Source organism: Bombina bombina, chromosome 1, assembly GCF_027579735.1.
Source record: "Bombina bombina isolate aBomBom1 chromosome 1, aBomBom1.pri, whole genome shotgun sequence".
NCBI classification, from domain to species: domain Eukaryota; kingdom Metazoa; phylum Chordata; class Amphibia; order Anura; family Bombinatoridae; genus Bombina; species Bombina bombina.
The window spans coordinates 211,055,753-211,127,841 of record NC_069499.1 but is presented as its reverse complement, the minus strand read 5'-3'; positions in this window follow the sequence as shown (position 1 = coordinate 211,127,841).

The window sequence follows — 72,089 nt, the reverse complement described above, 5'->3', positions numbered from 1 at the left end:
CCCACATACCCCTAATCTAACCCAAACCCCCCTTAAATAAACCTAACACTAAGCCCCTGAAAATCTCCCTACCTTGTCTTCACCACACCGGGTCCCGATCTGTCCAGAAGAGCCTCCAATGTCTTGATCCAAGCCCAAGCGGGGGGCTATAGAGTGACGTCCATCCTCGGGCTGAAGTCTGGATCCAAGCGGCAGCTGAAGAAATCCATCATCGGGCTGAAGTCTTCTATGAAGCAGCATCTTCAATCTTCTTTCTTCCGGAGCCATCATCTTCCAGTTGACGCGGAACATCCTCTTCTACCGACGCCTACTAGCCGAATGACGGTTCCTTTAAATGATGTCATCCAAGATGGCGTCCGTCGAATTCCGATTGGCTGATAGGATTCTATCAGCCAATCGGAATTAAGGTAGGAAAATTCTGATTGGCTGATGGAATCAGCCAATCAGATTCAAGTTCAATCCGATTGGCTGATCCGATCAGCCAATCAGATTGAGCTCGCATTCTATTGGCTGTTCCGATCAGCCAATAGAATGCGAGCTCAATCTGATTGGCTGATCGGATCAGCCAATCGGATTGAACTTGATTCTGATTGGCTGATTCCATCAGCCAATCAGAATTTTCCTACCTTAATTCCGATTAGCTGATAGAATCCTATCAGCCAATCGGAATTCAACGGACGCCATCTTGGATGACGTCATTTAAAGGAACCGTCATTCGGCGAGTAGGCGCCGGTAGAAGAGGATGTTCCGCATCAGCTGAAAGATGATGGCTCCGGAAGAAAGAAGATTGAAGATGCTGCTTCATAGAAGACTTCATCCCGATGATGGACTTCTTCAGTGCCCGCTTGGATCAAGACTTTAGCCCGATGATGGATTTCTTCAGCCGCCACTCGGATCCAGACTTCAGCCCGAGGATGGACGTCACTCTTCAGCCCCCCGCTTGGGCTTGGATCAAGACATCGGAGGCTCTTCTGGACAGATCGGGACCCGGTGTGGTGAAGAAAAGGAAGGGAGATCTTCAGGGGCTTAGTGTTAGGTTTATTTAAGGGGGGTTTGGGTTAGATTAGGGGTATGTGGGTGGTGGGTTGTAATGTTGGGGGGTATTGTATGTTTTTTTTACAGGCAAAAGATCTGAATTCTTTGGGGCATGCCCCGCAAAGGGACCTTTTTAGGGCTGGTAAGGTAAAAGAGCTTTTCTATTTTAATTTTAGAATAGGGTAGGGCATTTTTTTATTTTGGGGGGCTTTGTTATTTTATTAGGGGGCTTAGAGTAGGTGTAATTAGTTTAAAATTGTTGTAATATTTTTCTAATGTTTGTAAATATTTTTTTATTTTTTGTAACTTAGTTCTTTTTTATTTTTTGTAGTTTAGTTAGTTTATTTAATTGTATTTATTTGTAGGTATTGTATTTAATTAATTTATTGATAGTGCAGTGTTAGGTTTAATTGTAGATAATTGTAGGTATTTTATTTAAGTAATTTATTGATAGTGTAGTGTTAGGTTTAATTGTAGATACTTGTAGGTATTTTATTTAATTAATTTATTGATAGTGTAGTGTTAGGTTTAATTGTAACTTAGGTTAGGATTTATTTTACAGGTAATTTTGTAATTATTTTAACTAGGTAACTATTAAATAGTTATTAACTATTTAATAGCTATTGTACCTGGTTAATATAATTACAAAGTTGCCTGTAAAATAAATATTAATCCTAAAATAGCTACAATATAATTATAATTTATATTGTAGCTATATTAGGGTTTATTTTACAGGTAAGTATTTAGCTTTAAATAGGAATAATTTATTTATTAATAGTTAATTTATTTCGTTAGATTTAAATTATATTTAAGTTAGGGGGGTGTTAGGGTTAGAGTTAGACTTAGCTTTAGGGGTTAATACATTTATTATGGTAGCGGTGAGATCCGGACGGCAGATTAGGGGTTAATTATTGTAGGTAGGTGGAGGCGACGTTGTGGGGGGCAGATTAGGGGTTAATAAATATAATATAGGGGTCGGCGGTGTTAGGGGCAGCAGATTAGGGGTACATAGGGATAATGTAGCTGGCGGCGGTGTAAGGAGCGGCAGATTAGGGGTTAATAATAATATGTAGGTATCAGCGATAGCGGGGGCGGCAGATTAGGGGTTAATAAATATAACATAGTGGTCGGCGATGTTAGGGGCAGCAGATTAGGGGTACATAGGGATAACGTAGCTGGCGGCAGTATACGGAGCGGCAGATTAGGGGTTAAAAAAAATATGCAGGTGTCAGCGATAGCGGGGGCGGCAGATTAGGGGTTAAGAAGTGTAAGGTTAGGGGTGTTTAGACTCGGGGTACATGTTAGAGTGTTAGGTGCAGACGTAGGAAGTGTTTCCCCATAGAAAACAATGGTGCTGCGTTAGGAGCTGAACGCTGCTTTTTTGCAGGTGTTTTTTCAACTCAAATGGCCCCATTGTTTTCTATGGGGGAATCGTGCACGAGCACGTTTTTGAAGCTGGCCGCGTCCGTAAGCAACGCTGGTATTTAGAGTTACAGTGGCGGTAAATTATGCTCTACGCTCCCTTTTTGGAGCCTAACGCAGCCATTCTGTGAACTCTAAATACCAGCGGTATTTAAAAGGTGCGGGGAAAAAAAAGCACGCGTAGCTAACGCACCCCTTTGGTCGCAGAACTCTATATCTAGCCGAAAGTTAACCCACGCTGTTCGATACAAACAAGGAAGCAAGGATTGCATACAAGCCTCCAGTCTCAACCGCTACGTAAGGGACACACCTGCACACACCCTCATCTTAAAAGACGATTAGTATCCCACTTATTTACTGCCACCCATTCCACTATAGTAATGGAAAGATAATGCGAGATAAAGTATAGGCTTAGAGAGCATATTAGAAACATAGAGGCAGGTTTTGAGAATCACAGTGTTTCTTACCACTTTAAATTATATCATAACCAGAACCCTGAGGATTTTTCCATTACTATAGTGGAATGAGTGGCAGTAAATAAGTGGGATACTAATCGTCTTTTAAGATTAAGACAGAGGGAAACCTTTTGGATCAAGACTCTGGATTGCCTTGATCCAAAGGGTTTAAATATCTAATTATATATTGCTGCCTTCTTATAATAAGTACCTCTATGGTCTCATACTAGGCGTACTTTGTTAAGTAAACATATATAGTAAACATATATAGTTTTTATTTATGCGTTAGGACACTGAGTGTGTCTTTTTATTTACATGAAGTGTTTTATATAGGTATACTTGATGATGATTTAATATTTTGTGGTAGATTTTTATTTCTATAGACAGAATGAAATGTAACTTATGAACTCTAGGGTTATGTATGTATATATATATATATATATATATATATATATAATGAATTGTATGTAGATTGCACATATCTATGTATTTGGATATGAATTTTAATACTGATGTATTTATTTTAGGTAGGATTCTTCGCTTTGTACTGTGGAATGTATGCATTGATTAATTTACCACTCTTGTTATAAACTATAAATTTCATGTATTTGTATAAAATCAATATAGAGTGGTGATAGGTTTATAATCAGGACCGAGGCAATCTTAAGCTTCGTTATAATCTTTTTATACAACCGGCATCCCATCCCATATTATATTAATGAAATTAGGGGGTGGATCCGGTGCTGGTTTCATAAAAATGGTCCGGATTCTAACCGTATCATTTGTTCTTGAGAAAGTCCCGTCGATCGGGATGAAACGCGTAGAACTCAGCTGTGGTGTTCCGTAATTTTCACCCTGTGAAGCCACCGTAGGTCCTCGTGTGCAGTGAGCTCAGCATTAGAGGCTTTCCTATTGGTACAGAGCTGAGGGTGTGTAGCGGTCGAGACTGGAGGCTTGTATGCAGGCGGCAATCCTTGCTTCCTTGTTTGTATCGAACAGCATGGGGGAACATAGAGATTTGCGGCCAGAAAACCTGGACTCCTAATCATTAAAACAAGATCCAAGCTACCCGATTATGGGGGATTTATACACACCAGATGTGCTTTTAATATCTTTTTATTTTGTGAGTACAATATTGTGCGTGTTATATGTATTAAACATTAATCTACACTTGAATCATACCCTGCGCTTCTCTCCTCTCTATCTTTTTAGACTGTGCATTTTATAATTCAATAAATAACAAAAAACAGAGCAAAAAATTGCCCGAGATGCCATAAATACTTTTAAACATTTATTCTGATGTATTAAGAAACCTAAATCTAAAATGATTAATGCAAATATATAAGCATTACAAATAATAATTTTTAAGGAGTTTATTAAAATAAGTAAAAATCACAATCACAGATTCTCAAGTTTTCTTGTAGGAAAAAGGAAATCAATATTTTAGTTATTTAATACTTTGGCCATGCTGCTTTTCTCTAACCTCAGCAGAATGGCAAGGAAACAGCTCAATAAACATGCAGAATCTAGCTCAATAAGTTGAATCATATTGCAGACATGATAGCTTGGACCCCAATTTATTTCTGAGGTTTTGGAATTGGATTTTTGTGAACTTTGTAAAGCTCAGATAAATGATGTGAAAAAAAATCAATGTGTTGAGCAGTTGAATGTTTAGTTTATAAAGTAATACCAAATGGTCACTGTGTGAAAGGTTACTTATTACTTCAATCACACAACTGAAAAGACAAAGCTAGAAGTATACCATCTACTAATATCTGCTGTTGGAGTTAAAGCACAACTTTCCAAACATTGTATTTAAAGCCTTTCAGGAAATATATATTTGCTGTCACATACATGAAGATGATGGTTTCCTTTACCTAAAAATGTTTCAAATAATACAGTGAAAACAGTGCTATATATAGAATATCAATAACAATAGTGAAAAAGAAAGTGGAACTTACTTTGTTTGACTACCAGAGAGGACTGTAAAATTGCAATGCATCAATATCTTCTATGAAAACTATGAGGTTACTATAAGGTTGAGTGGCATTAATGCTTTTTCTTTGATGTAGATTTCAAGTGGAATTCCATGGATAATGAGAAATAGAGTGAATTATTTAGCACTCATCCTCACACAATCAATTATTCACAATTGGATATTACTAGTTGTTAGTTAAAATGTTTAACCACAACATTTTTAGTGCATGCTATACTTATATAGAATGCTTTTATTGGGAAATGTTAGTAGCTAGCTCATTGTGCTCATATTACAAGTAATCCGTTAAAGGGATGTGAAACCCAATTTTTTTTCTTTCATGATTCAGATAGGACTTACAATTTTAACCAGCATTTCAATTTAAATCTATTATCTAATTTTCTGTGTTCTCTTGGTTGAAAAGCATACCTAGCTAGGCTTAGAAGCTGGGAGCTAGATGCTGATTGTTGGTATATGCCCCTTGTCATTGATTTATTAATGTGTTCAGCTATCTCTAAGTAGTGCATTGCTGCTCATGTAATAAAGGGAATGAAGCAAAATTGATAATAGAGGTAAAAGAAAACTTTGTGTTTCATGTCCATTTTAAGTGTTGTGCTTGCCCCAACACAAAATGCCACTTTTTCTTGAAGAGCTTTTGAAAACCAGTTGTTATTGTGCATTCAAAAACATGGAATGATTATAGTAAATAATTTAACCAAAAATTCAGAGGGGAGTTTTTGCCCTCCATCGATTTAGCGCTCAACAGCTATCCAACAATTTTAGTGCTGGCTCTCATTGAAATATATTATCTTAAGGAAATTACATACCTACTCTATACAACATAAATATTGTAGTGTGCACCAAAATAGCAGTCACTTGTAGGGCTGGTACAAGAATTTTGGCTACACAGACAAAGATAATTTTTTTCCGCCCCTCTCCCCACTAAAATTGATATACTCTGCCATTACTAATTGTTAACAAAATGTGCTAGTACTGATGTGTTAAGCAGCTATAGATAACTAAGATAATTATAGCAAACAAAATATATATTTTATCACAGGGTTGTAAGTGCTCCTAGAAGTACCCATCAGCCCCAACAATGCCCATTAGGCTATCACTGGCAAAGAGTTTTGCAGAGAGTGCAGGTGCTGTGCAGTGAGATGCCAGCCAAATGTTTCCAGATGTACTGGCTTACATGCACTATCTGACTCTCTATGTTTCATGGGAGTCCCCTCCCATTCTAACCATTATACCATCACATATGGACACTACTATGTACCACTCATAATTTTTTTTTAATAATAAATGTATTTCATGCACAAAATGTGTGCCACCGCACCATATAATTGGCCATGGCCACGGCCACATGACAAAAATGCTGACCATAGACCTGAAACACCAGCACAAATATACAAGGGGTATGGATTGTGTTCCATTAATATTAATACACCATACCACTTGCATTTTTGCATTTCACTTGTAATCTAGACCTTTGTCTGCAAATATGCTGTTGTAACTCTGACTGCCATTCCATTCCATTATAATATTAGTTGAAACTGCCTTACATTCACCTAGATTACGAGTTTTGCACTAAGCAGGGTGCGAAACATGCCAAAAAAGTTGTTTTATTTTACCCTCCATAGCGTTGCCATTACGAGTTAATGATAAGCCTCCTTGTGCATGTGATATTGTGGCGTTAAGCTCCATACCGCACAAAATCCAAGGGCTGCTTTGACATGCTCGTGCATGCTTTCCCCATAGACATCAATGGGGAGAGAGTATTAGAAAAAAAACTAACAACTGAAGTGCGGAATGAAAATAAACACTAAATTACAAAAACAAAAAAACAAAAAAAACACTAAGCTTACAAAAAAATAAACCAAATTATCAAAAATAAAAACAATTACACCTAATCTAATAGCCCCTTAAAAATATCCCCCAAATAAAAACAACCCTAGCCTACAATAAACTTCCAATAGCCCTTAAATGGGCCTTTTGTAGGGCATTGCCCTAAGTTTAAACAGCTCTTTTACCTGTAAAAAATTTACAAAGTCCCCCCAACAGTAAATCCCACCACCCAACCAACCCCCCAAAATAAAAAAAAAAACTCTAAAAAAAAACTAAGCTACCCATTGCCCCTAAAGGGGCATTTGTATGGGCATTGCCCTTAAAAGGGCATTCAGCTCTTTTTCATTGCCCTTAAAAGGGCATTTAGCTCTTTTTCAAAAGCCAAACTCTAATCTGAAAAAAAAAAATCTTCATCCTGGCGGTGCAGAGCAGAGCGGCAAAGACATCCTGCGTGGAGCGCCCTCTTCATACAGTCCCCGCCATACACTGATGCTTCAATGCAAGGTAGCCATTTAAAAATGGCGTACCTTGCATTCCTATTGTCTGATTTGATTCTTCTAATTCAAATCAGCCAATAGGATGAGAGCTTCTAAAATCCTATTGGTTGTTCAAAACAGCCAATAGGGTGAGAGCTACTGACATCCTATTGGCTCTGTGCCTCTGGGATAAAGATAGAAGACGCCCCTGCGATGGATGAAGATGTCACCACCTGGATGAAGACTTCTTGCTGCCTGGATGTCCGGACTTCAGCAACCGGGAGTAGATATTCTGGCGTTAGTATTAGGTGTTTTTTTATTTTTTGGGGGTGGGTTTATTTTTTCAGATTAGGGTTTGGGCTTTTGAAAAAAAGCTAAATGCCCTATTGTTTATTATTTTTTGTAATTTTTGATTTTTTAATTTTTCTCGTAGTGTTAGTTTTTTTTTAATTTGTAATTTAGATTTTTGAATTCGTAGTATTTTTTATTTTATTAGAATAGTAAGGTTAGGTTAATTTATAGTTTAATATTAGATTTATTTTTATTTCACAGGTAAGTTTTTATTTATTTAAATATAGTTATAATGTAATTTTAATTTAAAGTTAGGGGGTGTTAGGATTAGGGGTTAATAGTTTAATTTAGTGTTTTGCGATGTGGGGGGCCGGCGGTGTAGGGTTTAATAGGTTTATTTAGTTGCGGAGATGTGGGAGGCTGGAGGTTAAGGGGTTAATAACTTTATTATAGTGTTGACGATGTTGGGGAGCGGCGGAATAGGGGTTAATAGCTTTATTATTGTGTCAGTGATGTCGGGGAGCGGCAGAATAGGGATTAATAAATGTATTATAGTGGCAGTGATGTCAGGGAGCAGCAGAATAGGGGTTAATAATTTTTATTAGTGTTGGCGATGTTGGAAGCGGCAGATTAGGGGTTAATACATTTATTTAATAGTCGCAATGTGGGTGGGCGGCAGATTAGGGGTTAATAGGTTTAATATAATGTTTGCAATGCAGGAGGGTGGCGGTTTAGAGGTTAATAGGTAGTTTATGGGTGTTAGTGTAGTTTGTAACACTTTAGTTATGAGCTTTATGAAACATTTTTGTGGCGCAAAACTCATAACTACTGCTGTCAGATGGCAGTATGGATCATGTCGGTATAAGCTGTAACGCAAGCTTTTTAGCCTCACCGCACAACCTGTAATACCGGCGCTATGACACGACTCGCAATAGTTGCATTACTGCCATTACGCTGAAATTGCCATTTTTCAGCGTTAAAAGCCGTAACGCAAAACTTGTAATCTACCTGATTGTTAGTTTAGTCATGTTAGTCTTTTATAAAAAATGATAACCTAGTTTTCACAAGTAAGGTTGTCAGCTGTCAAACACAAAATTACTGGACAATAAGAGGTTGATCAAGCCTATGTTAGCCATGTGGCCATATACGACCTTATATCAGATCCTTGTTCCTAAGTATCGTAAAGGTATATGCCCATGTTGAATTTCAATTCCGATACCATTGCCTTTAACTCATGTCTACGTGCCTACATGAAACTTTAGATCTGAACTGCACACTGAGCTACAGTACATGACCATATGAATGTTCAGGTCAAACCCAATAAGATAAATGTTGTTTTTATACCTAATTTAATGGACAATCTGTTTATATTATGGACTGTAAAGTTAATTTCCAGATACCTTGCAGCCCTAATTATACATTTTTCTCACTACAGTAGATGTAACTTTTTCAACCTGTTTAATCAGTGTCATTATTGTTCCAATAGCAAATTAAACATATTTGATAATATTTCTCTTCCCCAGTCAACCTATATCATCATATACTGCATACATTGAAAACACCTGACACTAAAGGCATAGAACAAGCATCACAAAACACCTTAAAAACATTATAGAACAAACAGATTAAAATTTGAAAAAAACGCCCTTGATAAAACAGCCCACAATGCTAATAAGAAAAAAATCTTTGGAACCATCTACTAATGAATCCACTAATTAATTTATGGAAAATATAGGTGATGTGATGATCAATGAATTTAAAACAAAATCTTACTTTCACAATCAGGCCCCGTGGCAACCTAAGAGCATATATTAATCTAGGCCAGTGGTTTTCAAACCAGTCATCAGGCCTCCCTAATAAGGCAGATTTTAAAGATTACCTTGGGTGAAAACAGGTAATAATCATGTTTACTATTTAGCTCATTATTTCAATTGAGTTTTTGCAAGGTCATAAAAAAAAAACTGCTGTTGGAAGCTGTTACACTTATCAGTAGTTTAAGATGACACATTTTCCATCATTACCTGGCCCATAGGGAAAAAAAAGAAGCCAAAAAGCGCAAATTTACACCAGATTTCCATTGAAAGTACAAACAGTTAAAACACTTTCAGAAGCTGTTGATAAAGTCTCAAACATTACGCCATGTTCATCTATGTGTAAAAGAGGAAAAATAACCCTTTTGAGGATCCTTTTACATTGAGATATTAAAGTTTTTAAACAATTCAAGTGTTTTACTTTATAAATGTATTTGGCTAGATTACGAGTTGTGTGTTAGGGTTAAAAAGCAGCGTTGAGAGGTCCCAACGCTGCTTTTTAACGCCCGCTGGTATTATGAGTCTTGAAATGACAGGTGTACTGCTCACTTTTTTGGCCAGACTGGGTAATACCGCAAATCCACTTACGTAAATTGCGTATCCTATATTTTCAATGGGACTTGCCTAACGCCGGTATTACAAGTCTTCCAAAAAGTGAGCGGTACAGCCTCTCCTGTCAAGCCTGGTACCGCATTTAAAAGTCAGTAGTTAAGAGTTTTATGGGCTAACGCCGTAGCATAAAACTCTTAACCCCTTAACGACCGAGGACGTGCAGGGTACATCCTCAAAAAAAGGCAGTTAACGCCTGAGGACGTACCCTGCACGTCCTCGGTGTGGAAAGCAGCTGGAAGCAATCCTGCTCGCTTCCAGCTGCTTTCCGGTTATTGCAGTGATGCCTCGATATGGAGGCATCCTGCAATAACTCTAGATGGCCATCCGATGCAGAGAGAGCCACTCTGTGGCCCTCTCTGCACCGGACATCGATGGCCGGTATCGTTGGTGGGTGGGAGCCGACTTGGGAGGCGGGTGGGCGGCCATCGATGGGCCGGGTAATGTAGAAGGGGGCGGGATCGGGGGCAGGGCCGATGGGGGCACGCACGGGCGCGCGCGTGCACGGGGGGCGGCGGGCGGGCGCGTGCACGGGGTGGGAGCGGGTGGGAACGCTACACTACAGAAACTATAACTTTGAAAAGTTTGAGAAAGCGGTATTTAAATTAAAAATATATATAAATCGGAGGTATCTAGGAGGGGGGGGGGGGTTGGTCTTTGGTGGGGCAGGGAGCTACACTACAGAAAAGGGGAAAAAATAAAAAATATCAGCAATTTTATTCTAAACTGGGTACTGTCAGACAGCTTTGTAGAAAAGAGCAGCAGCACCACACTTTATGAACTTTTAACTGCTTTTAATGATGAAACATACAGGAAAGCAACGACGTTTCGGTCATCAACTGACCTTAATCATGTTGTAAGGTCAGTTGATGACCGAAACGTCGTTGCTTTCCTGTATGTTTCATCATTAAAAGCAGTTAAAAGTTCATAAAGTGTGGTGCTGCTGCTCTTTTCTACAATATTGTCTACCTTTGGGGGTTAGTGCAGAAACCCCTGTAGCGTGCACCCTTAATTGGATGGTGAGTGCTGGGCCCATTTCTATATTCTCATACTGTCAGACAGCTGCCAGTACCCAAGATGGCGGCCATTAAGGCAGAGGGGGAGAGTTAGAGAGCTGTTTGGTGGGGGATCAGTCAGGTTGGGGGCTAATGGGGGGTCCTACAGAGCAGCATATGTAAATATGCCTTTTCTTTAAAAATAAAAGCCCAAATATAGCTTTTATTTTAGTACTGGCAGAGTTTCTGCCAGTACTTAAGATGGCGGGGACAATTGTGGGGTGGGGGAGGGAAGAGAGCTGTTTGGGAGGGATCAGGGGGTCTGATGTTTCAGGTGGGAGGCTAAGCTCTACACTAAAGCTAAAATTAACCCTGCAAGCTCCCTACAAGCTACCTAATTAACCCCTTCACTGCTAGCCATAATACGTGTGATGCGCATTTAGCGGCCTAAGTACCAAAAAGCAACGCCAAAGCCATATGTGTCTGCTATTTCTGAACAAAGGGGATAATAGAGAAAAATTTACAACCATTTATGCCATAATTGCACAAGCTGTTTGTAAATAATTTCAGTGAGAAACAAAAAGTTTGTGAAAAAGGGAACTTTTTTTTTTATTTGATCGCATTTGGCGGTGAAATGGTGGCATGCAATATACCAAAATGGGCCTAGATCAATACTTTGGGTTGTCTGCTACACTATACTAAAGCTAAAATTAACCCTACAAGCTCCCTACAAGCTCCCTAATTAACCTCTGCACTGCTGGGCATAATACACGTGTGGTGCACAGCGGCATTTAGCGGCCTTCTATTTACCAAAAAGCAATGCCAAAGCCATATATGTCTGCTATTTCTGAACAATGGGGATCCCAGAGAAAAATTTACAACCATTTATGCCATAATTGCACAAGCTGTTTGTAAATAATTTCAGTGAGAAACCGAAAGTTTGTGAAAAAGTGAACGATTTTTTGTATTTGATCGCATTTGGCGGTGAAATGGCGGCATGAAATATACCAAAATTGGCCTAGATCAATACTTTGGGATGTCTTCTAAAAAAAAATATATACATGTCAAGGGATATTCAGGGATTACTGAAAGATATCAGTGTCCCAATGTAACTAGCGCTAATCTTGAATAAAATGGTTTGGAAATAGCAAAGTGCTACTTGTATTTATGGCCCTATAACTTGCAAAAAAAGCAAAGAACATGTAAACATTGGGTATTTCTAAACTCAGGACAAAATTTAAAAAATATTTAGCATGGGTGTTTTTTGGTGGTTGTAGATGTGTAACAGATTTTGGGGGTCAAAGTTAGAAAAAGTGTTTTTTTTTCCATTTTTTTCTCATATTTTATAATTTTTTTTACAATAAATTATAAGATATGATGAAAATAATGGTATCTCTGGAAATTCCATTTAATGGCGAGAAAAACGGTATATAATATGTGTGGGTACAGTAAATGAGCAAGAGGAAAATTACAGCTAAACACAAACACCGCAAAAATGTAAAAATAGCCTTGGTCCCAAACGGACAGAAAATGGAAAAGTGCTGTGGTCATTAAGGGGTTAACTAAAGTGCTAAAAAGTACACTAACTTCCATAAACTACCTATTAACCCCTAAACCGAGCCACCCCACCCCCACATCGCAAACAATAAAAAAAAATATTTAACTCCTAATCTGCCGACCGGACATCACCGCCACTATAAAAAACATATTGGGGGGCGGAGCTAAACGCTTACAGAGACGGACGTGTTGCAGAGGAGCTCCTGCAATTGTGCCCTTTTAAAGTGCTTTTTTGCCTGTTTTTTCCCCTCTTTGTGGGCATAAAAAGTATACTAGTAGTTGAATTAGTGCGTGAGAGCAGAATTTGACTAAAAATGTGATCACTTTAACACACTTGTGGACCCCCGGTAGCGGACAGACCAAGAGTGCCCCAGCGCATAGGAGAAGCTACCCTAGAACTGCTTCGGAGGACCGGGGTCCAATACTGGAACACTGTCTGCCTCTCAAGTACCCCCTCGACGGGCAAATAGCCCTTCTAGGCTGACATCGGTCCGCCACTTTGAGAAGCCGCATGGTGCTACGGCACTCCATCATTGCAACCCGCTTACCCGGTTAAGAGCTGCAGCCGGAGGCACATCAACTCACTTCCCGGCGGATCCACAGAACTTTGACTGCTGCCCTGGGGAACGACACAAGTGACCCCTCTGGACGGGTCCTGGACTCCTTTCCTCCCGGCAGATTTTGGCGCAAAGCTCCGCCATATTTTCAAGCGCCTCACCTCCCCCACGCAAGCGCGGCTGAAGGCCGCTCAGACAGACCGTTAGTATACCCCATTGGGAACAGACTGGCTGCCCGGAAAGAACCGGCTATTTGACACAGGAAGGAGAGGGCAGCAGTCTTGGGGAACCTGTCGTCTGACATCGGAGGCCCTTCCATACTCGGAGGTAAGAGGGTCTAAATTGAAAGTCGAGGGGGCTAGAGGGGACAGACCTAACATAAATAGCCTGACCTTTAAGCCTGGCTACACATAGCAGCCCTTCTCATAACCTGGGGAAAGCGACATATAAAGCTCGGCATGATAAACGTGCTGTGAGGCCCAGTTCATTAGAATCATAAGGAGTCCCCTACTGAGAGGCTGAGGCCCGCCTGGCATTTGGCAAAAAACTCACACTTGCCGGTAACCACTGAATTATCATTATAATTGTGAGGGATTTAAAAGAAGTACCCCTAACAGCATCTGCATCACTCTCAGAAAGGGTCCTGAAACTAAACACCTGAGATTAAAGTCACAAACACCCTGCAATATACAAGGTCCTGTAACCTGCTCCTAGGTAACACTCAAGGAGACAGAAGAACTAATTTAATAGTAAAGATTACTTTCCTCATCGGAGTCTCTGGAGACAGAAAATTTTCTTGCATGGTAATCTCACAGACACCTTACTCAGACAGCCTGAACAATCCCTCTTTACTTGATAATGCTCTCCTCAGGGTGGTGTCTGGTAGCACTAGCCCTTATCTGACAGCAATCTAAGTCAATCCCATGCTCTGAGTAATAACTTAGGACACAAACGGCTAGATTTGGAGTTTGGCGGTAGATGGGCTGCTAACGCTACGCGTGGTTTATGTATAACGCACGACATTGTTTGACTCCGGTATTTAGAGTTCAAAAAAGACCATCTAACGATGCTCCTAACGCGTGTATTTCACACAAGGAATCCTGCCCGCGTTAGACAGTCTCCCATAGAGATCAATGGAAAAGCAAAATAAATAGCTTTTTTTACCTAACACTCGATCTCGCGAGAAATACGCACAGCTCGGTCATATGACGCATACCACATCATGCACAACAATAACACGCCGCAAATGTCACAACAACAATCAATCAACAAAGCACACAAGCATTACACATTCACAAGCGGGGGGATTTTTATTAAAATTTAATACAGGGAATACGCATATACTTTAAGATGCGGAAATACGCAAAATAACAACAAGGAATAAAAAATATATACATACCCTAGCAAAATAATCGCATTCAATATCACTATATATTAAGACAAACATACATATACAACACTTCACTAATAACACACCATCGCAAATTCACATTTAAACATAATACTATTGGACAATGTTATAGAAAACGAGCACTATGACATCATCGCATTCTACACATTCCACAAATACTAACTCAAAATGAGCATGCGCAAATTCACACAACTAATACACATTGCACTAATATTAATTGCTAATAAAGCACACTTGAACACAATTTACAACGGAAATTGGTACATCATTAAACATTTACACAGGGTATATAAGCACCACACAAGCATGGCTTCTTTGACTGTGTTGCTGGTGGGTCTTTGGAGATTGGATGTTTAAGATTAGAGAGTTTGTGCATTATTGTGAGTGAGTTAGTGTTAGTGTGAGAGAGTAAGTTGTTAGTGTTATCGTGAGTGAGTTAGTGGGAGTGGGAGTTAGTGGGAGTGGGAGAGAGTCAGTTAGTGGGAGCGTGAGTGAGTTAGTGATAGTGGGAGTTGTTAGTGAGAGTTAGTGGTAGTGTGAGAGAGTCAGTTAGTGGGAGCATGAGTTAGTGGTAGTGTGAGTTATTGAGAGTTAGTGGGAGTGTGAGTTAGTGAGAATTAGTAGTAGTGTGAGTTAGTGAGAATTAGTAGTAGTGTGAGTTAGCGAGCGAGTGATTTTTCTGTACACTTAACACATTTACACGCAAACACATTCAATACATACATACACTTATCAATAACACTACATACACTCCATACCCCATACCCCCTCATACTACACTCCATACCCCATTCCCTGTAGTCCCATTCCCTTTCATCCCATTTACTCTTATCCCATACCCCATACCCATCCCATACCCATCCCCTAGTTACATTTAGTTTACATATCCTCCTTTTAGTCTTCTTCTTCTTTTTGTTTATTTAAATCCTCCTTACCCTCTTTGTTTTTTAGATCCCTCTCACACTTTCAGCACTTATTTTGTCTTTTTTGTTCTTTATTTTGACCCCCTTTCATTTCATCACACTCACTTTTTGTTTGATTATTTGGGGTTTAGTTTAGGGAACAGATGGAGGGCAGGGGAGAGGTAGAGGGGGGAGGAGAGGGAGGGGGAGAGGAACAGGGCAGGAAGGGGGGCAGGAAGGGGGGGTGGAAGCGGTGGGTGGACCCAGCCACTTGGTTCAAGATGAACAAGTGGCTGGGCCCAGTGGCGGACAAAGTAGGGCTTCACAGTCCGGGAAACAGAAGGCATCGTCACAGGGGAAGGCCAAGGCGACTAGGGAGGCGAGGTTTTCGATGGAGGAGAAGGAGGCCCTCGTAGAGGCCTATATGGCCAGGTATAGGAGGCTGCAGCACCAGAAGACCACCCCGACTGAGAAGAGGAAGCTCTGGCATGAGATAAGGAATGCAGTCAATGCAGTGGGTGGCCGGAACAGAGATATGGACTCTATAAAACATCGCTACCGGGACTGTAAGATGGATCTCAAGAAAAAGTTAAGCCGGTATCGGAGGAATTGATACCGGGAACCTGCCATTCTCATCTGACGGTAAGCTCATTTAAGAATAAATTCACATACGAATGTATTTCAAGGGACACTATACGCAAACCTTTACTTTCATGATTAAGGTAGCGAATACAATTTGAAAAAACATTCAAATGTACTTATATTACCTAATTTGAATCATTCTTGAGATATATTTTAATGAAGAAATAGCCATGCACACGGTGAACCAATCACAGGAGGCAGCTATATTCAGCTAACAATCAGCATCTTCTAAGCATATTTAGATATGCTTTTCAGCAAAGAATATCCAGAGAATGAAGCTAATTAGATAAGAAAAGTACATTAGAAAGTTGATTATAAATGTATGCTTCTAAATCATGAAAGATAAAACATTGGGTTTCATGTCCCTTTAAGGATCAGATTAATGCTATAACGTTCTTTACACGCATTCACAATTACTTTGCGGTTACATCAGTATCTAGGCTATAGGTTAGGTGTGCATTTAAACAGACTGAAAACAAACGCTAAAACATTCAGATTGACCAGAGATATCACAAACACGGTTTAGAAAATGCGGAAATCGTATTGATTGTTAGATTTCAAAGTGGATTAATGATTCTGCATTTGTAATTGTATCGTAAGCTAAGTCATTTAAAGCTTGATTTGGAAATATGCTAATATATACATTTTTTATTTTTTAAAATATACAGAGTCTGGGGAGGAGGCAGCACAACAAATACAGCCTCCTCCATCTCCCCGGGATGTGAGTGGTGGGGAGGAATTTCCACTTCGGAGGGAAGAGGCCCCCCGTGACGAAGAGGGCACGGAAGCAGATGAAGAGGCCCCGGAAGCAGAGGAGGAGGCCGCGGAATCAGAGGCCCCTCAAGGACCCGCACCCCGCCGTGCACGGGCACCCCGCCGTGCACGGGTACCCCGCCAAGCACAACAACAGGAAATAGCGGAGGTGCGGGTTCTACTAGACTACATAGACCAGATGCGTAACTCCCGGATACAAAATATAGAAGGCCGAACTCGAATTCTTGAAGGACAAAACCAAATAATTGAAGGCCAAAACCAAATAATAAACATACTTAATAGAATAGAAGAAGGGCAAAACAGAATCATTAATCTACACCAAGAGATGTTTAATTTTTTCCGGGAGGCGCATGCTGGTCTGCCTCCTGGTCCGCCTCCTGCTGCTGGGCCTCCTGCTGCTGGGCCTCCTGCTGCTGGGCCATCTTCTCCTGCCAGGCCATCTTCTCCTGCCGGGCCATCTTCTCCTGCCGGGACATCTCCTCCTACCGAGCCATCTCCTCCTCCTCAGCCATCTTCTCCTCCTCAGCCATCTTCTCCTCCTCAGCCATCTTCTCCTCCTCAACCATCTTCTCCTCCTCACCTTGGTCGTCCCAGTACTCTTCCTTCCACTCTTCCCACAACATCTCCAAGGAGAACTCGTCAGAGTCGGCAGTTGCCCCTCCCAGAGCCTCAGCCCCGTGGGAAGAGGGGAAGGAAGAGGAAGTAAGTATTTGTTTTCATGTTTAATGTTTTTTTTTATTTAATGTGTAATGGATAGGTATGTGATGATGTGGTTTTCATACACTTGTGGACCACACTCTGTATATAATCTACTTCTATGGGACCGGGTCCATGGAGGCAGATTGTTTGCAGAGTGTGGGTTATAAGTGTGTGAAAACCACATCATCACATACCTATCCTTGTTCATGATATTGATTGGTTTCTGTGATGTGATGTCCAAACTGTTTCCCGAATCGCAAACAAAATTACCATTACAATTATCCATGATGGCATATTACTGTTTGAATGCCAATAACACAGCTTAAAGGGACAGTCAGAAAATGATTGATTACAAAGAAAACACTATATTACGCATTATCAAGTTGGAAACAACAAAACATGGAGAAATACGTGTGACTTATGTGCTTACCCTTGTATCTATGACTATGAAAAATGACCACTTATTTGTTGTTCTAACATAACAACATTTTAGATATCAATGATCAATACATGGTAAATAATATGCTGTATGAGCACAAGGTTTTACATATACAAATGCTATCCAAATGCCCTCTAGTGGTCAAATTGTATAATGATTACATGCACTCTTCAAGCTCTAAGAAATGAGCACACGAACCTCATAGGTTTAGCTAGCAAATTAAAATAAACACAGACAAATGATTAATTGGTGAGAAACCTTTGATATCATTGATATTAAAAAATTGACTTTTAGAATAATGCAAAACATTATTTGTTTTCTAAACTGTCCCTTTAACAAAATTACATATGCTAACATATATTTGAAGATTGTTGGTATATCTACATGTACTTGTTCAAACAATAAATATTGAAATCAGATTTATATTGACGTGTTAAATAAAGTCTATTTTCTTAAAGAGACATTATTGTGTTCATTTATTTTTAGAAAGACATTTGTTTTAACAATGAATATGGTTTAAAGTCCTTTTAGGAGTGGGGGGTGAAAATATGCTAACAATAATATATTTGGAGATTAACCAATGTGGAACTCATACATGATACAAAAATAAACATTTGCATTAAAGGGACAGTATACTATATTTTTAACAGAACTGTATGTAATAGACACTACTAGAAACAACAAGATTAACATATACTGATATCAATATTACAAAGCTTTAAACACTTTCAAAGAAAATCGTGTTATCTCTATTGAAAATATAGATGAACCCCCATTACAACCGTAAAACAAGACAATACCCCATCATTAACATATGAAAAGACCCTTTACACAAACAGGAGAAAGCTGGAGATGGTACTCACATGAAACTCAGAGGCTTGGCGAGGAGTCTGAAAATTACTTACATTTTCTTTGAACAGAAGCAAAATGAAACGTGTATTTGTTAAACAATGGACTATCTAACTAGAGACAAAATAAAAAGTTTTGATTTATAATGTGAGTGTCTAATGAACCTTTAATAAAATATAAGACGAAATTACATTTAGAAGAAGTCGGCATCATATATTTAGCATATGATAAAGATAAATGCATATTGATTACTTTATTCTAACACAATAGCGCATATTTATGAATTAGATATCTTTAACATTAAACACAACAGTCATTTTTCATAAAAAGGAACATATTATTGACAAACATATTAAACAACATGGACTATAGAGATTTGCACTTGCCTCGAAATATCTTATGCATGAAAACATTTTGCTTTCGTTCGTTTATTCAACCAGACATCCAGCAAAAGAGAATGTGGTGGTCTTTATCAGCTATGGTTCAACAATGTAACATGATGCAAACAATCCATATTCGCAATGTTTTTAAACTTGGCTTCATTCACAAACGTGTTTAACGTGCACAAACAAATATTGCGGGACTACGTAATACAATTAGACGTTTTTTTACCTTTGCATGTGACGTCTTAATTAACATGGCGCTTCCTTGATCACGTAAGAACGCAATCCAATAAAAGGCACATTCCTGATCACGTAAGAACGCAAACAAAAAAAGGCGCATCCTTGATCGCGTAAAAACGCCATCCAATAAAAGGTGCATCCTTGATCGCGTAAAAACGTCAGTCAATTAAAGGAATCATTGGACAGCCTGGCAGGTGACGTCTTAAGCAACATGGCGCATCCGCGATCGCAGAAAAACCGCAGCCAATACAAGGACTCAGTTGACAGCTTGGCATATCACTAAGAAACGTATTTATATTTTTGAAACTAGTATGTGTCTAGATTGATATCTAGGAATGTCACGAAATCATGATTCATCTTTTCGGACTTGACTGTCCCTTTAACTATAGCTATGGTGTATATCTTTAACATTTAAAAGATAAACATGAGAAATACATATGCCATTGATGTTTTAAGATATGTTTAGATTGTTTGGGAATAACAATAATGACACATGTATTGATCAAACGGGTCATTTATTCAAGTTGAAATATGGTCAGACTACCTATAGCCATATATGGGAGGAGAAGTATTTTTTAACAATATTTTGAAAAACATATTCCTCATATAAAATATGCGCATTACACACAGAGATTGATTTGGTTACACTTTTACAATAAGATAGAATAGAAAATGAAATACATGTGCTGTCAACATTACAATAAGATTGTTTATTATTAAGATTATATATCCTTGTTCATGTAAAAAGGACAAAAACGCTTTAGAAATGGAAATACATTCATTAACAATTGTGCTCACCATCACTTAAAGGGACATGATTTTTATTTATAAAAAGAGGATACACAGAGACAATACTATTTCAAGAAAATGAACACTTTACAGGGATTATATCATTGTATCAATCCTCAGATCATTTGTTAAAGGTGCATCAATTCATGCAGAGTTTATAAATACACACATGGATGTGAAATTTGAAATATACATATATAACAATCTTTATATACATATATAAAACAATTACTATGCTAATCATAATCATGCAATGATAAAGATTTTAGATAACAATATAAAGACAAAAATAAAAATTACATTGGAGATGTTAATCTTAAAGTCATTTACAATTGTATTACATATATGATTCAGGAAACAACATTATTTTGGGTATGTCCCTTTAAGGATCAACCAGATAAAATAGAGATTTCAATCAATGACATGAATAAGGAGGACAAAGAATCGTGCAATGACATGTCTTTTATTAGTATGTCAGAAAACAACAACGTTTATAAATAATATGGTAAAGATCTGGAAAATGGAGCCATATGACAAGGTAACAGAGTGCATCACAGTCCATGAAGAGAATTGCCAAGGGCCACCATAGCCCCATTGGAGCCATATGACAAGGTAACAGAGTGCATCACAGTCCATGAAGAGAGTTGCCAAGGGCCACCATAGCCCCATTGTAGATATATGACAAGGTAACAGAGTGCATCACAGTCCATGAAGAGAGTTGCCAAGGGCCAGCATAGCCCCATTGTAGATATATGACAAGGTAACAGAGTGCATCACAGTCCATGAAGAGAGTTGCCAAGGGCCACCATAGCCCCATTGTAGATATATGACAAGGTAATAGAGTGCATCACAGTCCATGAAGAGAGTTGCCAAGGGCCACCATAGCCCCATTGTAGATATATGACAAGGTAACAGAGTGCATCACAGTCCATGAAGAGAGTTGCCAAGGGCCACCATAGCCCCATTGTAGATATATGACAAGGTAACAGAGTGCATCACAGTCCATGAAGAGAGTTGCCAAGGGCCACCATAGCCCCATTGTAGATATATGACAAGGTAACAGAATGCATCACAGTCCATGAAGAGAGTTGCCAAGGGCCACCATAGCCCCATTGGAGCCATATGACAAGGTAACAGAGTGCATCACAGTCCATGAAGAGAGTTGCCAAGGGCCAGCATAGCCCCATTGTAGATATATGACAAGGTAAGAGAGTGCATCACAGTCCATGAAGAGAGTTGCCAAGGGCTACCATAGCCCCATTGGAGCCATATCAAAAGGTAACAGAGTGCATCACAGTCCATGAAGAGAGTTGCCAAGGGCCACCATAGCCCCATTGTAGATATATGACAAGGTAACAGAGTGCATCACAGTCCATGAAGAGAGTTGCCGAGGGCCAGCATAGCCCCATTGTAGATATATGACAAGGTAACAGAGTGCATCACAGTCCATGAAGAGAGTTGCCAAGGGCCACCATAGCCCCATTGTAGATATATGACAAGGTAACAGAGTGCATCACAGTCCATGAAGAGAGTTGCCAAGGGCCACCATAGCCCCATTGTAGATATATGACAAGGTAACAGAGTGCATCACAGTCCATGAAGAGAGTTGCCAAGGGCCACCATAGCCCCATTGTAAATATATGACAAGGTAACAGAGTGCATCACAGTCCATGAAGAGAGTTGCCAAGGGCCACCATAGCCCCATTGTAGATATATGACAAGGTAACAGAGTGCATCACAGTCCATGAAGAGAGTTCCCAAGGGCCACCATAGCCCCATTGGAGCCATATGACAAGGTAACAGAGTGCATCACAGTTCATGAAGAGACTTGTTAAGGGCCACCATAGCCCCATTGTAGATATATGACAAGGTAACAGAGTGCATCACAGTCCATGAAGAGAGTTGCCAAGGGCCACCATAGCCCCATTGGAGCCATATGACAAGGTAACAGAGTGCATCACAGTCCATGAAGAGAGTTGCCAAGGGCCAGCATAGCCCCATTGTAGATATATGACAAGGTAAGAGAGTGCATCACAGTCCATGAAGAGAGTTGCCAAGGGCTACCATAGCCCCATTGGAGCCATATCAAAAGGTAACAGAGTGCATCACAGTCCATGAAGAGAGTTGCCAAGGGCCACCATAGCCCCATTGTAGATATATGACAAGGTAACAGAGTGCATCACAGTCCATGAAGAGAGTTGCCGAGGGCCAGCATAGCCCCATTGTAGATATATGACAAGGTAACAGAGTGCATCACAGTCCATGAAGAGAGTTGCCAAGGGCCACCATAGCCCCATTGTAGATATATGACAAGGTAACAGAGTGCATCACAGTCCATGAAGAGAGTTGCCAAGGGCCACCATAGCCCCATTGTAGATATATGACAAGGTAACAGAGTGCATCACAGTCCATGAAGAGAGTTGCCAAGGGCCACCATAGCCCCATTGTAAATATATGACAAGGTAACAGAGTGCATCACAGTCCATGAAGAGAGTTGCCAAGGGCCACCATAGCCCCATTGTAGATATATGACAAGGTAACAGAGTGCATCACAGTCCATGAAGAGAGTTCCCAAGGGCCACCATAGCCCCATTGGAGCCATATGACAAGGTAACAGAGTGCATCACAGTTCATGAAGAGACTTGTTAAGGGCCACCATAGCCCCATTGTAGATATATGACAAGGTAACAGAGTGCATCACAGTCCATGAAGAGAGTTGCCAAGGGCCACCATAGCCCCATTGGAGCCATATGACAAGGTAACAGAGTGCATCACAGTCCATGAAGAGAGTTGCCAAGGGCCACCATAGCCCCATTGTAGATATATGACAAGGTAACAGAGTGGATCACAGTCCATGAAGAGAGTTGCCAAGGGCCACCATAGCCCCATTGGAGCCATATGACAAGGTAACAGAGTGCATCACATTCCATGAAGATAGTTGCCAAGGGCCACCATAGCCCCATTGTGGATATATGACAAGGTAACAGAGTGCATCACAGTCCATGAAGAGAGTTGCCAAGGGCCACCATAGCCCCATTGTAGATATATGACAAGGTAACAGAGTGCATCACAGTCCATGAAGAGAGTTGCCAAGGGCCACCATAGCCCCATTGGAGCCATATGACAAGGTAAAAGAGTTCAACAGGCACAACAATAAACTTAAAAAAAGGCCAAATGGCAACAATAACAAAAACATCAACATGTGGACGGAGGATTCTTATCTGCGACCTTGGAGCATCTCCAGATCCTCCACTTACTGGTCATCCTCTTCATCGTCCTGTGCATGTCCAGCTCCAGATTCAGGCCTTGAATTTAATAGCATGATTTGACGCAGAGTCAAATCCTGAACCCGGAGCTGGGCCTGCATGGTGTCTTTCATCCCTCTCAGGACAGCTGCGTTCCTCAACACGGCCTGCTCTACTCGTGCTATACCTTCTAGCATGAGCCATGCTGAGTCACAGCCTAAAATAAAGAATAAATCAAATATTAAGGATAATTACACAACAGAAGAAAAAATAAGCAAAGATACATTGTCATCATAAAGACAAATCATTCTTTACATCAATTTGTTAAAATTGATTCTTTACACATTAAATATGTTATTCAGACAGACCGAAATCATTAAAGGGACAGTTTACTCAAACATGTTGTCCCCTTTAATTGGTTTTCGATGATCCACTTATACAGCTTGAGTGTATAAAATCTTGTTAAAGGATTTACATTGTACTTACATTAGCAATTTAAATATTTTAATTATACTGTGGTAGGCACACCTATCCTTAAACATTTTGGCGTTAAGGACAAGCTGTGTAAACATATCAACCTGAAGAAATTACATTCCCACTGGGTTGGACAAGAGATAATGTATCAACATTTGTACATAAATTGTTGGATCCAAGTAGTGGTGATTGGTATATGTAGTGATATCAAATTAAAGGGACACTGAACCTAAATATTTAATTGACTGATTCTGATAGAGCATGACATTACAAATACTAAAAAATTACACATATTCTTTAAATGTTTGAATTCTCTAGATAGATTTTGAATGCAAGAATGTAGGTTTATAGGGCAGGCCATATTTGTTTATCAACTTTGGTTGTCCCTGCTGGTTGATGGATCCATTCATCCAACAATAAAGAAATGATGTCCACAATTATTTTCTATTTAAAAATAATTCTAGGCATTTCTTTGTTTAAATAAAGATAGCAAGAGAATGAAGAATAATTGATAAGAGTAGTAAATTATAAATTTGATTAACATTGCAAGCTCTATTTGAATCACAATAGAAACAATTTGCCTTCAGTGTACCTTTAAGTATCTTATAATGTGGATTTTGAATGATTCTTACAGCTGTGCCTGGGAAGGACAATCCGACACCCAGGACAATGAAGGTTGAGACAGGGGGGAGGGATGGGATTGGGTTGGGGAGGGATGGGCTGCTGCTCTGGGGTAGCCCGTACAGCTGGGGAGTGGTGAGTTGGGGGCTGGGCAGCTGGGGTAGCTGTACGGGCCAACAGACGGGGAGAGCAGCGAAGGGGGACAAAGGGGCGTTTTTTGGGAGGGACACGACAGGACAAATGGGAAGGGCCGGGAGGGGAAGGGGACTGGGCAGGGGGCTGGGCAGGGGAATGGGCAGGGGACTGGGCAGGGGGCTGGGCAGGGGACTGGGCAGGGGGCTGGGCAGGGGGCTGGACAGGGGGCTGGGCAGGGGACTGGGCAGGAGGCTGGGCAGGGGGCTGGGCAGGGGACTGGGCAGGGGACTGGGCAGGGGGCTGGGCAGGGGACTGGGCAGGGGAGGAACAATGATGACCAGAAGCAGAGGATCCATCTGAAATAAATATAATAAATATATTAACATCTCATACATCATGAAATCAAATCAACGCATTTCAACTTGATTATGTTTGCAATATACTTAGAAGTGTGTTTGAATTTCTAAACAATGATGACATGAGGATATGGTATGCATATAGGCACTCAGATGAATATCAATGACTGTCTGTACAATTCTAAAATTATTATTGTGGTTTGGCCTAGAATATGCATGTGACATCATGATGGCATGAATTTAAAATCCAAATATTTAAACAAATCCAAGCATATCTTCATGCTGCCTGATATATAAAGGGGGCAGTAGTGTATTTGAACAGATAAATAATATTCCTTTTTAAAGTGCAAAAGCTGTAGACTTTGAATGTCTTCAATAAAATGATTTCCAATAAAGCAACATGTTGTAAACATGATAGATATATTTCACATACCATCAGACTTCAAGGCAGCCTCTTCCTCCTCCGTCACACATGTTAAATCAATCTCTGTAAAACATAACATGTTGTGTACACGTTAAGATCAGATATTATAACATATGTTACTGTTGCTCAAAGACACACATCAATGTTGCATTAAAGATATATACACACCCAAAGTTATGATTTACATCATTTTGATGGAGCATACAAATGACATTAGATTTGTTATTCTCAATTATTCAGATTTTCGATGTATTGTTTGTATTAATTTTAAAATCATAAAAGCATAGTACATAGAACATTTAAGATTTCTCATGTGTGTATCACTTGATGATTGTTGTCAAAAATGAACATGGAAACAAACATATGCTATACATCTTCTGAATAACAAAGGTGTAGACTAAGAAAGTTTTAATTATTAATCTTTCAATATTCCAAGAAAATTAATATATAATCAGAGGAGTAAATTATATGTTTGTTTCAAATGTTATGCTTCATGAGAATCATGCTCATAATATTGATTACCAATACACCTTCAATGACATATAAAAGAGTCAATGGACTTACCAGAAGACCGCAAATGCGGCTCTGTGTCAGTGCTGGATTCCTCGGGGCTCCCCACACCAACTCTCTCTATGAATGATATAAATATATATTAGTGAACACATTTGGGATAGCACTAAATCACATCTGTAGCGATTTTTAAGAATAATCAACTTGAAAATGTGAAGAATAGACCAGTCATTATCAAAAAAAATGCTTGATTGAATCAAGGGGATTCTGTTAAAAATGATGTATTGAACATATGTTTAATTTCTGACTATATTAGACATAAAAATCATCTCATACGATGCTATTACATATCTAAATATACCCATTGATCAATGTTCTTAAAAGAATACACACAAACCACATTTTGAATAACAGCTGTTGACAAATATAAACAAAGACATGTGGCACATCGAGCCATTTGTGCAATGTACAGTAATCTTGTTTAGGACACAACACATATTTATCACAATACAAAACCAAATTGATTATTACAAATATGTAATCATGGTGCTGTTAGAGTATGCTGATATCTATAAAGTAACTCCAACAGTGAATATGTGAATTATATATCAATATTGTCTAATCCAAAGAATGTAAAGATGAATGAATCTATTGTTTATTAAAGGGACACTGACATGATTTATTTCAATCATTGATTTCACTGTTCAAACTGTTCCAAATGATTTTACATTGACTCCTATTATAATTGTAATGTTGCTACATTTTAATCTTAAATGCAGATAAGCAATATTGGATTCAATAAATATTGTTTGTTGAAGGTATCCACCAATCATCAATCAAAACCCAGGTTGGTCAACCAAAATTGAGCTGCAGATAAACGTACATTCTTGATTTTAAAATACATTTAGCAATAGAATATTTCACACATGATTATAGTATTATATTTAAATGTTGATTAATATTGCATGCTCTATCTGAATGACAACATTAATAATTTTAGCTCAGTGTCCCTTTAATATAAAAATATATTGATTTGACAATGTTGGTGTTAATGAATTCTCTACTCCATATGTTGATGTAATGAATGGGATTGAGCATGCGATTCCAATCTAATATGTTATTTAAGGATATCCTAAGAATTATTTAATTTTCATCTATTAAAGGGACATGAATCTCTAAATGTGTAATTGTATACTTTTTGAAACTATGTACTACTGTTATCTGAACACATGATTTTAACTTTTGTAAAAATGCCAATTTATGCATAAAAAAACAGCCGGATAATACCAGTAATGCATTGTTTAACCTAAACCAAAATCGATTTTTTTTAAAAGAACTAAAACAATAGACTGAACCAATGTAGCTCATAAAATGTTTAAACAAAACAATAAAATCACGTTTAAAAATCATTCTATGTAAAATTTAGTTGGCATGTCCCTTAAATGACGTGATCAATTTCAAAAATGGAATCTATAATTTAAAAATCTAAACATATGCAAAAGTGTGTGTATTTTTTAAAAATGTATACAAATAAGATTAAGCAATACACAAGGGAAGAATATAAATTGGACATTCAAAGAATCTTACATTAAAATTAAGACATCCAGAATAGATGGGATATCTTAAATTCCAAACAAAATCAGAGTAGTCTTACAATGTAATCCTATTTTTTTGTATTATTTATTCTTATTTGCAAAAAGTTTTAAAATCCATTTTGCAGATACATTTAAATATTGAACAATGTGGATTTAGTATGTAATGTTCTGTCCATGTTTCTAAGACAAATGTCAATTAAAATGAGACATACCATACTGTGACAAGCCCTGCCTTGAGGAGCCAGCACCAACATCCAGATCTGTAATATATTAAATGAGGATTGGATATCATTAATACAAATCATGCTATGTTTAAAATCTTTACATTATTAGCAAATCAATTAAAAACTATTAATCCTTTGGTAGTCCCATGAGTTAATTGTTTCCTCAATTAAATTCATGATAAATATATCCTGTACTCTTATTTTCAATCAGTTGTGTTGTTTACTGTAGCTTAAATTATTTTATTATGTCTAATATTGAAAATAAGAATACTGTATTCTTCACATATATAATAAATCACATTTCATTTTGACCAACATGTATAAAGCAATGCCACTTACAGCAAACCCATGTTAACGTGTATGCGCAATTCCATTTTCGCGATCATTGCGCAATGATTCCAAGTGGAATTACGCATCCGTCATTTTACCAACATGTGTAAAGCAATGCCACTTAAAGCAAACCCATGGTAACGTGTATGCGCAATTCCATTTTCGCGATCATTGCGCAATGATTTCAAACGGAATTACGCATCCGTCATTTGACCAACATGTGAAAAGCAATGCCACTTACAGCAAACCCATGTTAACGTGTATGTGCAATTCCATTTTCGTGATCATTGCGCAATGATTCCAAGCAGAATTACGCATCCGTCATTTGACCAACATGTGTAAAGCAATGCCACTTACAGCAAACCCATGTTAACGTGTATGCGCAATTCCATTTTCGCGATCATTGCGCAATGATTCCAAGTGGAATTACGCATCCGTCATTTGACCAACATGTGTAAAGCAATGCCACTTACAGCAAACCCATGTTAACGTGTATGCGCAATTCCATTTTCGCGATCATTGCGCAATGATTCCAAGCGGAATTACGCATCCGTCATTTGACCAACATGTGTAAAGCAATGCCACTTACAGCAAACCCATGTTAACGTGTATGCGCAATTCCATTTTTGCGATCATTGCGCAATGATTCCAAGCGGAATTACGCATCCGTCATTTGACCAACATGTGTAAAGCAATGCCACTTACAGCAAACCCATGTTAACGTGTATGCGCAATTCCATTTTCGCTCTGTGACGCATATTCTGTAGAGCGCAAGAAACATCATTCCTATTTCATGTGTCACTAATCTAAAATCAGATATCTAAACATCATATGTAGTGTATGTTGTGAGATCTGTATAGGTTTAGTATCTGACTATATACACATTTTAATTTTTTTTTTAAATATTAAGATATTATATGAAGTTGGATAGTTACCTGGTTCAGATTCTCCATCATCTCCTCCCAGGCCACCGGACGGAGAAGCAGCTGCCCTGGCCCCCGCGTCAGGACTTTCAGATCCCGCAGCTGGGAGGGAAGAAGAGGAGGCCGAGGATGGCGAGGATCTAAATCTTTTGGGGACCCGAGATTGAGGAGCTCGCATAAAGTCACCTCATAAGGGAGTAGGTATAGTTTCCGCGGGGCCTTTCTTTGGCCCCCTCTTTTACGGGCTTGTACCCAGTCCCTTATGAGGTTGACTTTTTTTGTTAAGCGCAACCTCAAATCTCCGAATCTCCTCATGATTTGATCCTGGCTCCTCTGGACGTCACACACCAATCTAACCGCATTGGTGATAGACTCCCAGAGGGTCTTCTTAACAGGCGCATCTGTCAACCTCCTCTTGTTCCCAAACAGCTGGGGATAAAAGTCCTTGACGGCGTGGACCAGTGCAGCGTTCTCCTGCTTGGTGAACCTGGGAGCTGACATGCCTGCTGGGTTGTATAATAAATCCCGGTATATTATAATTAGAATATATACTGCCTGCAGGCATTAGAGAACTGACAAAGATGGCAACGTGTAATTGACTATTATATGGTGAAGTAAACATGAGATGCACCATGGGACAAGTTATCTGTACATCTGATTGGATAAAAGTTTGAAATATTGTTAGAATGTCTGTGAGACCATCCTGACTCAAGTTGTGTTTGTGTGATGAACTCTGATTGGCCGTTCCTTAATGTTTCATATCTTAGTAACTTCCTTACACATACCTCCCGGTGGTGCTGTAACTTCATTTTTCATGTAGACTTATTTGTAACTCATGGGCCTGTCATGCGGATATGTGTGACGCAGATTTAATATCTGTGATCCGTTAAATATTAATGATAAAATTCTATTTAAAATCTAATATTGTCAAAATGTCATGCCCTGGAGTTCCGGGGGAGGAGTCCAGGTGTGAGGACACACGCTGCACCTGTGCTGATCTATCCACCCTACAAGCTCTTGGCGAGTTACTCCCGCCTAAACCACTAACCCTGGATGGCTTGTCCAGCGTGAAACATACCGCTGCTGGAATTCTTCTAGTGCCAAGACATTGCACTATAACTGCATGCTGCAGCAATTGGAAGTTTCTTTGTCATTCGGCATTAAACATTTCCCCTAAAGTAAATGTTCAGTGAGATAAGCAAACAATTGAAGGTTTCTGTGCACGCTGAAAACCTACTACAAAAAGCTGCCTTTTTACCTACCTGCTGGTGCACCTGTTGAGAGACGCCTTGTTCCTGCCTATCGGGCTCTGCCCTCCTGCACAGTTTAACCCGTTCTCCGAGAACATCTCAGATGGACCCAAGTGCCCTGTATTGAGCCAGGAGGGAGTTCCTGAGACTCGGCCGGACAGGACGCTCTTACCTGACAGCCTCTGTGACACGATCCTGGCGCGCACCGGCTTCTTCTTCACTACCTGCCGCAGACGAACCCCGGGACGTGTATCTCTTGCAGGGCTCTGTTCCCATCTCGGCATTAAACATTTTCCCTAAGTAAATGCTCAGTGAGATAAGCAAACAATTGAAGGTTTCTGTGCACGCTGAAAGCCTACTACAAAAAGCTGTCTTTCTACTTACTTGCTGGTACACCTGTTGAGAGACGCCTTGTTTCTGCCTATCGGGCTCTGCCCTCCTGCACAGTTTAATCCGCCCTCTGGGAATATCTCAGATGGATCCAAGTGCTCTGCATTAAGGCAGGAAGGAGTTCCTGAGACTTGGCCGGACTGGACGCTCTTACCTGACAGCCACTGTGACACGATCCTGGCGTGTATCGGCTTCTTCTTCACTACCTGCCGCAGACGAACCCCGGGGTGTGTATCTCTTCCAGGACTCTGCTCCCATTTCGGCTCCGGTAGCCTACTCGTATGGAAGGGGGAGAGCCCAGCGATCTCTAATACCTGACAGGCTGTGTTTGCTGTCCCTCTATGTGACCCCTCCCACCGATGCTGCGAGAGGGGTGAGGACAGCTGTAGCCTGTATGGATCTCGTTTTGACGACCAACGCTCCCCATGGTACATACTACAGAAAGCCTCAAACATAATACTAAGGAGGCTATTACTGTCACACACCCCGAAGCACGCTCCCCCCTACACCGGTGATGCGCAGGGGGAACAGTTTGCTAAGAAGAGCCTGATCTTACTACGAACTATCTGCAGTTAAGAGCTGGAACTGGTAAAGTAGCTAATTATTTTGCTGCTATTTTCATTATTTTCCTTCCAAAATTCATTGGACTCTTCATGTATGCACAAAAAATTTGATATGCACAAAACTGATGATATTATCTCTGTATTCTTGTAAAAGCAAGTTTAAAAAGTAATTCTAAGTCTGGTAAAAATAGAGGGAATATAATAGAAACAACTATATATTAACAATTACCTATCATATACTGCTACATATTTCGTTGTATCCCCTGAGTGCAAATTCTTGCCTTAAATTATATAGCATGGTTAACATAAAAGGTCTCCAATACAAATAAGGTTGACTATAAAGGCTAGATATCTCTATATGTATAAACCCTGCCTTTTTCTTTAACATACCGTGGTTTAAGTGCAAAAGGCCAAGGAACTCTATTTGCTTGCATGAATAAATTATAAGTTACTAGCAGGCGAAGTAAGAGATAAAAATTACAAGTTAAAAATTTTTTTAGAACTAAGGTCTCACATCAATATAATTTTTGATATTGTTCGAAAAATAACTGCTAGGACTGTAATTGGTACTTCTTGCAAGGGCAAGGTTCACAAAATAAGATAGTTGTAGCCCTGCTATCAAAAAGCAATTGAATATTTTTCTTCTTTTCTTTTTTTCTTTCTTTTTTTGGAATTTTATATAAGGGTAAATCCTGACACTATACAAAATTATAAACTTCAGGATTGTATCCTGTGTCCCTATGGGATAAACAAAAAGGTCTCCAGGAAGACGGTTCTGCTTCTTTAAAAAGATCATAAACTACTGAAATAATGCCCCTGTTTATACAAATATTATTGGAAAGCAATATAAATTGAATATATCTAATTTTTATATACAATAGCATATAGCTATCCTCCATTTTCGAAAGGGCCATTAAGATTTAATTTAGCTAAAGAGGTAAAACTCTTAAATTAAGGATAAAGAATACATAACAGAGATAACTGCAAACACTGATTTTCATTCCACACTGTTTTATTTTATTTTCACCGCCCCTACACTAATGCACTTCCTCACGATTGTTGATTTTTTCACATCCCACACACCTCACACCCTACACTCTTCCCCTCTATCCCTCACAAGTAGAGAAGAGGAAAAGACTCACAAAAAGAGGTAGAGGGGGGATTGGAGAGGGGAAGGGAAAAGGGAAAGGAATTTTTTTTTTTTTTTTCTTTTTTTTTTTTTTTTCTCTCTTGTCCTCCTTCTCACTGATCACTGACACATCCTGCACTATTACAGGAACACAATCAAATGGATAAATTTATACACCCTCACTCCAAAAATACACCTCCCCCAATGGCGGCTAAACCAAGAGATAAACGGAATAAGGTTTCCGTAGACCCTACCGTTGAATCACAATCACACACAAGTAACACTCAAACATTATCTGAACCTATAGATATTCAATCCTTAGTTCAAAGAATATCAGAAGTTCTTTCACCTAAATTCGAAATCTTAAGAAACGAGATTAAAGCAGATATAATCCATCTAACATCAGAAGTCAGACAATTTGCAAGTAGGCTTACGGAGGCAGAACAGAGGATATCTGACCTTGAGGATAACATGATTGAGTATAATGCCAAAACCGAAACCTCAAGTAATACCATCTTAAAATTACAAACGAAAATAGAAGACCTAGAGAATCGGGCACGTAGAAACAATCTTAGAATAATAGGTGTCCCCGAAGACAGACAATATGAAGACCTATTCAAACTACTTATGGTAACACTCCCACAGCTCCTAAAAATTACAGATAACTTCCCTAAATCATTTATTGAAAGAATACATAGAATTGGCCCTCCTTATTCTTCCAAAAATACCAGACCCAGACCAATTATTGTCAAATTTTTAAATTATCAGGACAAGCTTACATTTTTGCAATCTTATCATAAATGTCAGCCCATATTTCTAGCGGAAGCGAAAATTTTATTTTTTCAAGACTATTCAATGGAGACAGTCAATAAAAGACGAGAAATTACTCCAATGTGCACAAAGTTTATCCAGCAGGGAATAAGGGCTAACATATTGTACCCTGCTAAACTTAAGGTATTCATAGAAAATCAATCAATTGTTTTTGATACTCCAGCGGAAGCTGGAAAATTTTACGCTCAAAAATTTCCCTCAGATTAATAGATTATAGCCTATAGGGATATTATAGTAAATTTAATCTCTTACTGAATATAAACATGGACTCTTCCAAGAAGGGTAATGAGAGAATTGAAAGGTTCAGCTCTCTCAAACACGGTCCCTCCCTCCCTCTAACCCCTCCTTTTATCCTTTTTTTTTTTTTTTTTTTTTTCTTCTTCTTTGATATGTTTAACAAATAATGAACATGCCAAGTAGAATTAAAGTCACTTCATGGAATATAGGTGGCCTCACGTCCCCCATTAAAAGAAAAACCATATTAACCTACTTGAAGAGAATTAATACCTCTATTGCACTCCTACAAGAAACACATTTGAAAACTGAAGAGGTCCTCAAGCTTAAATCTACATGGGTCCAAGAGGTTTTTTTCTCTCCAAGTACTAGGAGGAAAGGGGGAGTTGTTGTCTTAATAAGCAAAAATGTTAAGTACCAGGTAATACAAACAGAAAAAGATACCGAAGGGAGATACATAATTTTAAAAATTAAAATAGATAACACGTTATATACACTCTGTAACATCTATGCCCCAAATGTTTTTAATATACCCTTTTGGGAAGTATTACAAAACAGGCTCATGACATGTGCTGAGGGATATCTGATATTGGGTGGAGACTTCAATATGACCCCTAAATGCCTGCTGGACAGGCTAAGACAGGATCGTGCGTTAAAAAGAACCAAAAGAGATAAATTAGAATCAAAACTCTTCTCTAGAATAATGCTTAACCTAAAAGTTTGTGATATATGGAGACTCCAAAATCCTGATTCTCGAGAGTATACGTGCCTGTCAAAGGCACATAAGTCTCTCTCAAGGATAGATCTTCTCTTAGTGGACGAGAGACTATGTAAGTCGCAGGTGAGGGCTCAAATACTTCCAATAGTTATCTCAGATCATGCCCCAATTTGTTTAGATCTTCAACCATATAATAGTGGGCAAACAAATAGACGATTTTTTTTTCCAACATTCCTTGCCACAGATCTTAAATTTAAAAACTGGTTGGAAGCCAAATTTAAAGATTATGCTTTATTGAACCGCGACTACATCTCACGCCCTCTCCTATTCTGGGAGACGGCTAAAGCAGTGTTAAGAGGGGAAATTATAGCATATAATGTAAATAGAACTAAAAAACTTAAGCAAAGAGAGGGGGAGCTGGCAAGAGCAGTTTCTAACGCATATAATCTTCATTTAATTTTAAATTCCTCTCAAAGCTGGGCCAAATATACCTCAGCTCTACAAAATAGAGACTCATTCTTGCTTTACAAAACAACACAGAAAGATGCCAGGGTTCAGTCAAAGTTATATCGATTTGGCAATAAAACGGGTAAATTGCTAGCTAAACTTCTCAAAATTGAAAGAGGATCCCAATTGATAGAGTATATAAACACGGGAGCACAAACAGTCAATACGACTGAAGAACTCACACAATTATTCTTTAAATATTATTCTGATCTATACTCTTTTAGAAAGTCTAATATACAGGCACGTGATCAATTTTGGAACGAAATTACTTTCCCCACATTACATCATGAGAACCTACAGGATCTCTATGCCCCAATTACTGAAATAGAAGTATCTAGAGTAATTTCAAAATTGCCACACAATAAAGCCCCAGGCCCAGACGCACTACCGAACAAATTTTACCAAGCTCTAAATAATACTATCACACCATATTTAACTACTCTATTTAATTATTTATATATAGAAGGAAAGGATCCAACACATGGTTTTTCTGCATCTTATACTACCTTGGTACTGAAACCTGGGAAGGACCCAACAAAAGAGGAATCATATAGACCTATAGCATTACTCAACACCGACTATAAAATCTTAACCTCAATATTAGCCCATAGACTCCAAACCATATTACCTCCTATTATCCATACAGATCAAGCTGGGTTCATACAGAGCAGAAACTCTGCCTCAAAAATACGTGAACTGTTCCTTCTTATCGACTATTTTAGAGAGCTGCATCTTCGAGAGGGGGGGGAGGGAGAGGACACCCCTGATAAGGCAATAATATCAATAGACGCCCAAAAAGCTTTTGACTCAGTCCACCACGATCATCTCATTCATACCTTAAATAATTTTGGACTGAAAGAAAATTTTACTAAGTTTGTTAGCAATCTCTATCGAATTGCTACCACAAAATTATTGGTCAATGGAAACTTATCACAGGATATAGAATTACATCGTGGTACTAGACAGGGGTGCCCTCTCTCCCCCCTCCTCTTTGATCTTGCTATAGAGCCCCTTGCCATTTATATAAGACATCAAATCGATGGGATAAGGGTGGGCAGGAAAGAGTCTAAAATTGCTTTATATGCAGATGATGTTCTCATTTATATGACCAATACAAGATTAAATATACCTAAACTCTTAAATATAGTACAACAATTTGGGTCCTTCTCAGGCTATCAGGTTAATAATACAAAATCTGAATTATTCTGGATCACTCAGACAAAAAACTCATCAACAGAAATTCCTTTCCACATAGCTCATAACTCTTTCCGATATCTGGGAATTAATATCTCTTACGACCTAGATACTTGGTATTCGCTTAATTTCACTCCAATAATAAATAAAATTAAAGAATCCCTTAAAAACTGGCAAAATTTCCCGCTATCTTTATCAGGCCGAATTGCTGCTTATAAAATGATGCTCTTACCTAAACTTCTATACATGATACAGAATATTCCTCTCTTTATCAAAAAGAAAGACATAGATCTTCTTAATTCTACTCTTAGATCATTTATATGGCAAAATAGAAAACCCAGAATCTCTCTTCAAAAATTATCTCTACCACTGAAGTATGGGGGGCTTGCGCTCCCAGATATACGAGCATATAATCAAGCTTTTCTAGCTCGTGTAGTTATAGACTGGGTATATTTAAAGAATTATGTAACAGATAACGACTTGGAAAAAAACATAACTTATCCTTTAAAATTAACAGCATTGATACATAATGATCCCAATCAGATTCCGAATCAAATTAAAAAGTTAAAATCTATCTACAACCCTATTCTGGCATGGAAAAAGATATGTACTACATTAGAGGTAGAGTATCATGTTTCCCGTTATATTCCGTTTCTGGGTAACCCACAGTTTGGGGATGGTATACAGGAAGGAGTATTCAGAAAATGGAAAATATTAGGCCTCAGCAACATATGTCAGATCTTAGATTTTGAGAGAAGATGTGTTAAATCATTTGAAACGCTGAGATTAGAATTTAATATACCAAACAAATTTTTTTTCGCTTACCTCCAGGCAAGACACTATGCCTTAAATCTCATCTATAAATATGGATGGAACTGGTCTCTGGATAAAGTTGGAAATTGGCTTGCCGTTGCCAAACTGAGACACATCTCAATTGTATGTGGGTACCAATTGTTGGTATCAGTAAAGGGAGCAAAAAATGCTGAGACAACCCAGAACAAGTGGAGTGCATTGATCAAACAACCCTTAGATCCCCCACTGTTCTATCAATCAATATTGGAAACTGCTCGTGCCACTCTCGCCGCTTCCTGGAGGGAATCTCATTTGAAATTGTTATACATGACCTATTTTACTCCTGAAAAAGGACATAGATATGGAAGTAGTAACTTTAAGTCATGCCCAAAATGTTCACTTCTGAAGGCAGACCTTCAGCACATGTTATGGGCCTGCCCAAAAATCAGGAACTTCTGGTTAAAGATTGAATTTTGGTTAAACAAGATAATAGCTCCTTCCCGTATAATACTATCTCTAGAAATAATAGTTTTTCTGTTTCAATTGAATGAGGAAAATATAAAGAGAATTATCAACATAACTATTTTAGCAGCAAGATATCTCATTTTTAGTAAATGGAAAAAGACAAATCCTCCTAGCATAACAGAAACTAAGAATTTTTTAAAAAAGCAATACATCTTGGAACAAATAGATACAGACCCAAATAATGACCGAGATATCAGAAAATTATTTTTGAAATGGTCACCATTTATTAAAGATCTGCCACCTAGTGAAATTGACTTTTTGATATATCCCTTCAGGAACTCAGAACTGGTAATTCTTGGCACATGGTAATAATTAAGTCCCTTTTTTTTTTTTTTTTTTTTTTTTCTCTCTTCTTTTTCCTTCTCTCTCCTCCCGCCTTCCCTCTCCTCTCCTCCTCTCCCCATATTGTGGTTATACATATCTCCCTTTCCTTGATAATTTAATTGAGGAATATGAAACTGACTCTGAAGCAAACTGTTTACTAATTGAATGAATATAGTTGTTTTTCTTTTTTCCTTTTTTTTTTTTTTTTTTTTTTTTTTTCCCCTTCTCTTTTTTCAATTAAATGCATAAAATAAATAGAAAATACCTTCATTGAGTATAATATGTATTCATTTATTAACAAAAGATATGTACTATCATTATTATTTAGTTAAGATAAATGCATCAATTTCTTTTGTAATAGGTTATCACACTAACACACTAAGCCCTGCGTGGCGGATCTTGTGTTTTGTACTCATGTTGGTTTATAAATAAATATTTAAAAAAAAAAATCTAATATTGTCACATTATTAAATGTTGTATACATTTTTCGGTTTAATAACGGTCTGTTTCTTTAATACAAATACACATTTAATATTGTATGTCTTTATTGTTCATAAAATCCATTTCTTTACTTATTGTGAAGTATTGATATTGCTCTATTAAATGTATTTCATAATGCACATTGATTGTGTGCTATTGCGTGACATTAGACTCTAATGTTTAAAGATGCTAATCTGGTGTTTCAAGATGCGTTTCATACGCAATATTTCTGAATGTTCAAATTCAGGTTATAATGTCAGTAACTTGGATAATCTGTTTATAAATGTTAAACTACAGGTTTGTTTGTTATTAGTAAATAAACCTCAAGCTTGTATTTGTCTGAACTGCTCATATATGTTATTGTGCAATGGCGTCTTTATTTTTAAATAGACATTACAAAAAAATAATTGTATCAAATGATCTGTAGAGATAGAAAATTGTTTAGACTTTAAAATGTAAATCAATTTTTCTTAGTATTTAGATATCCTCAACAGAAGAAATTTAAATGCACATGGTTGAGCCAATCACATAAGGCATCTCTGTGCATCCACCAATCTTCATCTACTGAGCCTATCTCGATATGCTTTTCAAGCAAAGTATGTCAAGATAAGAAGAGAAGTAAATACACTCTTTAAATCTCTTAAAGGGACACTGTCCAAACCAAATTTAGCGTTCATGATTCATATTGAGCGTGAAATGTTAAGCAACTTTATAATTTAATCCGATTCTCAAATGTTAAGAATTATCTTGTTATCTTTCTTTGCAAATCAATAATGATATTTTAGATTACGGACAATTGTTGCAAAAAAACTGGGTTGTCCTTGATGATTGTTGGATAAATTAATCCAACCAAAAAAACCAAGTTCTGTCCAGAGTACTGAAGCAAATAAACTATCTATTTAATGCCTTATTTTTTAAATTAATGATAGCAACATCACAAGGAACATTCATAATATGAGACAATTTATAAAGTTGCTTAAAATAGAATACTCATTCAGAATGTATAAATCATTAATTTTTTAACTGTCTCCCTTTAAGTATATTTTGAGTTCATGTCCCTTTAAAGAGAAATTTCACAATAATGCTTGAAAAAGCAGAAACCTAGGCACCTTCCTTTTGCTAAATTAGTATAACATATGAGTAAAGCATATTTAGATTAACTTCTGGATTGTTTTACACACTGACTGAAATATATATTGTAAAGGATGTATTTCGGAGTCTTCAGCTTAGAGGGACATTAAGCTATATGTTATGTATGCATTTTGGATAAGATTATAATATTTGAACAACTTAATATGTTTTGGTATTCAATCATTAGATTGTAATTATATATATTCTTGGATTAAATACATATCTACATAGGCTATTTTGATGCTGATTGTTGGTTGCACATAGATGCCTTATGTAATTGACTAAGATATGTGCATTGATGTATCTTTTTCGAAGTATATTTAAAGACTGAATGTAATTTTATAGTACTTTCTAAATATGTTTAAATTCTTTTATGAATTTTTTAAAAATCAATACACAATATACTTTGTGAATGTCCCTTTAAGGACCAAAACATTTTGAATGTTGATTTAACATTGTCAAAATAAACTAAAGGGGAATGAAAATTATATATAGATATGTGATGTCTAACCCAAGAGGTAAGATTTTAAAAACTACATAATATTAATAACTATAGTTAAATGACTCCACTAGAAAATTAAATCTATTAACCTGGCATCCAATAACTAGCTTGTGAAAAATATGAAGTTAAATGACCTACCATTTATAAATGTAAAAATTAAAAAAGTTTAGAAAATAATGTTTTGACATACATAAGGAAGATACAAGATCTTATAAAATTAATTTTACATTCAACAACACTGTCACTTTAATGTAATTGAACCACTTCCCCTTCTTAAAAGTGAAACAAAATAATTTATGTCAAATTTTGACTACATATCCGAAATTTTTTTAACATCTAAGAATTTCAAAAGAAAAGCATCGATGGATCTCACTCCCCAATTAATTTAAAAAAGATAGTTTAATTTAATATTCTCTGAATCAGTGGATTTTAAAAAATTAATGCATTATTTGATCTTATGCATGTGCTTGTCAAATAGCCAACTACCAGTCATGGGAGTCAAATTGTTTTTTATTGACAGATTATATGGATATTTATTATAATCTGTTCAAAAGAGTGTATTTAATAATAAAATGTTTATTATTACCATTTAAAAAATTAAAAGTTTCTGAAACAAAAACAAAAAATATATTCCTGGAAGTCATCAGATGAAATTAAATTGTAAAAAAGAACATTTTAACAAAGTTAATACACACGTTGTCAAATATTCATAAAATACATTTACAATCATCTTGTGTCTATGCTCTAACTTTGTTCTACATTTTATCAAGATATTTATTAATTAAATTTAAAAATAAAGAAAATAAACATACACCATTATATTGTGTAATAAAAATTAAATTTAAATATCTGAATTTCTAATTATACATAATAATGTATATCACATTTCAATAATATATATGTATGCTGAACATAAATGTAATATTTCATGTCCATTAAAATACCTCTATATCAACTATAATATGTATTCCTTTTTCTGATTGTGATCCCTAAATATCTAATTATGAACTAAATATGACTAATGTATATTCAACATTCTTCCTGTGATTCTTAACTAGCATGCATTGGTACACCAACCTGGATAATGCATGGTCTTTGAAAGTCAATTCAGGGGTAAACAGTTGATCTTCAATAGGTGTCTTATTCATCAGTTCATAAAATAGAGGACTGAAATACCATTTAAAAAAGTAAAATCATCTAAGTGTCTGATTGTGATCCCTAAATATCTAATTATGAATTAAATATGACTAATGTATGTAAGCTACTAATATTCAACATTCTTCCTGTGATTCTTAACTAGCATGCATTGGTACACCAACCTGGATAATGCATGGTCTTTGAAAGTCAATTCAGGGGTAAACAGTTGATCTTCAATAGGTGTCTTATTCATCAGTTCAAAAATAGAGGACTGTGAAATACCATCTAAAAATTAGAAAATAATCTAAGTGTCTCCAATAGGATGCCTCCACAGCCTTATTCTATCAAATAGTTGGCACTTACCATGTGAACATGTCTTTGTATGGTTTTCAAGGTCAGCAGATTTGAAAGATAATGCCAGATATGATCCCATTGGTATACTTCAATTTCAATCTTGGCTTTTTCCACTGTCAGTCTGGGCAATCTTCACTGTCAGGCTTCTAATTCTTCCCTTTCAGTCTTTAGATTAAGTCAGCTCCCTAATGGCAGAAAAAGTTTAATAAAAATTACTACAAGTGTGTGAATCAGTTCTGTACCCCTCTACCACCCCCCATTTCATAATCAATTTCTGTCACTAGCTTACTAAGCGTGTGTAGCATCTTGTGTTATGTTCTATCAAGTGTGAAGATGAGTCATATTGAGCATAACAAACTTCTAATGTGTGATATTGAACCATAGTCATGATAGAGGATAGTTATGCTAGAGGATCCGTTTCTGAGTATTTACATTTTAAGTAATGTGTAAACTAAATACTAGTTTACAAAATGTATGCCATATGATGTATTTGTGTACAATTCATGCCAGCAACAGCCCATACATTTTTACTTACCAGCTGAAGTCATCTTTAAAAACCAGGTGGCAAAGACTCGCTACAGGACCCAATGCCCAGAGCATCACCTATATTAATAAATGAAACACATTTTTAGCATTTGATGAACAATCCTAACATGTTTGGACAATTCTCTACTTGTCATTTCCCTAGAGTTCACATCTATTGACAATACTCCAGTCTAACTTCTATTATTTACCGTCTAAAGTGGCGGTTGATGATGTCTGCTCTGACATTGAGCCCCTCGTCCCGGAATGGCCCCTCTAGAACAGGATCATCCTCCTCATCTCTGAGGAGGTTTTGGTGCGCCGGGATTCCCTGCAGCATCCCAGCCCGCTGTGCAATATTATGCAGGGTTGTACTGGAGGGCTCCTCCCGACCTGTCCAGGCACCTGAACCTCATCTTCAGGAGCCCGAACATCCGTTCAAACACCGCCCTGGTTCTCTTATGAGCCCTATTGTAGCGCTCCTCAGACACATCAGTCGGGCTACGCAAGGGGGTAATGAGCCAAGGCCGGCTCATGTACCCAGAATCACCTATAAATTATGAACAGAACATAATTCAAACAGAATCCTCAAAATAGTATTTGGAGTCCAATAAAACTTTTTGTACACGATAATCCACTAACAAATGTTTAATTTGTAAAAGAATAATCTAGTTCAATATTATTCTCTATCTTCCCATTTCCGCTAAGACATGCTACATATGCGTATTTCTCCTAAACCAGACCTTGTGTAAAATGGCAACTAAATGGTTACATTGCATTCTCTATCTGAGCATTTAAGGTAAGACATGCTACATATCTGCATTGAACTAAAAGACATTAGCGGAAAGAGACAATGACATGGTTAAATTGCATTAGCTAATATCTTGCCATTTCAGCTAAGACATGCTACATATGCATATTTCTCCTAAACCAAACCTTGTGTAAAATGCAAACTAAATGGTTACATTGCATTCTCTATCTGAGCATTTAAGGTAAGACATGCTACATATCTGCATTGAACTAAAAGACATTAGCGGGAAGAGACAATGACATGGTTAAATTGCATTAGATAATATCTTGCCATTTCAGCTAAGACATGCTACATATGCGTATTTCTCCTAAACCAAACCTTGTGTAAAATGGCAACTAAATGGTTACATTGCATTCTCTATCTGAGCATTGAAGGTAAGACATGCTACATATCTGCATTGAACTAAAAGTAGACATTAGCGGAAAGAGACAATGACATGGTTAAATTGCATTAGCTAATATCTTCCCATTTCAGCTAAGACATGCTACATATGCGTATTTCTCCTAAACCAAACCTTGTGTAAAATGGCAACTAAATGGTTACATTGCATTCTCTATCTGAGCATTTAAGGTAAGACATGCTACATATCTGCATTGAACTAAAAGACATTAGCGGAAAGAGACAATGACATGGTTAAATTGCATTAGCTAATATCTTGCCATTTCAGCTAAGACATGCTACATATGCGTATTTCTCCTAAACCAAACCTTGTGTAAAATGCAAACTAAATGGTTACATTGCATTCTCTATCTGAGAATTTAAGGTAAGACATGCTACATATCTGCATTGAACTAAAAGTAGACATTAGCGGGAAAATAAAATAAATGGTTAAATTGCATCCGATAGCTGAACATTACGCTAACATTTTAAAACTACAGTGGCAATTGTCAAACTAATTAACCATGTTGTGCACAAATACTCACCAACGTGATAACCAGGGGGCATTTGTCTTTCCTCAAACGGTCTCCACAGGGATGACAGAGAGAGGATGCGGGCATCATGACAAGCTCCTCCAAAATTCGCACACACATGCATAATCCTCATCTGTGCGTCACAAACATACTGCATGTTGAGGCTATGAAAATGTTTGCGATTTCTGAAGGGCAAGTCATCAATTGGAGCACGCAGCGCAATGTGGGTACAATCAATGGCTCCCAAGACATTGGGCAATTCAGCAATATCAAAGAATTCCCGCTTCAGGCGCCTCCAATCACCATCATTCTGTGGGAATCCTATGTATTGCTTACTGATACATACCATGGCGTCCAGAAAGTTATCAAACACCACAGAGAATTTACCTTGAGCCAGGCCATGCATGTACATTTCTCCGGATTGAAATCTCCCGGAGGCCAGGACGTATAGACAACTTAGCATCTTACTCATGGCAGGAACAGCAGTCCTTATTCTTATACGTGGCTCCAAATGAGGTTTAAGAAGATCGTAAAGGCCAATGAGCTGTTCGCGATTGAGCCGATACTTATCATAAACCTCAAAGTCGCTCATGTTTTCCAAGGTGGGTCTCACCCTGTAGACAGGAGGACCTCGAACCAGACGACCCCTTCGTCTCAGTCTGAGCCGCCGAGGCTGCCTGATTCGATCAACAGCTAGTTCGCCAATAGCAGCACCAGCAGTGTCTACCATGTCATCGTCATCCATCTTTCAAAACAGCGTAACAAGGTATGCACTTGATCTGATGTGGATCACAAGTGATGCTTTGGCCATGTTGTTTGGTGGATTTATAGTACAATTAGTCCAATGGTATTGAGTTTGTAATGATTGCTAATTGTATTCACTTGTTTGTATGTGAGCGGCGCGAATGCTTTCACAGTGGGCGTTTTTTTTGTTGTTTGCTGAAATGTTGTTTTCCAACAATGAATCTCAATGTGAAAGTGTCAAATATCACACATACAGTGCATGTTTGTAATGTTTGATCATATGCGTAATAAATATTTATTAAACACGATCTTATAGTAAAAAGCACACGTCCAGGCTAACATGAATGAAAGTGCATAGTTGTGTATAATGTGCATCAAATGTGATCGATCAATGTTGCTGCAATATTGTTTGTAAACGATAAAGTAACATCTGCCATCTGTAGTATTGTATATATAAGTGATTGCCGAGCTGTCAATATTGTACGCGTCCCTTTCAAATCGCAATAATAATTCAGAACTTCCCGTCTGCCATCTGTAGTATTGTATATATAAGTGATTGCCGAGCTGTCAATATTGTATGCGTCCCATTCAAATCTCAATAATACTGAATAACTTCCGGCTGTCATCTGTAGTATTGTGTATATAAGTGATTGCCGAGATGTCAATATTGTATGCGTCCCTTTAAAATCGCAATAATAATTCAGAACTTCCGGCTGTCATCTGTAGTATTGTATATATAAGTGATTGCCGAGCTGTCAATATTGTATGCGTCCCTTTCAAATCGCAATAATAATTCAGAACTTCCCGTCTGCCATCTGTAGTATTGTATATATAAGTGATTGCCGAGCTGTCAATATTGTATGCGTCCCTTTCAAATCGCAATAATAATTCAGAACTTCCCGTCTGCCATCTGTAGTATTGTATATATAAGTGATTGCCGAGATGTCAATATTGTACGCGTCCCATTAAAATCTGCATAATAATTCTGAACTTCCGGCTGTCATCTGTAGTATTGTATATATAAGTGATTGCCGAGCTGTCAATATTGTATGCGTCCCTTTCAAATCGCACTAATACTGAAGAACTTCCCGCTGTCATCTGTAGTATTATATATATAAGTGATTTGCGATCTGACAATATTTATTAATTGCCCCATTCAAATCTCCATAATAATGCTGTTCCAAACTGTTATTTACGTATATGTTGTATTGTAGTATTGAGTGTTAAAGTTCAGAAAGGGGCGGTACAGTGGTGAATCTGTAATGTGTATGGTTGAATCTTCTAATGACGTCATCATATTATTAACCTGCCTATGTAGTTCTGAAATCCTCATTGTTTTGTTGTATTGCGCTACATTGTTATTGTGTGCTGAATAAAATATAAATGTGTGCTTTGTGGTTGCGTGATGGGTGATGCGTGTTATGTACATGTACGTATATATTTTGATTGTGTCCCACATATGCTGACTTCTATATAGCGGTCTGGCATTGTTGTTCATTCCCATAAAGTGACATCTGTAATCTGGTGTAATGATGTTCTTGTTGTACGTAATTCCTAATGGTTTCTTGTGATGGAATCATGATGTTAAAAGTACAGTAAAATCCATATGTTCTGTTTTGTGATTCCTAGAGAGAATTTAATGTGTTTTTCCCCCATCATTTGAATGCACATGTATGAGTGAATGTTAAAAGTAATGTATGTGCATCCATGACTGATCATGTGTTAAGCCTATGTAGATATGCTGTTGCTGCAATTATATGAGTTGAATATATGCAATGCAAATAATAAAGGTAAATGAGATTTGTTTCCCATTGTGTAGTGTTTGTGAATCCTGAAAAGTTTACATTATTTTTGTGTCCGTTTAAATGTAATATTTTGATAAAAAAAAGTTTGTTACTAGTGATGTTGATTTGTAGTTGATGTAATATAAAAGTCTGAAACAATTTAATGGTGTTGTGAATATTCAATAAGTACAATCCATAAATCCACCATAGGGAAATAGTCATTTCTTGATCTATTTATCATAGCTGGGTCTAACGCATAAAAGCATGTATTTTCAAGCGCTGGTATTTGGAGTTTTTCGGTCTACGCTATTTGCGTGCGTTAGAGAAATGTGGGTTTCGCGTGCACGAGCACGTCTTCCCAATAGAAGTCAATGGAGGCTCTAAAATTTGGTAAATTTTTTTTTCAAAGACTGGTTTTCCTCGTAAAGTGAGTGACGTCATGAGCTTGTGTGGAAAAGTAACCTAATCGTGTTCTTTTTGTAATAAATAAATATTTTTTGTATGTCATGTGGTGTATATTGTTTGTATGCATCGATGAGTGTATATTTGTGATAATCTTATTAGTTAGATGTAGGTATATGAGGGTCTTTTCCCGTGTGTCAATGTAAGTCAATGGGAAAATGGATTTGTGTCGTTTTTTTTCTAACACCCGAGATCTCGCAACTTTGATCCTTTGTATTTTGATGAAAAATTAATAAATCTAAAAAATAAATATAGTGTAGTGTTTGTATGAGTGTAAGTGTACTTTGTGTAATATTTGTTTTGTGATTCGTGAATGTTTATTTTGTCTGTATATGTTTACTACTGGGTCTGAGGTGTCGGTAGAAATTTGAGCATTGAGTGATTTGAGTGTCGGTAACTAAACTCTAAATACCGGAGTCCGTAAGAAACCAGCGTTAGGGGCCTCTAACGCTGGTTTTCACGGCTAACGCCAAACTCCAAATCTAGGCCAAAGTGCTTTACCCTCTGTTTTCTATCTAGCTGCTGCGTCAGCCAAATGTTCTCTGTTGCAAACAGAGTGGAGTGCATTTATTTTCACTGTATTTCTATTGGTATGTGTTGTTCCTTGGTTTATGAGTACTGATCATATAGGATAGTCACACTAATTACCTTTGCCTTTTCTAGACACCAAGATACCTCTCAGGATTGGTATAACACACTGACAACCTCTCAGGCTCACCTATCACACCAGCACAACATACCCCTGGCCAACACATTTAAGCCAGCCTAGAACTAGAACACTCCCCTTTACTGTACATTCACATAGAACTTACCTCTTTAACCTTCTATATACTGACACACACTCATCATGCACACCTAGGTTACACCATACTGCACTTTTATTATTACAGAACGTAACTTGCCCTCATCCCTCACCCACGTGACTTAAGAGAAACATTAGATTCTGAAAACTAATACAACCATCTATATTCTTGGTCCACTTGTTGCATTACACTCTCCCTCTCAATAGTTCACTAGTAAGACAACCTGTTAACACACATCCAGTGCTCTCTCGACTTACCCTAGTAGCAGGCTTACGATGGCACCTCTCCCTTTCCGGTCCAGCTAGTCTGGACTGGTCACTTCCCCTTTCCTTTTCCCCTTCTGCAAAGTCGAATCCCGTTTCTCCCTGAGGTGCTGGGGACTTATTCATTTTAGCTTGTATTCTAATGTTGAAAGGCACAATTACTGTTTGCTATGTGATGTTTTAACAGAATGCCATAAACACAGGAGATGTTGAGAGTCCCTGCTCCGCAGTCTGAATATATGTAGTTGTAACAAGTGTGTAACAATATGCACAGGTTATTGTAGGATTGGAATAAATACTGATAGAATAATTCCTATTCCTATTTCAGAATGACACTTTATATGTCGTGCAGGTTTCCTTTCCTGTAAAACATTTAATAAAGCGTATGTTTTAAGAACCACAACTGTAGAAATAAGTTACTCTTAGATAAAAATATATTGTGTGTTTTAGATATCATACTTCAACAACTGTTAAGAGAGAACAGTGTGAAGTTGGATATCTTCCTTAATTTAGGTATGCTTCTCAAAGTAATCTATAGCTGATGGGCGCAGCATACACAGCAGATTACTTAAAAGATAGACTTACCAATTCTAAGAATAATGAGGAACAAAATATTGTAAGCTTACTGTGTTTCAGTTGAAAGGAAAGTCAGGAATGGTTCAGAACTAAGTTGCACAAACGAACTATTTTCACTAACTTTCTCTCCCTTTACCTGTTATCTGTTCCCCTTCCCCATCCACCCTACCTAACCTAACTCCTATTAACTGACCTGGTCTACCCCTTTTAGTCCTCTATGCCCCCTCTTAAAATCCTAACCCACAATGTAAGAGGCCTAAACTCTCCACACAAGCGTAGCCTTTTGGCTAGATCGCTCAAATTCCATAACCCCGATGTAGCCTTCCTTCAGGAGACACATTGGTCGCTAGACAACCCTCCTTGCACAATATATAAAGACTATACTGTTCTTGAATACACCTCCTTTTCAAAGAAAGCCAGAGGCACAGCAATCCTAATTCACAAAAGAATAGCTTATGAACCAATCCAAGTTCTAAAAGACCCGCAATCTAGATTTCTTATTTTAACATGTAAGCTGGACCATACTGACCACACTTTAGTCTCTATTTATCTCCCTAACTCACACCAACCTAGATACCTCAAACGGATTCTACATACAGTTGACCGGATAAAAATAGGCAGAGTCTTACTAGCGGGGGACTTCAACATGACTTGGGAACCGATACTAGACAGGAAAAAACTCACCCGTACAAAACACATTACCCCTTCTGCTCAGCTCTCCCACAAGTTCAGACAAATTATTACCCATTTTTGCTACTATGATATATGGTGATCACTCCACACTAGAGATAGAGACTGCACTCACTTCTCACATCCTCATAAAACGTACTCCAGACTCGATTACGTCTTTTGCTCAGCAGAAACTCTTGACCAAGTCAAACACTCTAACATCTCCCTGTGCCCATGGTCTGACCATGACCTAGTCTCAGTAACTTTCCGCTCAACAAAAAGACACAATGTGAGGCCCTCCTGGTGCCTCCCACATGATATCTTACAAGATGCTGCATTCAAAGAAACTCTTAGAAAAGATATCATATTTTACAGCCAAACCAATGACAACAATCAGGTTAGAGATGACACACTCTGGGGTGCGGCAAAGGCCACCTTTAGAGGTCTTATACTTAAGAGACAAGCACACCTTAAAAAACTATCTGGCCTACCCCTCTCTAAATCTCATATTGAACTACACTGACTAGAACTCCTCAATAGACACACAGCCTCAGACAGTGCCATAGCTCAAATTGTAAAGATCAAAAATCATATCAACCAGCTAGAACTAAAACGTACTCAAGCTAATTTATTCAAATTGAAACAGATTACCTACCACAAGAGTAACAAAGCAGACACTTTACTAGCTAATAAGCTTAAAAATAGAGCGAGCACCTCAAGAATTCACCAAATTCAATCTGGGAACCAGACCTACCGTAAGCCTTCAGATATTGGTACATGTTTTGAAAAATTCTACTCAAATCTATATAATTTAGAAAAAAATGCAGGATGCAAACTAACCCCTGCCGACAATATTTGCTCCTTCCTTAGCAGCCTAAATCTCTCCTCATTGTCACCTGACGACCAAGAAACACTCTCATCCCCCTTTACCCCTTGGGAAATTAAACACGTAATAACACGCTTAAAACCTTTCAAAGCCCCAGGCCCAGATGGCTACTCCGCAGCTTTTTACAAAGCATACACAAATGAGCTAACCCCACAACTCCTAAGATTCTTTAATCACGATAGAGAACAGGGATGTTTCGGTAAGGAATTCTTGGAAGCCACGGTGATAACTATTCCTAAACCACAAAAAGATCCATCTCTTTGTTTCAATTACAGGCCAATTTCCCTGATTAATTTAGATGTTAAAATTTATGCCAAATTATTTGCTACTCGCATTTCTAAATTACTCCCGCAACTTATAAATTTAGACCAAGTAGGATTCATTCCCCATCGTGAAGGACCTGACAATACTAGGTGCCTGCTAAACATCTGCACTGAATCTACCAGACTTAATAGGCCATTCTCTGTAATCTCGTTAGATGCAGAGAAGGCTTTTGACCGCGTTCGATGGTCTTACTTATGGGAAGTCCTCAAAACCTTTGGTTTCCCAGACCAATTTATCAAGGCGATACAGGCTCTTTACTCTACCCCCTCAGCAGTAGTTAGAGGACTAGGCTTCGTCTCGCCCCCCTTTTCAATTTCCAATGGCACCAGACAGGGGTGTCCACTTTCACCTCTTCTTTTCATCCTTGCAATCGAACCATTAGCGGCGCAAATCAGACAAGATAAGAAAATAGATGGTGTACGTCTGCATGGCACTATTCATAAAATAGCGCTCTTTGCCGACGACATAACAATATTCTCTTCAGACCCTCTATCTTCATTCCCGAGGCTGAAGGAAATCTTAGACTCCTTTGGTTACATGTCCCTTTACAAATTAAATTTAGACAAAACAGAAATTTTCACCTGGGGCTTTCCCCAAGACACAGCTGACACCCTAAAGACCCAATATAGAGTACACTGCGCCAACAACTTAATCTCACACTTAGGGGTCAAGAGATCGAACAATATCCCTCAGATGATCAAAGACAATTATTTGCCCCTTTTAGCCGAACTGCACACTCTGAAAGACAAATGGGATTACACTTATATATCATGGGTAGGCAGACTAACGGCCCTTAAGATGTCATTCCTACCCAAAATAACTTATCTATTTAGATGCCTTCCTTTCCGTATTCCGGGGTATCTCCTCCATCAATTTCAGAGCGAATTCACAAAATATATATGGCAGCATAAACCCCCTAGAGTGGCGCATAAAATTCTCCAAAGTCCCCTCAGTAGAGGAGGCATAGCCTCCCCTTCGATAACAAGGTATTATGAAGGAGCCATGCTCACTCACATTTCGCAATGGGGTGCGAAGGACTCTACTAGTAAATGGAAAACCATAGAACAAGCCTCACTCCCAAACCACATATTTCTACCTGACTTGATTTGGATCCCTACCCACATATGACGGACCACAGACATTAGTAACACCATAATACGAGAATGCCTCGCCATGTGGGATAAGCTGAGACATTATCCACATATCGCCCCGCATCCCTCACCTATCACTTCCATGATGGGTCTCCTCCGAGGCCTACCTGACTCTCATCCTCATGGCTGGACACGAGTAGGAATACAGACAGTAGCTGACATTTGGGGCACTTCACCAGCTCCGCGCTACAGGACACTCTCAGAAATAAAGGCTGACTTCAACCTACCCAGACATATGACATTCGAATATACGAGACTAAAGAGCTTTCTTCTCAGTTGGGGCTTCCAACCCGAATTGCACCAACCCCGAACACTCTGGGAAATGACTTGGCAACAAGGCAGCAAACTACATAGGCCCCTATCAATACACTACACCTTAATAGGAAACTCAGACTCTGAGAACAAGCTCCCTCACTTACTCAAATGGGAATCGTTTCTGAACGTGACCGTACCCCCACAGGCATGGCAACATGTAATTTCCCTCACCAAAAAAGCACTACACTGTGTTACACTCTTCGAAACTTATTACAAACTCTTAACGCATTGGTACCTCACCCCTGCTAGACTAAACAAAATGTTTGACTCTGCATCTCCTCTATGTTGGCGTAATTGTGGTAAAAAAGGAGATTCTTTACACATATGGTGGGAATGTCCCAAGTTGAGACCCTTATGGAATACTTGTTTCCGTACACTAGCGGCACTAGGTATAGCGCTTCCCACAACTCCTTCCAATGCTCTTTTACACATAGGCATTCTTAAACTACCTAAGCACCAAGCATACCTGGCAATCTATTTGTTAACAGCTACTAAAGCGACTATAGCCCAGGCATGGAAAACCAAGACGCCCCCAAAATGGTCATGCATCCTAAACTATATGGCATATATATACAACATGGAGAAACCTATCTTCTACTCCCTAAATAAGTCGGACCTGTTTGAACTAGTGTGGGCAGATTGGCAATCCTGCTACACCACTACTTGGTCCCCGAATACTAGAATAAACATACATTAGATGACCTCTGATGTCTTTCCTCTGAATAAGAACTTTCCTTCTACCTCTAACCCTACTATCACCCTCCTCTTCTCTCCAGCCCCTTTCCCATCCCAACTAACCTACCTCTCATGATAAGAGCTATATCACGCTCACTCACCATTTTATGAATACATTCCAACCTGAAATGTTGAAATTGTTTCAAGTTTCTGTTTATATACCCTGCAGGAGCCTGCATGCTCCAAAAACATTCACTATGTTATCTCTGTAATTGAGAATATTATTTATCAATAAAAAAAATTTGAAACTTTAAAAAAAAAAAAAAACATATTAACCCCTAAACCGCCGACACCTACCTACATTTATTAACCCCTAATCTGCCGCCCCCAACGTCGCCGCAACTATATTAAATGTATTAACCCCTAAACCTAAGTCTAACCCTAACCCTAACACCCCCTAACTCAAATATAATTTAAATAAATCTAAATAAAATAACTAACATTAATTAAATTATTCCTATTTAAAACCAAATACCTATAAAATAAACCCTAAGCTAGCTACAATATAACTAATAGTTACATTGTAGCTATCTTAGGGTTTATTTTTATTTTACAGGCAACTTTTTATTTATAAAGACAAATTAACCTGTAAAATAAATCCTAACCTAAGTTACAATTACACCTAACACTACACTATAATTAAATTAATTACCTAAACTAAATACAATTAAATACAATTAAAAATAATTATCTAAAGTACGGAAAAAACCCCACTAAATTACATAAAATATTACAATTACAAGTTTTTGAAACTAATTACACCTACTCTAATCCCCCTAATAAAATAAAAAGCCCCCCAAAATAATAAAAAGCCCTATCCTATACTAAATTACAAATAGACCTTAAAAGGGCCTTTTGCGGGGCATTGTCCCAAAGTAATCAGCTCTTTTACCTGTAAAGAAAAAGTACAATACCCCCCCAACATTAAAACCCACCACCCACACACAACACTACTCTAAAACCCACCCAACCCCCCCTTAATAAAACATAACACTAACCCCTTGAAGATCACCCTACCTTGAGAAGTCTTCACCCAGCCGGGCCGAAGTCCTCAACAAAGCCGGGCGAAGTGGTCCTCCAGACGGGCAGAAGTCTTCATCCAAGCCGGCCAGAAGAGGTCCTAAAGACGGGCATCATCTATCTTCATCCATCCGGCACGGAGCAATCCATCTTCAAGACATCCAACGTGTAGCATCCTCTTCAAACGAAGTCCAACTGAAGAATGAAGGTTCCTTTAATTGACGTCATCCAAGATGGCGTCCCTTCAATTCTGATTGGCTGATAGAATTCTATCAGCCAATCAGAATTAAGGTAGAAAAAATCCTATTGGCTGATGCAATCAGCCAATAGGATTGAAGTTCAATCCTATTGGCTGATTCAATCAGCCAATAGGATTGAGCTGGCATTCTATTGGCTGATTGGATCAGCCAACAGAATGCAAGCTCAATCCTATTGGCTGATTGTACCTAGTTAAAATAAATACAAAGTTGCCTGTAAAATAAAAATAAACCCTAAGATAGCTACAATGTAACTATTAGTTTATTTATTATTTATTTTATAAGTAAGTATTTAGTTTTAAATAGGAATAATTTAATTAATGTTAGTTATTTTATTTAGATTTATTTAAATTCTATTTAAGATAGGGGGGTTAGGGTTAGGGCTATACTTAGGTTTAGTGGTTAATAATTTTATTATAGTGGTGGCGACGTTGGGGGCGGCAGATTAGGGGTTAATAAATGTAGTTAGGTTGCGGCGACGTTGTTGGTGGCAGATTAGGGTTTAATAAATATAATGTAGGGTTCGGCGATGTTGGGAACAGCAGATTAGGGGTTCATAATTATTATAATGAATTATAATGTAGGTGGTGGCGGTGTCCGGAACAGCAGATTAGGGGTTAATAATATTATGCAGGTATCGGCGATGTCGGGGGCGGCAGATTAGGGGTTAATAAGTGTAAGATTAGGGGTGTTTAGACTCGGGGTTCATGCTAGGGTGTTAGGTGTAGACATATAAAGTATTTCCCCATAGCAATCAATGGGGCTGCGTTAGGAGCTTTACGCTGCTTTTTTGCAGGTGTTAGGTTTTTTCAGCCGGCTCTCCCCCATTGATTCTTATGGGGAAATTGTGCACGAGCATGTTTTACCTGCTTACCGCTAACGTAAGCAGCGCTGATATTGAGGTGAGATGTGGAGCTAAATTTTGCTCTACGCTCACTTTTTTGTGGCTAACACCAGTTTTCTAAAAACCCGTAATACCAGTGTTGTCTGTAGGTTAGCGGTGAGGGAAAACTGCTCATTAGCACCGCACAGCCTTACCGACAAAACTCGGAATCTAGGCGGTTGTTATTTAAAAAATGTATTGCTAGCCCAGGTATAGGACTAGTTGGAGTTATTTTGCTATATAAATATCAATATGTATTTACAAAGAAAAATATTTGGCTAGATTACGAGTTTTGCGTTATGAGTGAAAAAGCAGCGTTATGGCTCTTTTTCACTACCGCTGGTATTACGAGGTATATCTGTACCGCACACTTTTTTGGCCGTAATGCAACGTAGCTACCAAAGCTTTCAAAAAGTCCTTTTTCAATGGGACTTCCACAGCTCCGGTTTTACGAGTTTGTCTGTCCGGACAAAAAGTGAGCGGTACAGCCAATACCGTACTGTAAACTGAAAGTCAGTAGTTATGGGTTTTATGTTACAAAGCCGTAACATAAAACTCATAACTAAAGTGCTAAAAAGTACGCTAACACCCATAAACTACCTATTAACCCCTAAACCGATGCCCTCCCATATTGCAAACAATAAAATTATTAACCCCAAATCTTCCGCTCCCGACATCGCCGCCACTATAATAAACATATTAACCCCTAAACCGCCGCCCTCTCGCATCGTAAACACTAGTTAAATATTATTAACCCCTAATCTGCTGCCCCTAACATCGCTGCAACCTACATCACACTTATTAACCCCTAATCTGCCGCTTCTAACGTCGCTGCCACTATACTAAAGTCATTAACCCCTAAACCTAACCCTAAGTCTAACCCTAACACCCCTAACTTTAATATAATTAAAATAAATCTAAATAAAAATTACTATCATTAACTAAATAATACATATTTAAAACTAAATACTTACCTGTAAAATGAAACCTAAGCAAGCTACAATATAACTAATAGTTACATTGTAGTTAGCTTAGGTTTTATTTTTATTTTACAGGCAAGTTTGTATTTATTTTAACTAGGTAAAATAGTTAGTAAATAGTTACTAACTATTTATTAGCTACCTAGTTAAAATAAATACAAATTTACCTGTAAAATTAAACCTTACCTGAGTTACACTAACACCTAACCTTACACTACAATTAAATAAATGACATTAATTAAATACAATTAACTAAATTACAAAAAAACCCCACTAAATTACACAAAATAAAAAAGAAAGGATCAAATATTTAAACTAATTACACCTAATCTTATAGTCCTATCAAAATAACTCCCCCCGAAATAAAAAACCCTAGCCTACAATAAACTACCAATGGCCCTTAAAAGGGCCTTTTGCGGGGCATTGCCCCAGATAAATCAGCTCTTTTACCTGTAAAAAAATAATACAAACAACCCCCCAATAGTAAAACGCACCACCCACACAACCAAACCCTCCAAAAAAAATCCTATCTAAAAAACCTAAGCTCCACATTGCCCTGAAAAGGGCATTTGTATGGGCATTGCCCTTAAAAGGGCATTTAGCTCTTTTTCTGCCCCAACCCTAAGCTATAAATAAAACCCACCCAATAAACCCTTAAAAAAACCTAACACTAACCCCCGAAGATCCACTTATAGTTTTTGAAGACTGGACATCCATCCTCAACGAAGCCGGGAGAAGTCTTCATCCAAGCGGCAAGAAGTCCTCAACAAAGTCGGGAGAAGTCTTCATCCAAGCGGCAAGAAGTGGTCCTCCAGATGGGCAGACGTCTTCATCCAGACGGCATCTTCTATCTTCATCCTTCTGACGCGGATCGACTCCATCTTCAAGACATCCGGTGCGGAGCATCCTCTTTTTTCCAAGGCTCTTCCAGAATGAATTGCATTAGCCAATAGGATTTTTTCACCTTTAATTCCGATTGACTGATAGAAGATAGAAGATGCCATCTGGATGAAGACTTCTGCCCGTCTGGAGGACCACTTCTTGCCGCTTGGATGAAGACTTCTCCCAGCTTCGTTGAGGATGGATGTCCGGTCATTTTTATTTTGTGTAATTTAGTGTTTTGTTTTTTTTTCTAAGTTAGTTAATTGTATTTAATTAATGTAATTTATTTAATTGTAGTGTGAGGTTAGGTGTTAGTGTAACTCAGGTTAGGTTTTATTTTACAGGTAAATTTGTATTTATTTTAAATATGGGTTAATAAGTGTAATGTAGGTGGCGGCAATGTCGGGGGTGGCAGATTAGTGGTTAATAAGTGTAATGTAGGTGGCGGCGATGTCGGGGGTGGCAGATTAGGGGTGTTTAGACTCGGGGATTATGCTAGGGTGTTAGACATGAACATAAATTTTCTTTTCCCTTAGGAATCAATGGGGCTGCATTACGGAGCTTTATGATCCTTTATTGCAGTTGTTAGTCTTTTTTTTTAGCCGGCTCTCCCCATTGATGTCTATGGGGAAATCATGCACGAGCACGTAAAACCAGCTCAATGCAGCGCTGGTATTTTATTGCGGTATGGAGCTCAATTTTGCTCAATGCTGCAATATTGCCTGCTAATGCCAGGTTTATGAAATTGAAAACCTGTAATAGCAGCGCTATAGGGAGGTGAGCGGTGGAAATAACTTGCAAGTTAGCACCGAGCCGCTCTTACCGTAAAACTCGTAATCTAGCCGTTAATCAATTACATATCTCCAAAATTTCAACTAGGTCTATGCACTAAATATTACTTAGATCAATAAATTTAATAATTTAATAAAGCAAAAAAAAAAAAGTTTTTTTCCTTAAAAAAAAAACATTTTTAATTTAATTTAATTATTTAATGAATTCAATGTATCTTTATTTTTGTTTCTCTCTACAGGTGATCACAGATATGGAGCGCAGACGTTAAATGTAATTTTTATAGTGAAATTTCGAGTTACCATACAACAAACTTATTATGGCATTATTTTTGAGCAATCCGACAATGGATGGAAGCGTTACAACATTAACTTAACACCTACAAAAAAAGAGTAAATGTACGCAATGCACAATATTTTTCAGTGGACGCTTGGTACTAAAAAGGAGACGTAAACTACTTTTAGCTATCGGCCACTTCGGTAGCTTACGACTCTATTTTTAGCTACTCAATGGAAACAAGCCCTTAGATAGCAATACACAATGAAACAACAATCTTGCTTAGCATTCCTTGATCAACTGTATTATACAAAATTCAGTTTAGAATACAATTCATATAATGGGTCCGATTTATCAAGCTCTGTATGGAGCTTGATGCCCCTTGTTTCCGGTGAGCCTTAAGGCTAGCTGGAAACAGAAGTTATGAAGCCGCGGTCTAAAGACATCTGCTCCATAACTTGTCTGCCTGCTCTGAGGCTGCGGACAGAAATCAACCCGATCGAATATGATCGGGTTGATTGACACCCCCTGCTAGCAGCCGTGAAACTGCAGAGGGTGGCATTGCACCAGCAGTTCACAATAACTGCTGGTGCAATGATAAATGCCGGCAGCATATGCTGTCTGCATTTATCGATGTGCTGCGGACATGATACGCTACATCGTATCATGTCCGCTCGCACATTAATAAATAAACCCCAATGTCTCCAAATATGATACAGACCTACTGTGGTATTAAAATTAATTATTAATCTAAATATGTATCGATACCTGGTACTTACAGAAAAGCATACATATATAATACATATTCAATTTCACATGATTTTTATAGTATGTTAGAAGAAATTTTCTGTAAGGTGGATATGGGTTTCTGGGTAAAAATATAACATAATTTTCACATTGCAGCAGCAAACGACATTTCTAAGATGTGATAATGGAGTTTTCTGGAAAACATGTGAACTGCGTTGCCCCCAATTGTCATAAGCAGACGGAGTTTAGAACAGCACAGAAATCTCAGTAGTCTGCATGATGCTTTCTTACACCTTAGAAAATGTAGTCAGATGATTTTCACTTAGATGCTGAGAAAATTCATTTTGATTGATGCAATTATATCTCTAAAAGAAAAAAAAAGGTAAATGTTACTAATAAAATCAAATAGTGTTACACACAAATGTATACACTCGAAAAGGTATCCAATGTGTGTGTGTATATGTGTATATATATATATATATATATATATATATATATATATATATATTTAAATATGTGTAAATATATATACTGTATATATATATAAATATATATATATATATATATTTATATATATATAGTATATACACATATATGTGTATACATGTGTATTCATGTGTTTATATGTATAAATATTTACATGCACAAATACATACATACATATATACACATATAAACACATAAATACACATGTACAGTATACTAGAATTGTCCAATAATTTCTTAATGAATGCACATTCATTAATAAATTATGGAAATGTATCTAGTTATAATGATACAAATATTCAAAAGAATGCAGCACACATTTTAAAGAAATCAAAGGAATAATGGTGAATTATGCCATATTAATACAATTCCTTTAAATAGTTAAACATTCTTATCTAAGAGCACTAAAGAGACGCGCTTACCCACTCCTCTTCTTTACAGAGCCCAGCTGCACTCACGTGTGGCAGCTCCCATGGCCTGCACTTAAAGAGAAAATTTCACCTGTTCACGTGTCTAATGTATAAACTATATATATATATACATACACTTTTGAACTCTTATCAGTGAAATACCTTGAAGTATGCAATATCTTTTTATCAACATTTAATATGTCAATGCGTTTTGAAAATAAATACTTGAAATTCCAATGTTCTTCACATAGAAAAAAAATGTCCTTTTTATTTTTAAATATATATTTCTAAATATAACTGTATATTAGACATGTGCATTAGGAGGTTTTGGATACCTCCAAATGCAGAAGAAGGCCTTCTAGCCTTTTGGTAATTTTTATAGCTGAATTTATACATGTAAAGCAGCATTTTATTTGCTCAGATGTTAGTGTGTTGCTGTTTCACAAGTCTAAATTTGGCTTTAAAAATAACCAAAGGGCACAAAGGGCCTCATTCTTTCACATTTGATGGTATATGAAACCTCCAAATGCATATTTCTATTTTATATACAATATATCTCTATCTATTTATCTATCTATCTCTATATAATTATTTAGATATATAGTTATTAAAAAAAATGTACACATTTATATAGAAATATATATTTAAAAATAAAAAGAACAGTTTCTTCTATGTGAGGAACATTGGAATGTAAAGTATTTGTAACTCACTTCAATGTCGGGTTAGCGTGTAAGCAATAATTGTTAGGGCTTTGTTTACAGCATGCCCCATAGAAGTCTATGGGGAGAAGTTAGCATGGTCACAGTATCTGAACTGCATTGCATTGCAGTTATCGAAGTCCTGAAGATAGCGTGCATCGGACTCTCGCTCTTGTGCTAACTTTTTACCCTCAACTTTTTACTTTGAGCGCACATGAGCAAAAAAGTTATTTAGCACTCCACTTGTAATCTGGCCCTACAGTATGTGTGTATGGGTGTGAATGCATGCTCGTAGGGTATGGGTTAGTGTTTATGGAAGTGTGTTTGTTTACATACTTGTATGTATGCATATTAGAATTTGAATGTGCACATGTTGGTATGCATTGTGGGATTTTATGTGTGCATGTGTGTGCATGTCTGTGTGTTGTGACTTCCAATGATTGATATATATATATATATATATATATATATATAAACAAACTGGACACAAGTAAAGGGTGCACAGACTTATGTAATCACCCTAGACGTATACAAAACCCGGAAGGGGACTGCACTCTCAGACTGGACTGGATACACATCCTATGACCCTGCAACATGCTCAGCCCTGGGTGCTCAATGGCACTCACAGGAAGCTTTGCTGTCCCCAGAGTTGCAGGCAATTAAACCCAGACAAGCTCTCAGCTAAGATTTAAAGCAAAAATGGAAGGCTTAGTTACCGCATCTGGCCAAATGGGACCAGCCCAGGTACCACGTCAAGGTCCATTCCAAAACCTGGGTCCCTAAGCCAGCCAAACAATTCAAGCTCTCAATCAAACAAACTCGGAACAAGTGAAGGGTGCACAGGCTTATGCAATCACCCTAGACATATACAAAACATGGAAGGGGACTGCACTCTCAGACTGGACTGGGAACACATCCTATGACCCTGCAACATGCTCAGCCCTGAGTGCTCAATGGCACTCACAGGAAGCTGAGCTGTCCCCAGAGTCATAGGCAGTTAACCCCAGATAGGTCTGGGTGCAAGGCCCATAGGGAAAATTACAAAACAAACTAATACAACACACAGAGAAAGTCCAGCACAGAGAAAGTACATGATAATATATTAACTGTTCTGAGATGTTAGAGATGGCGGTATTCAGTACCCCCCCCCAAAAAAAAAAGCCCTGTATATATAAATAGAAATGATAAATTAATAGGGCAGGATAGTTATAGCCACAGTAGACACAGAAAGGAATATGAGTTTACAGAGGTTATTTATGCAATGGGCATTGTTAATCTGGGCCACTGTTTTGTGAGACAGTGGCTCTGATTAACACTGTCCATTGCATAAAAAAGAGCTCTGTAAAACTCATATTCCTTTCAGTATCTAGTGTGGCTATAACTCTACTGCCTCACCAGCCTCTGACCTCACCATCACTGGATTAGCTACACCTGATTGAGTTTACAAGTCATTTTAGCAGGGGGTGATCCTTTTTCCAACTCAGTGATTCTGTTTTTGAATTGTCTTTATTTTTGCCTGACATGTTGGTGTTATATCTTTCACTTGGATGTTATAAGTTGCACTGAGTAATTACTACTGGATAAACAAAAACTGTGTCTGTCTTTATTTCAGGCTGCAAAGCGACAAAATGTGATTATTTTCAAGGGGGTAATTATTTTCAATACCCACTGTATGTATGTGTGTGTATATATATATATATATATATATATATATATATATATATATATATATATATATATATATATATATACTATAGTAATGGTCTCAGCATCTGGTTTCCTAATTTTCTATACTCCTTGTTTAAACCTCTTATCTATAGTGCTAAGGTATCAACTCGAGGTCCAGGTAGCCCCTGAGGCAAAATATATATACATAAATACTTAGAAAATATTCCCCTATGTGAAAAAAATTGTAATGTAAAATATTTACAGTACAAACACAGTTAAACACTTTATTAAATATGAATATTGCATTATATGATTATAACTTTTTTATGCAATTTAAAAAAAATACATTTTATTATGTTATTATGAGTTTAACTGCATTTTTAAATTTATTTTTGATGTTTTGTACAACTTTTTTGACTCTTGTAACAGTTTACCAGAGCTCTTAAGTCACACTATCGCAACTTGTGTTAAATTCAATTGCGCTCAAGTAAAGTGTTTACTTTTAACTTGTAATACGCACGCTACTTCCAGCATGCACAAAGACCCGCATTAAACCTCTTATCGCTCCCGAGCAATAGTTAATGCGCCACTTATAATCTAGCCCCAAATAACATAACATAACTTAATCACTGACTGTTCATTCAGCTTCTTTTAAATATGTTGAAAGCAGCTTACTTGTTCTCTATTTCATGAGTTTTATATTATTTTCAGTTACGTTTCTTTTCTTATCATACTAGTTCAAAATAAATATTAAAATATAATTAGTAATCTACCAAATAAGGAAACACAGTTACTACATTGAACATTTTATTTCATAGTTTTTTTCTACTTTGAAAAGGAAAACATTACAATAATACTTAAGAATACAGGTTATGTTGTAATTAGCACACGACCGGTGAGGGAGTTTATTTATCATACATAAATATATACAGCTGTGATACAAAAATAGCTATTTTATGCAATACATTTTCAAGAAAATTACAATACTGTACATCAGCAAACCAGAAACATTAGTCTTCAACCCTCACAGCTAAACAATGCTTACTCTAAGGCTTGCTGTTAGGTGCATATTATACATAGACCTATCTGCTTTTAGCAAAATTGTTTATATATGAAAGTTCCTTTTAAGATGCTAAGGCTGTAGCTGATTTCTTTTCATACTGTGAAATGCATCTTATGAAAAGGAAATGTATGACAGAATTTGATAAAAATTGAAAAGGAGAGTGAGGTAAGAGGGGAAAGGGTCAATCACTTTTTCTATAGTGTCTCTAGATAAACAAAGTTTCTATTCTTCTGCAGTTCTATCCCTCACATCAAATGGGATTGTAATAATACAGCTTCAATATGGTGCAATAATGTGCCACAACCCTCAAAACTTTTATAAGCTATTTAGGTCATTTAAATTATTGTTTAAACACATTTTTCATCCCAATAACGTTTTTTAACTTTTTACACTGCACAGTTGTTTTGAATTTCTTTTTTTGTTGTTGAGGTAACTGAACTTTTCTAAGTTTATAAGTGTATTTGTTCACGTGTTTGAAGCTTGTGTATTTATTTCACTATCCACATTCTACCAATACATTATCTAGTATTATTTTTTTTTAAATGGAGGTGTGGTAGGTGGATTTCTAATGGGTATTTGACATGGCACTAAAGTGAGGGTATCCTGATATTATTATCCTTATGAATAATCAAAGCCATATAAAAAATAATTTTCCTTATGGTGGTTTGAATATTATACAAATTATCATGTGTGTGTGTGCTATATACCTGTATACAGCTGTTTTACAATATATCTTCACTATACATGCACACTGCACACTATAAACTTTATGTGCAGATATATTATAAAATAGTATAACACCTGTCTAAAGTGGTGGCTTCTGTTTTTTTGTTTTTGTTTTTTTCTCCTTTCAAAAATTGGCAAAAAAAAAAAGGTATCAAAAACATATTTTTTTGGGAGGGGGGTTTCCCTGAATAGCAGTTTGGAGATGTGGTCACCCTAGAGTCCGCCGGTATTTGATTCTATTCACAGCAGCCGCCAGCCTGTTCCCAGCCCATGTTCCACTCCACCCACCCCTTCTGCAGTGCCTGCAATGCTACTGTGACTTACTCACTGTGTCAGAGTCAGACAAGTACCAGCCTTGGGTTCTGAACTGCGTGACTGACTGTCACAGTGGATTGGATCCGTAATAGCAGGTGCAGCTTGCTCAGGGTCTTTGAGATACACGTCACATGATCACAAATCTCTGTTAAGTCAGATTGAGCCTTTGATGTCCCGTGTTTCTGGCGAGCCTTCTAAAGACCACTGCTCCACAACCTGACCGCCTGCTATGAGGCGGTGGACAGACATCGCCAGAAATCAACCCGATCGAATACGATCGGGTTGATTGACACCCAGTGCTAGCGGCCGATTGGCCGCAAATCTGCAGGGGGTGGCATTGCACCAGCATTTTACAGGATTTGTTTGTGCAATGATAAATGCAGAGAGTGTATGCTGTCTGCATTTATCGATGTGCAGCGGACATGATCCGCAAAATCAGCTTATGTCCGCTCGCACAATGATAATTTGGCCCCCCTAACTTAATTCAAATCTAAAATTTGTGCTTTATTCCAAAATGTCTATTTGTTACAGTTATATGTGCTTTTCAAGATAGCTGTTTGAAGCAAAAATGCTTCTAGTAAAAGCTATTACTGGTCTGTAGCGGCATACACACATATAAGCCCTACATCTTCTCAGAAAATCAGCAGGGACACACAATATACCACCGCAAGGTCTCTGAGCTTGAATACTGATGTACAGGCCCTCACAGCATATGTGCGTATGCCACTAAAAAACAGTAATATCTTTTACTCTAAGCATTTTTTATATTGGAAGTATATTGCAAAATGCTTCTATTTAAAATGGAAATGCGCCCATGCATATTTAAGTTTTGGTCTTTCTATCCATTTACATCTATTTAGTTGTATGTGCCTTTTTCCAAGATAGCTAACTGTAGCTTAAAGGGCCATGATGCCCAAATGTTAAAACACTTGAAAGTGATGTAGCATAATTGTAAAAAGCTGACTAGAAATTATCACCTGAACATCTCTATGTAAAAAAGAAAGATATTTTACCTCAAACCCCATTGCAAAGGACTTTAAGCAGCAAATCAGTATGCCTGTCCCAGGACAGCCAAGGGATTGAGCCTTGTGCACACTCATGTTATTTCCCTATTCAGTTTAAGGAAGTTTACTATGAAATCTCATGAGAGTTAAGTCAAATCTCATGAAACCACAGTAAAATGACTTCAGCACTGTTGATGCTGATTTGCTGCAGTTAATTTCTTCATTTTTTTTCCCCCTGCAGCTGGACAGTAACTGAAAGATAACATTTTACACAGGACTTACTCTGCTGAGCTGAGGAAATTGTGAGGTAAAATATCTTCCATTTTTACATAGAGATGCTCAGGTAATATTTTCCTGTCAGCTTTTTACAGTTATACTGTATCAGTTTCACGTGATTTAGCATATGAGTATAATGTCCCTTTAAATCTAGATAGCTGTCTATGCCTCTTTCCAAGATGGTTACCTGTGCCTTACACATACATTATTATAAATAAGAAATGGGGGTGTGGGGGGTGGGCTGCTTTGCCTTAAAATGCCCGGGCCGATTTTTGGTCCCAGTCCTGCCCTGCATAGCCTCCATCAAAAGTCATGAGAGGAGTAAGAATGGTTGAGTCTCACATAGTGAGGCAGACTTGTGAGAGGAGCATGTCCAGTAATTAGAAGCATGTATCATGATTGTGGCAATACGGCCATGCCATTTTAGCTGGCAGCCTCCCACCTTACAGTAAGCTGTTATGATTTATTGCAGTGTGTTTGCACCACAGTGATGCTATTATAAGAGACAATGGGGCAGATTTATTGAATTTCAGATGGACATGATCCGCTGTAGCGGATCATGTCCGCCCAACATCGCTAAATGCAGACAGCATACGCTGTTGGCATTTATCATACTACAAGCGTTTCTAGTGAAATGCTTGTGCAATGCCAGCCCCCTGCACATTTGTGGACAATCAGCTGCTAGCAGGGGTGTCAATCACCCCAATCATATCGGGATGACTGCTGTCCTCCCGCCTTAGAGGTGGCGGACGAGCTAAGGAGCAGGGGTCTTATGACCGCTGCTTCTTAACTCCTGATTCCAGCTAGCCTGAATAAGCAGCATTGACTGACTGCATAATAAATCAGCTCCTATCTGTACTTCTAGTGGTTCATGTATTGGTCTCTGTTTGTAGATTCTGTGTGTGTTACTTTTTGTTTCTCTACCTATTGCTATATCTGGATTGCTCACTTGGTTGGCTGATATATTGCTCCATAGTACTTGGGTCTGATTACTGAATGAAAGAGTTGAAAGGCTATTTAAGTGATCCCTCCTGGGGTAGAACTACTAGGTCAGTGAGGGGCCCATGCACAAAGGGTTTGATTCATACTGTGTCATATGTTTCTGTTTGAGGGGCTGAGGTATGTAAAAATAGGGGAAAGTTATTGAGGCCCATTTATCAAGCTCCGGAGCTTGAAGGGCCGTGTTTCTGTTGAGTCTTCAGACTCGCCAGAAACAGCAGTTATGAAGCAGCGGTCTAAAGACCACTACTCCATAACCCTGTCCGCCTGCTCTGAGCAGGCAGACAAGAATCGCAACAATTCAACCCGATCAAGTACGATTGGGTTGATTGACACCTCCCTGCTGGCGGCCCATTGCAGGGGGCGTCGTTGCACCAGCAGCTCTTGTGAGCTGCTGGTGCAATGCCGAATATGGAGAACATATTGCTCTCCACATTCAGTGATGTCTGTTGGGCCTGATCCTCACTGTCGGATCAGGTCTGACAGAAATTTGATAATTCGGCCTCATAGACTGATTTCATCCAAGTCCCTGTATGTTATATGGTCTACTAATCGATGGCTTGGAGCCACTATTTCACATTACCGAGCTTGACAAAAATGTTGGCCTCTATATAAATAAATGGGACAAAAAGCTAAAAAAAATACACTTCAGCAAATTGCTTCTTTATTCACGGAAATGCATTCCCCAATTGAATGTAATTTATGCCATACATTAAATACATTTCTGATGAACAAAACAGAAACATTTTTTTTGTTCATACACATCTAGAAAAAGCATCTGAGTTTGTGTAATCCTGTACAATGAATGCAACATTTTGCTGCAATTATGCACTGAATAACTAAAAAAGGTATTATAATCTACTTTGTTAAAGGGAACCACAACACCTGCTTCAAATGTTCTAAACTAACTTGTTCTAATAGTGCAAAATAAACCAGCTAACAATAATGTATGCAGTCTTTTCATCTTTTCATTCTGTTGTAGAAAACCAGCTTCATAATTTAAAGATTAATCTGTAGACTCGCACTTGCTATGTGACCTGGCTTATTGTAACGTATGTTCTACATCAGTAGGTCACGTGACTCACACGGCACATTCTATTTCTAATAGGAAGCATAGCACTGCAGTGTCTGAGACAAAGGGCTTTAGGCTCTGCTATAATTATAAATACCAAGATCAGGGAAGGAAGCAGAAGGAGGAGGGGGAGAGAGACTCAGGGCTCCTGAGACTGTCAGTAACTTAGAAGAATGCAGATTTTTCCTGTTACAATTATATTTGCAGCAAGAGTTTGCTTTCTGTCTCTGGCGCCTTTCTTCCCCCTGTGCATTCCTCTCCCCCTCCCACTTCCTTCCCTTCTCTTGGTATTTATAATTATAGCAGTGGCTGATGCCGGTGTTCTAAAAATTGTCTCGATGCATAAGAATGGAGGACCTGCGTCACTTCCGGTGACGCAGCATCAGCTGTTGGAGGTGTGTGGCACTCATTGCGCATGCACAAGTGGCCCAACCTCTCAAAATCAGATGTTTCAGTAGCAGCAAAGAGTCGAGGAGTTATATGGACATTAGACTTTGTTGCACATGAGATCCCGACACACTCCGCACATGCGCACGGCATCAGAGGGTCCAGGATTTATACAGGCGAGTTGCCTTCAGTGTGCATGCACGATGATGTACAATTGGGGGGGAAACAAACATACAATTAGAAATAATATTAAAAAATATGTGAATCCCAAATTATCAAAACTTAAAGTATAGGGCGGATTCAATAAAAAAATAAAATAATGTACAGTGTCATGTGGCCCCACAAAATCTAACGGTTGTCTAGTGTCTACATAGAGTGATCGAACCTAAGGTTTATGTTATGAACTATTTATAGATTTAAATAAATGTATGTGTTTGCAAAATTATTTAACTAAACAGAAACCTAGGGGAGCTATGTACAACAATTGAGAAAACCTATATATTAAATGGGAGTGTTGGAGTTGGGAGAAGAAAAACTGTGTTCTTCCAAGACATAATTTTGCAAATACATAAATTTATTTAAATCTGTAAATAGTTCATTCCATAAACCTTAGGTCCGATCACTCTATGTAGACACTAGACAACCGTTAGATTTTGTGGGGCCACACGACACTGTACATTAAGTTTTTTTATTGGAATCCACCCTATACTTTAAAGTTCCATAAAACAGGTTGATATAGCTGTGTAAGGGCTAATTAATTTAAAATAGTTTGCATAAAAAAATTGTTTAAAAATTGCTGACAAGTATTTTAAAATAATTTTAAATAATAAGCAAAATTAATTACATAGTTAAACTGCCTGGAGCAGTTAACTCCACCCCTCTTATCAGTGTTTAGACACAGGCATTGTATTTCAACTGAGTTCACAGCTTCTAGGCATGCTCCAGCAGATCATCCCTATTCACTTTTGCATTTTACCAAAAGAACAGTAAACAAAGTTACAGCCATACAAATAATTGGGTGGGAATTGGGTGGGGGGAGTTAGAGCTTTACAATTCAGAAACTAAAAAGAAAGGGTTAATGACGAGGCACTGCAGTATAAATTTGCAGGTCAAGTAATTAAAGTACATATTATATTATTTTGTCTCTATCTCAACTTGTTTTATAAATATAAATCCTAGACCCTCTGATGCCGTGCACATGCGCGGAGTGTGTTGGGAGCGCATGTGCAATAAAGTATAATGTCCATTTAACTCCTCAACCCTTTGCTGCTTCTGAAACAACTGATTTTGAAAGGTTGGACAACTTGCGCATGCGCAGTGAGTGCCACACACATCTAACAGCTAATGCCGCGTCACCAGAAGTGACGCGAGTCCTGCATTCTTATCCGTCGAGACAAATTTTAGAACACTGTTCTTCTCAGACACTGAACATGATCACTCTGCTTCCTCAGCGTTAGTTATAGAAGAAGGTGCCGTTTTTGTCACATGACCCACTGTAGTGTAAAGTATTTCACAATATGGCAGCATACATAGCAGATAGTAGGCTGCAGATCAACGTTCAAATTATAAAGCTATTTTCTGAAACAGAATGCAGTAAGATGAAGACCACATACAGAATTGTAGTTAATTTATTTTGCATAATCAGATAAAGTTAGTTAAAAACATTTCAAAGCAGGTGTTATGGTCCCTTTAATATGTATTATGTCAGAACATAGGACATAAAAATTAAGATTGAATAGAATATTAAAGGGACATGGAACCCAAAAATTTTCTTTCATGATTTAGGTAGAACATACAATTTTAAACAACTTTTCTGTTTACTTTTATTATCAAATTTGCTTCATTCTATTTGTATCATTTGTTGAAGGAGCAGCAATGCACTATTGGTTTCTAACTTAACACATGGGTGAGCCAATGACAATTGGTATATATATGCAGCCACCAATCAGCAGCTAGAACTTAGGTTATTTGGTGCTCCTCAGCTTACCTAGATAAACCTTTCAGCAAAGGATAACAAGAGAAAGAAGCAAATTAATTAATAGAAGTAAATTGGAAAGTTGTTTAAAATTGTATGCTCAGTCGAAATCATGAATGTTTAATTATGACTTTACTGTCACTTTAAGTTATGTATGCCAATAACCCACATAAATAAGATTCTAGTTTAACATATTAATATATTTTTATTTGAAAATATAATTTACATAACATGCTAGATATATCTTCAAAAATATTTTGCTTAGTGAGAAATGCAAAACAAAGGATTTTGTGCGCATGCAGACTCTCAATACAACGTAAATTATATGACTTGGATTCCTAAGATTAGAAAAAAGGAGATTTTGTGAACAAAACAGGTTCTGTGTGGGTGAATATTCCTCCTCCATTTCGGCATGTGTTATGGTTGCTGTGCTGACATTTGAAAAATGTATCCAACCTAGCAACAGAACTTTGCTTTCAATAATACAGGCATTTAAGTGCGCTGTATGGCAAGAATTATATATTTACTTTTGCGAAAAAAGGGATCTTAAAATATGAAATAAAAGTTATGTTTTTGTTCCCCTCTAACAATTTGCAATCAGTATTATACTAATTTTCCTACATACTTATTTTGCATGTGCATTTTTTTTTTTTAAACTTGTATGGTGACTAATAAAACAAGATTGCCACTGTGAAACAAAACATATTGCAAACAAGGAAATAACATTAAAGTGACACTAAACCCAAAATTTTTCTTTCATGATTCAGATAGAGAATACAATTTTAAGCAACATCCAGGTTTACTTCTATTATCTAGTTTGTTTCATTCTTTAGATATCCATGTTGAAGAAATAGCAAGGCATGTGGGTGAATCAATCACACAAGGCATCTATGTGCAGTCACCAATCAGAAGCTACTGAGCTAGATATGCTTTTCCACAAAGGATATCAAGAGAATAAAGCACATTAGATAATAGAAGTAAATTAGAAAGTTATTTAAAATTGCACGCTCTTTCTAAATCATGAAAGAAAACATTTGGGTTTCATGTACCTTTAAGTTCAGCTTGAAACTTTTATATAAAAAAAAATAATTCTAGTAAGTGTCATTCAGATTTGTTTTCATAAGAAAAATAAAATGTGTATGGTTTAAAAGTACTTAACATACAGTTAAATTAAATGTTTTCCAAATAACATGCAACCCACTGTCTAGTAGGTAACAATTCAAATGTCATTTATTTTCAACTAGAGGAGTATTCAGGAAAATGTGGATCTGGTCTTTGCCCAGTTTTTACATTAGGGAAATAAACATCTGTCAATAATAAATATGCTCATTTAAATAAGTCTAAATTATGTTATTTACTTGATTTAAAGGGACATAATACACATATGCTGCTAAATCACTTGAAAGTGATGCTGTATAAAGCTGACAGGAAAAAATCACCTGAGCAACTCTATGTAAAAAAAGGAAGATATTTTACCTCACAATTTCCTCAGCTCAGCAGAGTAAGTTCTGTGTAAAAAGTTATAAGGGCTGATGCTGTATCTGGTAGTTCCAACCCCTTACAAAAACAACTTAACATAACTACTTAACTTATAAATAAAGACACGACACAGATAGCTGGGATTTAAAGACCATAACGATGGTCATATTTATTAACTTGACTTCAACGGAAGTCATTCAAATATTTAACGTGTGGCGGCATTCGAGGCCTAGTAAACTATTAGCTCCATATGACAAGAAGTCGCAGCCAGATGTTGTGGAATTGCAAATGCCAAGGGTGGGCACAAATGTGGCCCCACCCCATTCCGTCTAATAGGCGCGGACGTCCTAAAGGATCTTCAGCCAGCAGACCCGCGGGGCGGGGCCCCCCAGGTCACGACCTGAGGACATCGCCCATTAGCCCGACTGTCACCTCTACAGACTCCGCCCTCAATTGTTGATGGCTACGACCTCCCGCCATTAGGAGATACGTGGATGTTATGATGCGCTTCAGCCTCTAAGGCACTGGTATGGCCAAGCCCTGCAGCAAAGCTCATCCAGGAAGCAAATAAATTACAGCTAAGGTCTTACCAAGACTAGGTCAACTAACCCCATCCCTGCCTTTCGCATCTAAAGGACCAGCAACCCGTCCGGGAAGCCATCTGCCTGAATGACGCCTAAAAATGTTGCAATAGCAACTACTTAATTAACCATTTAACAATAGGGTTGGGAGGGAGGGAAACTTTCTCCTTGCAAAATCCCAGGTGGAAGAGGCCAGATTGTTCCAGAACTTCCTTTATATTAGGTGAGCCTAAGACCTCCCCTCACTTTGCAACATTGTTGCTACTACACTACACTGGGATTTTCCACTAGCCTGTCAGCTCATCCCTTAACTCCATTACAGGAGACTCTGCTACCTTTCATTCCCCTAAGGGCTGATGCTGTATCTGGTAGTTCCAACCCCTTACAAAAACAACTTAACATAACTACTTAACTTATAAATAAAGACACGACACAGATAGCTGGGATTTAAAGACCATAACGATGGTCATATTTATTAACTTGACTTCAACGGAAGTCATTCAAATATTTAACGTGTGGCGGCATTCGAGGCCTAGTAAACTATTAGCTCCATATGACAAGAAGTCGCAGCCAGATGTTGTGGAATTGCAAATGCCAAGGGTGGGCACAAATGTGGCCCCACCCCATTCCGTCTAATAGGCGCGGACGTCCTAAAGGATCTTCAGCCAGCAGACCCGCGGGGCGGGGCCCCCCAGGTCACGACCTGAGGACATCACCCCTGCCCATTAGCCCGACTGTCACCTCTACAGACTCCGCCCTCAATTGTTGATGGCTACGACCTCCCGCCACAAGAGACAGGCACTCCCACATAAGCCGGGCTCTTGCCGCCACCCGCTAAATATTACTAACCAGAGCCGTTTTGAGGTCCGCCAGGAAGATCGCCAGCCCTTCGTCGGACAGGTGCACCCCGTCCGGGCGATACAGCCCTTTTTTGTCCGCTGAGATCAGTTCATGGCGGACCACAAAACCCCCTACTTCTAGTACTGCTCTACCCAGCTCCCTGTTAACTTTTTTTCTAACCCTATATGCTATCCTCGGTGTGGGAAAATATCTCCAACGCAGCCGGGGGATTATGTTGGACCAAGCCAACCTAACCCCCGGAA